Raw genomic sequence first — 57,425 nt, forward strand, 5'->3', positions numbered from 1 at the left:
ATTTAAAATATAAAATGCTAATATATATTTGTTCAGATCAGGTTATTTTGATTGATTTACAAACAGCTAAACCAAAACTGATCCATCCTCATCGGATCGAAAAAATTATAAATCGAATATAACTAAAAATACTAGAAAATCGACCAACTCAAATCGATTTAATTAATTTCATTAATTTGATGAACAGTTAGTAAAAGATAAAATGTGAAAGCAAAAGTTAATCGGAATTTACACTCCATACATTTATCATTTGCACTGCAACCAAATGCAGCCTTAAGATTTTCTCAACATAGATCACGTAGCCTTATTTTGATTGGCTGGAACGACATAGGAGCGAATTTTCTTTTGTCCCCCAAAACTCACCTTCAGATTCTGCCATGCATTCACTGGCTGTGGAAACTAGAATTGAATGGAGGGTGAGGTACTGGCCGGGTTGCGACTTGCGAGGTAAATCTATGTTTCATGGTGGAGAATAAACAGGTTATTGGGACTGACTGATTTACCAATAAATGCATAAACCAAAGAAAGGAATTGGCGGAGTTTTTTTTTTTCATTTTTTGTTTGGTAAATCAAAATCATACACATTGCCAAACACCTCCTAAATCTTTAATGTGACTAATAAAAGAAAATCTGTAGGAACCTTTGGATTCTGCTGGTTATGACAATGTTCCCACTACTTGAAGTTTCTGGTGTTATCTCTTGGACGACAAGCCGACAACCCCAAAAACTCTCGCCAGTACTGTTGACCTGTAGTACAGGGGAATTCAAACAGTTCATCTCAACGGCCCTTCGTCACATGGTAAGATGAACTTTTTATTGCTAGCATTTTGTTTTTCTCGATCTTATGTTTCGTCTCTGAATAAAATAAGTTTGTAGGATAAACAACTATATATTGTTCCTTATCATTGTTTTGAACTTCAAAGAAGAATGCCCAATGTTGGCCCCAAGATCTGGACTGAAATTTAAAAAGCATTCAAATTTTTGGACAATTTTTAGATCAACACATGGTGATTTGAAATGTGAATCCCTTGATCATTTGAGGACTGTTTGCACAAATAGTTCCCAATTGTTCAACCGCACAAAACCAGAGGCTGAGCTCAAGCCATCTTGAGTTGCAGTCGCACCTGCAACCTGCAAATTAAAAGGACGGAGCAATTTTGATTGCCTTATCCTGTCTTTGTGAGAGCTATGAAGTTCATGTGAGAATGGAGGAGTGAAATGCGTAGCGTATTCGATGTGAATGCATTTAAAGATCGGGCCCCCACCGGCCGCACCGCGACGTGGGTCAAGAGTTTGATACTTTATTGGACTGTTGTTGGCTATTGCCATGCTTACTAGCGACGACAAGAAAAAAAGGTGAAATTTTGCAGAGTCAGACTTTAAGGTTCCCACTTCATTCCCAGGCCAGCCAATTACCCCCATCTCTTCTAATCTATCGTTGTTTTGTTTAATGGAATTTCAAATATTAATATCATACGTAACGTAGTTGGTTAATTGGCAAGTTCATATTTCTTCACTCTTTCCATCTGGTCTGGTGTCTGGTGATTAAAATGTCAATTCAATCCAGTTCAGTACATTTTTTTTTTCCCCTCTTTTCCTAAACGTAGGCTCACCAATCGTGTACCCCCGGAAGAGGCCAAGAGTCCACAGAAATGACAGAGATGAGAAATCCCTGCGCCCATTACCCTAATCAAAAACTTGGAATTAAATGCATTACAAACAAAAACAAGAAAAAGGCAGTCTTCGTCTCTCATAACGTCTTGTTTACCATTCTGATCTAAATTATGTCTGCTTAACGAGGCTGCTGATCTGTTGTGGTCGCCTCAACTGAACGTAGCGCATAGACCTGCAAAGCAGGAGGAGAGAGGTGTGGAACGATCAGGGCCAAACCTAAGCGTGCATGTCGGGCAATCAATCAATCAGTCAATCGGCCATCGTACTTTCACCATCTCCCCTACACTACACATTTTCTCTGGTTTTTGGATTTCCTCAAACCAAGTAAGAAAAAGACCGATGACTCCGCCATCTTTTTCAGCATTGCTTTCTTCGCACCTCCTCCTGCGTTTTCATTCTATATTATTGTCCCCTCGTTTCACTCTACCTATTCCGATATTTTTATGTATTTTTGTTACGAAAGCATTCAATTTTCGCTCAGCGATAAAGAGAGCTACAAGAGAACGTACGTTTTAGGTAGACCCGGGTCCCGGGACGGACCGTGTTCATTGTTCAAACTTCAGAGACTTGTAGGTGTGAAGTGCTCGAGAGGAGAATTCTGAAAATCTGAATCCCTATGTTATTTAGTACGCGGAGTGAGGAGGACGCAACCCATTTTACGTACTGCACTCAGAGTTGTAGTTATTAGGCCGGTCTACAGTCTAAACTCCATCAATCTTGCCATTCTAACCAGAGGACCAGAACCCAGAGAGAGAGAGAGAGAGAGAGAGAGAGAGATGATTCAAACTTTCAAAGTTATCGTCGCAGCTGTTAGACCCTGCAGCGCGTTTGGGGGAAGACGGAACAAGGAATTGTGGTGTAATAGTTAGGCTTCTGGGCTTCCCGGCTCAAAATCGATCCAATTGTGGGAAAATTCGTTCAGGAATCAGGATCAAAACAAGGTGGGTCAAGTCAAAAAAATGGATTGGATCTGAATATTCAGGCCCGGTTACAAGAGGACGGAACAAGAAATTGGACCAGTCTGATCCAGTTATGATACCATGTGTAAGGGTATCAAATGATTACATGCTGGAGTGCAGAAATCACGGGGAAGGCATCGTACTGGGGGTTGGGCTAGGAGCTGCCACCACCCAATCCAATCACACTCACAAGCCTACAGTCTGTCCACTTTGCAATTTTGCCCAAGCCCACGGTATTGTCATTCAGTTGGTTATCCAATCCAGATGCAAAATGCAAAATTATTTGTCCCTCTATTGTCCATAGAATAAAAGCATGCTTTCTGACACTTGTCTCATGCTTTCTCTGCTCCTTAATCTTCTCTTTTGCTCATTAATTCCACTGTAACAGTAACATGGATTGACCTAATTCCGTCCCCTTAAAGCTGATCAGAAAGAAGACCAAGTGAGAAAAGAACCGCAGGTGCTTAGCTTTAATAAGCAAATCTTTATATAAACATTACCAAACGATGACAAACAAAAAAAGATGAAGTAAAGGGTGGATATGTCCTTGTTAGTGGCGAGTCCTAGTTGTAGACTTGTAGCGTGTGAATTTGGGGGGAGGGGAAAGAAGGACAAAAGATTCCAAACCCAAACATCTTTCATGCTTTCAATTCAAAGTAATATAAACTTGAATGAAGACATAGTGACACACTACTTCTACTCTGTTCACCAACAAAAAAATAAAGCCATTTAAAGCTAAAGCTGTATTTCAGGATAGACCCACCTTTTGAATTTAAGGAGAAAAGGGGTTCTAAATCCATACAATCGGGTGGGTTAAATGATTAGTAAAGATACAACCCAAATGTTTTCTTTATAGTTTATACGGTTTCTTTTTGGTTTTAGATAGAAATTCTCACAATCGATATTTATAATGTTTCTTAATTGCTTTTCTGTTCTCTTTTCCTAGAATCCGATGCCAACCCAAATTCGTGTTGTTTTCCCTCCAAAAAATGGGGCCGAACCGAAAGGCCTTTGATTGTCCATTTCTTTTTCAATTCCAGACATTATGCATTGAAGTTCACATTACCTCACTCTCAATCAATCTTCTTCTCCATCCCAAACACATTATACACCAAACAAGGCAGTTGAATCAAAAAGCTATAGGAATAGCACTTGCGCAAACAAAGAAAAAAAAAGTCATTCGCACAAAACAACATTTTAGGGTGGATTATGATTTAACCATGTGGAGGGTGGAAGCTGGAAAGGAAATGTTACAGTGTGACTGCATCATGATTTAACCTTGTGATGGTTCAAACTTCAAACACCCGCCCCGGCATCAAGAAGATCTAACGGCTGAGGGCTCTTTTGTGCAATTGCTCTTTGTCCAGGTACAGCAGTAGCAGTGCTCACAAGAAAAAGGAAGAGAAACAAATGCCATGCCCCATGCTATGCCACTATTCATGTACTAATTAATCATCCTTGTTCCTCCTTGTCTTCTTGTTAAGGACTGTTTGGTATTTAACTCGTGCCATTAATCGGATTAGCTCATTAACCTGGACCAGGACAGGAAATCGTAAGGGTTGATTTGGAGATGGCCCTTTTTCTAGGGGCTTTCTCGTAAGTTTAGATAAAACGATTTTTTGGACACAAAAATGTACGTGTTGACCATTTCCCAAATCTTGCCAAGTTCGAACGGCGTGGTTGGAGAACTTGGGGCCCACTGTGGAAGATGAGATCAGAAACCCATATGTGGGGCCCAATGCAAACGCACGGCCCGTGCCTTGCACCCTTATAATTACCCCCCTCCCCGCTGCTTTGGTCTCTTCCGTCAGACTTACAGCTTTTTACAGACCCCACTGACCCATCCGTTTTACCACAACGGCTCGACTCGGCTCGGCTCCGTTCCACTCGGCTTAGCTTTCTCTCCTTAACTTGTTTTAACAGCAGTTATCACTTATCTACATGCCTGATGCCTCCATATATTTGCTTGGGCTTCTGGTCCAGACCACCACGCGAAAATTGAAAATAAATCCATTTATTTTCTTTTTGTATTGTGTAAAAAAACTTGGATTTAAATCTTTTTTTCTTTCTTTTTCAAACTAGCGGAGTGCCGATAAGAATGTAATAACACATTGAATAGGAAATTTTATTTGAGCAAATGAAGTAAATTAATTTACTGTTATTTAATTAATTAATTTAACTTAATATAATTAAATACTTAAATTATATTAATTATTTAAATTTTAAAACAAATAATTTTACAATTACAATTAACAACTTTAAAATAATTAATAAAATCTTAAAAAATACATTTAACTAAGACATTATAACAAATGTATATTGTTGGAGGGGTTGGGGCCAAGGGAAAAGGGGAGGGATGGGAGGGAGTGGTTGAATTCTTGGAGAGAGAGATTGAGAGAAGAGGAAATGTTTTAAAATACCAGTTTGTTTTAGTTCCATGGATTTCAATTGAAACGTTAAAGAGATGTAGATGAAAAGGCCTAACTTGGCCCAAAATTTCTAGGCTTAGTCCTAAGTTTTATGTTTAGACTTGGTATCGCCCTGCCCCTACAAATTTTTATCAAAGCTTTGGCGCAATACTTTAGCCAACTCGAGCTCACTTTAGATTCACAAATTTCCAAGTCAATGTCTATAATTTTAGACTCAGTTCCAAATCAATTCATGACTAGGTGGAATCGGCTCCGACCCGATAAGAATCGGGAAAGTATATCATTAACCGAATACCAAATTGACCCAATTGGTTTGGGTCCATTAGGTGACTATGGATGCAAACAGATCGAATCAGATTCGAATCAGGGTATATTTGAATCTAATCTGACACTATCAATTGTAGATCCGTCACGAAGATCCGATTGGATATGATAAAACATGGGTTTGAATTCAAATTCGATGAGGGCGTGGGATTTTCAAATCTGATCTGATTTGTTTTTTTTTTTTAAATTAATAAATTATTAAAATAGATTAAAACATAACAATTTAAATAAAGAAAAACGAAAACTACAAATATCTTTTCAACTATTTTTATCATATATACATGTTTATATAAAAATAAATAATATAACAAATTTATAAAAATACATTATGAATAATATATTTGTAATTCGTGACTGGGTGGAACAGGCTCCAACCCGATAAGAATCGGGACAATATATCAATAACCAAAACCGAATTGACCCAATTAATTAGTTTGGGTCCATTAGTTCCAACTTCAACCATTTTACAATCAGAGAGGGAGAGAGAGGATTATAAATGAAAAGTATAAAGAAATTAATAACAATTTTGTGGCAGTATTATAATTACATGTTGATGGCACTTTTGTAATTATATGAAAACTCAATATCATATGCACAACTAAAAAAGAGGCAATGATTGCTTTCAATGTCACTCTTGTAATTAATAAAAAGCTTAAGGTCATAAATAATGATACTTCTGTAATTAGCATAAGCTCGCGAATATCACACCTTGGTTTTTACACAAGAGTTGAGAAAAATGGTGGTTCAATAGGGCGAGATTGGATTTTACAATTTGGTTTTTTAGGCATGCATCTGGCATTGGGTTTTACATGTTGATTTTTATATTTAATATTGGGTTTTACACTTGCATTTTCCATTAGATTTTACCTGTCGTACTAATTGGGCATATGAAAAAAAAGGAAAAGAGCCCAAAGATTCAATTTTGTGAATTCTGAAGGCTCCTTCCTACACCATACACCATTTCCTTGTTAGTACAAGAAAATTACATCTTTTAAATCGGAAAACCTGTAGTATCTCACTGGATAACAAAGTTGTAGAAAAAACATCAAATTTACGTTACGGGAGTTAGTGTTGGTATTTGGCCACATAGCATTGGCCTTAGGGTACGTGATTCAATCCCTTCAATGCCTCAATGATGCCATTAAACCCCAGCAAATAAAATTATAATAAGAAAAATAATGGAACCACTCCAAGAGTGACTGTAATCTTCTCATTATTTCCACTTACAAGAACAATGTTGTTTCGTATGGAATGATTTTCACTGTGTTGATTGCTCGATTGCTAGAGATCATTTGGGAATTATACTTGACTTTAAAACATACAAACTTGGTATCACAACCACCAAAGGCGACTCCAAATTAATTGGTCATTTTGTGTTTTGGCAATTGAAGAGCATCACCACAAACTGCTCGGAGATGAAGGATATGTTCAAGAAAGACAATCTTATCACCACCACACAAATTAGGCGGTGGATTGGTTTTTCCATGAAGCTCAATAAACTACATTGGATATTTTATTTTTTAATGTGAACAACATCTCTTTGGGATATTTCTTATATTTGCATTTTTTATTTGTGGATACGTATTACCTCTCGTTTTGTGTAGTTCCTTTTATTTTATAAAAAAAATTTTAAGGAATAGAAAAAAGAATATATATCTGACAAATAAACTCGTCGATATGCTTATGGTAGTTATCATTTCAAGTGGACAATTTATCTATGTCTTACGTGATAATCCCACTCTTAGGCAAATTATATAATTGCATGTGGATGGTATAAAGATTTTATATTTATTAGTATAAGTGTATATGACATGTATATGTATAAAAAATTAATATTAATTATATATAATATATGATATATGATATTTTAATTTACTTTTATTATGATCTACATGAAATTTAAGACAATTATATATTTTATATAATATAGATATGGCATGCATTTAAAACCCCTTTTTTATAATATTTTGGTATTAGACAAAATATATGCTTTTGCCTTCACCTCCTTCTATAATGAAGGCTTTAATATTATAGCTGAATGTTGAGTTATTCTAGATGCTATTATTCATGCTAAGGCGCTAGGTCTCAATTCAGTTCTCGTAAAGAGTGACCTAATAGTTGACATTATTCAAGGCAAAGCTAAAACTCCTTGGCATTTATTGGGTTAGATTGATGACATTCATGAATCATTTTCTTGTTTCACCAAAACTCAAGTCCACCATACTCCCACAGAAGGTAATTCTATAGTGGATGCTTTGTGAAATTTGAAGTGGTGGAGGTAGACCTGGCAACTGGGTTGGGTGGGTCAGGTTTGGATTGGGGCAAGACACTTTGGGTTGATTTTAGGTTTGATTGTCAAATGCTAGACTCTAACCTTAAATGTTCGGGTTAGGATTGACCCATGGGTCAATTTGGGTCATACTGAATTTTAAAAACATAAAGAAAAATACATGAAAATGTCAAAATTAAAGGAATTAATCTTAAAATTCCAAATATAAAATAAAAAAAAACTTGAACATTTAACAATTCAAAGAGTAAACAATAGAGAGTAAAGACTAAATAGAAAATATTAAAGAGTGGAAACTTCTAAAAATGCATAAATAGTCCCAATTAGACTTGGCAATCAGATCAGTGGGTTGACCCATGATCCAACCCAACCCTTTTTTTTTTGGGTTGGGTCGAGTCATTCTTCTCCCATTCATGTAGCTAAATATGAGACCCTAACCCTGTTTTTTCAGGTTGGGTTGGGTCAACTTTTTGCCAGGTCTAGGTGGAGGTCTTCCGCTTTTGATCATGTGTCAATTATTCCACGTGTTGTTAGGTCTTTTATTTTTGAAGATTTATTGTATTTGCCGAAAATTAGAATCAGCTAAGGGGTCATGGGGTTGAGTGTAAGGGTGTGCATTGTATCCTGAGCTTTGGGGCAAGGTGAGCTTTGTCATCCCTTGTATCATTTACTTTATGATTTTGCTTATTAGGCTCAGTTTGGAAAGAGTATAAATGCAAATATACACAAAATAATACAAAATATAAGGTTTTGCACTCTACATATTTGCATTTATACTCTTTCCAAACTAAGCCTTAGGTTCCAAGGAATATAAATATAAATTTGTAGAGTACAAAACATTACATTTTATATTATTTTATATGTATTTATACTGTACTCCTTCCAAACTGAGCCTTAATAAAATTTAAGGTGACCATCTCTCCACTTGGAATAAAGTTTAGGGTTTAAAAAAAATTGCATTTACTTTGCGAAGACACAGAAAAATGCTGTATAAATAAAGAACCCTAACAAATATATGCATTTTTTATGAACAAAAGTTTAATATTTGATAGTTCATATTTCAAAACTATCCAATGGAAAAATATGGATGATTATAATATATTATGGGCATATTTTATATTTGAACATTGAATTTGTGGTTGTTATTTTGCCATTGAAATGTTCTCCAAACATGGGAGTGGAATCTGTGTTCTACTTAGATTTTGCTTGTGGGTAGAAAAAATGGTAGGAAAAGTTTTTGGTATATAAAAGTGGTAAATTAGTCAGATAGAGAAATTGTGAGCTAATTTATGTGCTAGTTGAATAGTTTTGAGGTTATGCCTTAATTGTTTGCTTTTTAACATTTAAATTTTGTACTATGTTTATTATGTACTTTTCTTAGTTCATTATTTGATTCTTTCCATTAAATCGATATGGGCTTTCTTGTACTACATTTTTGTCATATACTGCTGTTATTGGCTAAATGATGTTATTACCTTTCTCTTTCTCTCTCTTCTTCTTCTTTTTAATTATTTATTTACGGTTTTACACAGATTATAAATGTTTGAATGTATGGAGGATTTTCTTGTTATTACCATGACGATGATAATTTATCCATCAATTGTTTGATGAAATCAAAATTGGGAAACTCTGGCATGTATAGGGGATGACAGGGCTAGGCTGGTCTATATCATATAAACAATTCACATCGACCACATTGGAGATGGATTGATACATTGTCTAGGTTATAGGGATGGGTTTAGTAAATTCTAAATCCTTTCCATCGTCTCAAATCTCTCACCTCTCTTAGGCTATGTTTGGTTTAAAGGAAAAGGCAGGAAAAGATAGAAAAATCTATACAAGATTTATAGAAAATTTCCTACCTTTCCTTTCTTTTTCCTATTTTTTCTTTCAAATCAAACACAGCCTTATCAAAATAATAGTAGAAACACAAATAAACATTAAAAATTCATATTATTTGATTAAAACATGTGTAAAATATACAACTTATTTATTATTCTAGAAATAAGATTCAAAACATTATTAAGTTCGAGTTGAAGAATACTTAGAATTTCCAATTTAGGAAGTATGTATTATCTCCTTCTATATTAATTCTATTATAAGCATCAAGGATACTTTGGCCTCCATTAGTTTGCCATTATCCCAAAGGGGGTAAGTTGGTAAATTCAGAAATTGACCACAATGTATCCACATATAATGGTTCCACGGTAAGTGAATTTTGCATGAGAGTATTAGTTATTCGGCTACTGTATATGCTGGCTGATAATGCCCTTCCCCTCCCGCCTCTCTCATTAATTATGCGAATAAATTATATTGTACAATAACAGTGGAACCAAATGTATTCAGGCAACTTTTTGTCTAGGAAACATAATTTATTTGGATAAATCTACTTATTTAAGTAAATTAAAATGAAATATGTTTTATTATATTTAAATTATTGCAATAATACTTAATTCTATCTGTATCGGATAGGTTGTAACTCTTAAAATCCGTTTCAAAAAAAAAAAAAAAAAAACTCGACCATTGATTGGGGGAGTTGCCATCCAATCATAGGAATGGTAATGGGGTGGGGATGTTCATGCCCTCGGCCTCGATTTTAAAATTAATCTCCATCCCCGATCTCCGCTGGAGACCATTGATTGGGCTTGAAGTATTTGTTGAAAAAATGGGGCCATGGAAAGAGAATGTCTTTAGAACGAGACTAGAGTGTTTTTCAAAAACTTGTATTTAAATACTTGATTTACACTTCTTAAATAATTTTTTAAGAGTTCTGGAATAAAACTGTTTTTTGCAAGACACGTGGGTGTAAACAAAGTGTGCCTCATTGCATGGCACACATGCACCGTAGTAAGTCTTTATACTCTCTTATTTATTTCTAAGGAGCGCAAATAATTTTTTATTTAAAAACTCAAAACAATTTTTGTAATTTTCCGATATGGGACAAATTGAAAATTAGTTTTAATAAGAAAAAAAAAACTATTTTCCAAGACATGTCTATAGATTTTTTTGTTTCATGTAATTGATCAATCATCAAATCAAATTGGATTTAATCTCTAATGAGATTAAAATCCAACAATAGTAGGCCGAAGCCTTACCCTAAAATTTGCTGGACTGGATACAAAAACAGGCCCGAGCTCGACGTTTCCAGGCCGGAGTTGTGCGGACTCGGCCGGGCTGAAATTATCACCCGGTTGTGTAGCCGCACCAAGGAAAAGAAAAAAAATAAAGAAAAACTTTTGAAAGAGGGTGGTGGAGGGACCGGAGGGGTGCCTAATGTGTTCCTCGCCTCCTCCACTCGTCATCTGCAGTTCTGCACGGCACGGACCTCTTACTTTCAAGCTGAGCCATATTATGATCGCTCAAAGCCTAGACGCGGCTCGACTCATTTACAATAGTTATTATTACCACGACAGCAATAATTTTATAATACAAGCAGACACAGACACTCTCTCAGTAGTCCACTCTCATTCTCCGAACCCTGTTTCCTCTGTCTCCATCCTTTTCTCTTTCTCTGCACCCAAAGAAACATCTGCAGATCAGACCTCAGAGAATCGAAAGTAGAGCTTCTGAGCCACCATACTATATACTACTATTAGGGAGATAAAAAGAGAGACTTTGAAACCAACATAATTACGTTTCTAGTTTAGCTGTGTAGTGTGACCCTCAACATTTTGTTCCCACTGATTTCTTCCATCTCTGTTTCCCACAAGACCGTAAATGGAAGCTTCATCGCCTCTCTCAATCCCACAAACCCCACAGGAAAATCCAGATGCCTCTCCGAAACCCTTTAGGAAAAGCTTCGTCAGTTCGTTAATTGAAGCCGCTACACTTCGCTCCCCTTCCTTCAAAGAAGATACATACTTCATCTCTCACCTGAAAGCTTCCGAGAAGAAGGCTCTGCAAGAGCTCAAGGATAAGCTCTCGGATTCTCATGGCTCTGAATCCATGTGGGGTATTCCCCTTTTGGGTGGAGACGAAAAGGCTGATGTGATCCTGTTGAAGTTTCTCCGAGCGAGGGATTTCAGGGTCTCAGACGCTCTAACCATGTTGCAGAAATGCTTGGCTTGGAGGAAAGAGTTCGGTGCTGACAACATTGTTGATGAGGATTTGGGGTTTAAGGATCTCGAAGGGGTGGTCGCTTACATGCATGCGTACGATAGAGAGGGGCATCCCGTCTGCTACAATGCTTATGGGGTTTTCAAAGATAAGGACATGTACGAAAAGATTTTTGGGGACGAAGAGAAGCTGAAGAAATTTCTGAGGTGGAGAGTTCAAGTTCTGGAGAGAGGCATAAACCTTCTCCATTTCAAGCCTGGTGGAATTAATTCCATCATTCAGGTGACTGACCTGAAAGACATGCCCAAGAGAGAGCTCAGGGTCGCTTCCAACCAGATTCTCTCTCTGTTTCAAGATAATTATCCTGAAATGGTTGCTCGGAAGGTAAACTAGTTGCGCTTTCGGACCCGCATTGTCTTTTTTTTTTTTTTTTCCTTTTCTATTTTTTGATATTGAGATATATATTTTCTTAAAATGTGGGTGTTGATGTATCAGGTATTCATCAACGTTCCGTGGTACTTCAGTATGTTGTATTCGATGTTTAGTCCATTCCTTACCCAACGGACCAAGAGCAAATTCGTGATCGCTAGAGAAGGAAATGTTGCCGAGACTCTATATAAGTATGTCCTCGAACTCGTTATACCGGTTCTGTCTCCATGTGGTTACGGAGCCTGTGAACTTTGTTATCTGGTGAAGTGTGTGAAGTGGATTTTGCAAATGGGTTTGTTAGAGTTGGTCTTCGTTGTTTCAGGTTTATTTTTGATTTTCTGGTCGATTTCATTGGTGAACTGTGTTGATTCTAAATGCATATTTGTTGCTGTCATTTAAGTGTATTGTTTTAGTTGAAGATGGAATTGTAAAGCGACTTTCGTCCCTTTCTGTGATAATTTATCTTGCCTTTTTGTGGTTAAAATTAAATAGAACTTGAAGTTTTCATTTACGGGAATTCCATCTTTTAACTATTGCGAGTTATTTTGAGTCTGCAAGTGCGCTTGCACCAAAAATAGAATTATAATCGAAAATCTTTCCTGGGTCTTGGTTTCCCAGTCTGCTTAGCTTTTTGTTTGTGTGATTAGGTTTATAAGGCCGGAGAACGTTCCCGTTCAGTACGGGGGGCTGAGTCGTCCCACAGATTTGGAGAACGGACCGCCCAAGCCAGCGTCGGAATTCACAGTCAAAGGAGGAGAGAAAGTGAACTTAGAGATCGAGGGAATTGAGGTATGCCGTTGGCCTATTGCCGTTTGAAATTTAAATATTTGGATTTTGGACACGTTCTCCCTCTCTCTCTCTCTCTCTCTATATATATATATATATCTCAGTTTGAATTTACTAAGAAGAATTTTCTGCATAAATCAGGGTGGCGCAACCATAACCTGGGATATAGTGGTGGGTGGTTGGGATTTGGATTACAGTGCAGAGTTCGTGCCGAGTACAGAAGGCAGCTACACGGTGGTTATCGAGAAGCCAAGGCGAGTTGCCCCGTCGGAAGAACCGGTCCACGCCTCGTTCACTTCGAAGGAGCCGGGGAAAATGGTGCTGTCCGTCGATAACTCTAAATCTCGGAGAAGGAAAGTCGCTGCTTACCGATATTTCGTGCGTAAACCCATGGTTGTTTAGCTCTAACCTCTGTAATTCGTGTCTTTTCGTTGAAGGAAGTTACATAAATAACCCCCCATTATGTGGTTTGTTTCTAATTAAATATGGGCTGGGCTGGGGAGGAGCGAGGAGGAGAGGTATGCATGTAATGTATAAAAGGATTAAAGGGTGATGGTATTATCGTTATTAGTAGTGAAAATGCAGGTTACATTGGTAACATAAAAGTTGTTCTTTTCTTTTCCCATTTTTCCCTTAAAACAGTTGTCTTCTTTTTTTTTTGGGGTTATATTATTAATATGTTTGGTTGTGTTGTTTTATTGCCAATGGGTGATGAGGAAAGAGATCTTCTTTCTGTGTTGTGGATTTTCTTTGGAAGTGAAGAAAGAAATGATGTTGACTAGACACTAGACTAATCTCTCCATTTGGGCTTTTTTCCTCTTTTTCTTTTTAAAATATTGTGGGAGGGTTGGTGCGGGGGCAGGATGGATGATAAGTGAGTAGCCAGGGCTGAGAAAAGAGCGCTGAAGCCTGAGCGGGGCAGAGAGTGTCACGGGGTTGGGTTTGAGGCGCGTGTGTGCGGGGTTGCGGATGGTTGATTGTTGAACATTTGAACCCACCCAATCCAACCCAATCCGACGACATCTGCCGCTTTGTGTTTGTTGTGATTGGGTGAATGCTGTGTGTTTGTTGTAGGCCCGCCTTGATGCCTGTGCCTAGCATCATTCCAAAATTCCAATTCCTACACCATAATATCAATGATGTATCATAGTGATAGCGAAGGCTCATAGGTGGTACCGGTTAGTTATGTCTCAATCACTTCTCTCTTTGGGGTTCGAAGTTTGAACTTGCAACAAAAATGGCATGTGTTATCAGGCTGTGGGTTTTTTGATTTTATATATGAATCGGGCATATGGGTAATTGGGTATTCCGTCCGCATTTGTAAAGTGCAATAGCAAGTGTTGGTGATTGGAACATATAAAACATATGATGGACCTAACTCTACAATCCCCACAATTACAACATGCATCCCATAATGCAGTAACTTGAATTCTTTTGGGGTTGTGTGGGCAAGCTCCTTAATTTGTTTTGGTGGAGAGTGAGTGGCATTGGCAATTGGGTCTTTACTCTGTCTTTGAATTTGCCTCTTTGGCCTGCCTAACTTTTTAGCTTGTTTGGCATCAAAGTTAAGACAACACTAGAGAGAAAAAGTAGATGAACCTTTTTCTTGAGACTGGGTGAACTCAACTGGTGAGTGGCGAGGGAGGAAAGAATTTTCAATTTTCATGTTAGAAACTGATTGTATTGAGACTTGAGACAAACAAACATAAAAAAAAAAGTAGCACAAACAGAGAAAAAACAAACAAAAAAGAAAAGGGAGCAAGCATGTTAAAATGATATTACCTATTGCTGCCATGAAGAGGACATGTACAACTAGGATCCATCATAGGGTACCTAACTTATGTGCAGGCCAGCTTTCAGTAAAGGGAATCTGTAAGTGTTAGGTCCCCTGTTCACTTCACACACCCATCCCCATCCCCATTGATCCACTGCTCCCCCTAAACCCTAGAGAGTTCCTTCAAAGTTCAAAGTTCAAATGTGGTGTGCTTTTTTTGTACGTTTGATATCGTACGACCCAGCATGGCCCCCTCCCCCCCCCCCCCCCCCCCTTCTCCCTTCGTCCATATATGCGGGTGAACTTTGTGAATATGTTCAAATAATGTTTACACTTTACCCTACATCTTGTGTTTGTTATTATTACCTCCATAGTCCCTACATCATCACAAGGTAACCACTGATCACACATGTGGGAACGTAGGATCGATTAGGAATACCAACCAAAAGTAATGCTGTTGCAAATGGGGTGTATTTTTCAGTAATAGGCAAACTTTAAAGGGTGGGTCATTAATAAATACACAAGACTGGCGGTGTCTTAATAAATCACCCTTGTTATGTGCATAGGTACTTACAACATAGTTTCTGGTTCAACCCTTTTCACTCAGATCACTCGCTACCCTCGTGAAAGAAGAGCCAAAAAAGGAAGAAAGACAGGAAAGTTACTTTTTCTTTTCCCTCCCTCCCCCTTTTTTTGTTTCAATCTTTGCACCTAACCCCCTTTATTTTGATTAATTTGTGTGTTCCCTTGTTTTTAAACTTTGGTAAATTATTCAATGCAAAAATAAAAAAAATGGTCAAATACATTTAATTATAAATTCAATGAAAATGATTTCAATCTTTGTTTATTTGTTTTTAATCGTTCAACAGATGTGTTATGGGAACATAACATTGGAGTGGAGTAGGACAACATTGTTGCATGTAGCAGGTAAGGAGTAGGAGAGGTTTGGCAGACACTCAAAGTAAGGTGTTTGGAAAACCTTGGTGCCATCGTCCCCATCATCGTGTATGAGGATGGAAAGGCACTTTGGTACTTGTCAAACTGAAACCCACAATCATATTATACTAATAGTGGACCACGGCATGGGCTACCACCAACCATGAATCTATCCCCCCTTTCATTCATTTCCATGTTGTGGAATACTGGAACCTGCATGCCTGGACTTAGAAATTACATGATCTCTTCAATACTATCATCTGCTACCCACTTGAGAAAAAGAAAACATTTGAGAGAGAGAGAGAGAGAGAAATGAATTCCCTTTATTTGGATTTTTGGAATACCCTTTTTATTTATATATTTTTACTTCTAATAATGATTTAGTGTGCAATTGAAAGGGTCATGGTCAACATTACTCCCTCAGGGGATTGGTGTCAAGTGGGAATGTAATAAGTACAAAATGTCTTTTAAGCTCACTGAAAAAAGCGAACAGACAAAATAATCAAGGCACTTGGTGAAGAAAGTGATTGCAAAGCAACCAAACAGGGTTTACACATGCTAACAATTCTACGCGTGCTCACAGTGCTGCCGCAGAGGTGCTTGCTAGTTACTATTTAGTATTTACTGCTTAGTGCCCGCTTGGGTTGGGACTTGGGAGGGCTTTCACAGAGAGGTTTCTGGCTTTCTAAGGTGGGCTCTATATGGAAAGTCTACAAGTTATGTTTGGTGAAAAAACTGGAAAGCTCAATTGTGCTTCCATTCAGTTATAAAATCAATTTTTCGTTGAAGTTACTTTAGTTTTAGTAACTTCTTCAAAGCAGTTTGATCAAAGCTAAAGGCGATCCAAACGGGCTCTTAATCACATCTCCAAGTCCCCTGCCCATTTAGGAGGGATTAAGCCCAGTGGCTTCTACCTCTTTGAGGTGTGTCAACATGGACGGCGAAGCTATGTTTGGTGAAAGATCTGGAGATCCCAGATCAACTGTAGTCAGTTAATTATTTGGAGGGGCTTCTCATCTACAGTGCTTCAAAACAGCTGAACCAGCTTTAGTTGAATCTTCATCAGCTCGCTCATCCCTCCCAATTCCCAAACAAAGCCCCCAGTAGTCCAGTATTTTTGCATGTCCGACGCTTCTAATCAATTGTCCCTTCAAACAAATTGAAAGAAGTAAGAAGGAGCTGTATGTGGAGAACAAATAAGAGAGGAGGAGCAGGCGTGCAACTCCACTATTCTCTAAGGATTAAGGGAGACTTGCGTTTTCTTGTGACTTCTGTGGTATGTTTATTTTTCATTTGAATATGGTGAACACTTTTCTTTTTTTTTTTCATATTTATTTTTATCATCAGGAGTCCACAATTTAACAATGGATATGGTATTGAACAGCACGAAACGTCTGAACCTCATAAGAACCTATTCAATTCAAGGAACTTACCTAACAATTTAAGATTTTAGGGCGAATGATTCTTTGAGAGTTAATACATTTGCAAACAGTTGCAATGGATTGAAAAGCCCTTATTTCAAGTCCAGCCCACTCAAGGCTGATGAGACAGACAACAGCTCAACTTCTCAAGCCAGCCCTGAACGTTGGATTGGGTTGGCGACTTCTGTAGGGATACGAAGATCTGGTCCCTCCTCAATGATGATGCCCTACATGTATTAGACTTGATTGGGAAAAATATACAATGGAGACGTGGCGTGTTGCAAGGAGACTTTACCAACGTGGGCTGATTCATATGACGGTTGGGCTTGGGCTCTTAATAGATCGGGTTGTTTTATACAAAACCTGTTTATGCATATGTGTTGGGCTTTGCAAATGTTTTCGTGAAAATTGCTATCAAAAGGATTTAAGGATGCGTTTCGAAATGATGTAAATAAGTGTGAATGTAAATATATAGTGTCAAATGGTTTATATAAATTGTAAAATTGGGTTAGTTATGCACTGACAAATTTATCTTTTTACCGAATAGACTTTTTAGCTGTAATGGATGTAAACATGAATTCCAATAAAGCATATGCTTTTTTTTTTTTTATCAAAACCCCACTTGAATGCAAATTTACTTCTTTTTTATTGATATACTTTTACATCTTATTATCAATGTAAATATGCTTTAGTCTGTCATTTGTCAATGCATAAATGTAATATTACCAAATACAGGCAAAAATGAACCAAAGTACAAATTTACCCTGAATCGGGATTTACAATCCATTTGCATCATTTCCAAACACATCCTAAGGTGAGATCCTTGCCATGGTTGTGATGAGGTGGAGACTGCAGAGAGAGCATAATCTTTGGACTTCTGACACTGTGACATTGCTGGAATGGTGTGTTATGGTTTTGCTTTGCATTGGCATCCTGAATCTCCAAATGTTGGTTCGGTGGTGAATTGGCCCGATTTAGGGTCCACTTGGTTTGCAGTTAAAATCGGAATCTAAATACTTTAGAGTTAGAATTGGAATAGTCTACTCTCATAGTTTATTTAGTTCAAACGGAAATGGGAATGAAAATTAAAATTAGAAGAAATGAAATTTCATTCTCAAAAGAAGGAAGGGAATGATCATTCCATTCCCTCAAATGGAGGAATATCATTCCACCAGGAATGGAAATGAGATTCCAATTCCTTCTAACCAAACAATTAAAATCAAAATAGTCCAGTCCGATTCTGATTCCAGACATCTATTCCCATGAATGAAATGGCACCTTATTATGACTTTCAAATTAATTGATTTATTTTTTCATCATGTTCTTCGTTGGGAGAATACTCTATTGTATTGCTCATTGCTTAGCATCAAGTTCTGAGAAGTGTTTTGTTTGATTTGAATTTCTTTCTTTTGTCAATAATAAAAGTCTTTAGTGGCCCAAAACAAATAAAGGCTTATCAAAGTATAAATGGGCTAGACCCATTTATGACATTATCGGTTTGAGTTTTATTAATTAGACAAATACAAGATAATTTCGTGTTTGGGTTTGAATTGGTTTTAGAGCATTCTTTATTTTAAGGATTTATCTCTTTTTTATAGTTAAAATGTTTCTACGAACACCGAATTCTTAACCGAAAAAAAAGATAAATACTTAAAATAAGAAATAATAAATACAATCTTATTTTATTTATTTTTTATTGTTTTTTTGATAAATCAACATCTCCATTGGGGTTGGGGCACCGGTGTTATCGTTGCAAATGGATCGGACCAAATTTCGCCAGGGGTTATTATTCAAATATAATCCGATAAAAGAATCCAAGATATTCGGATTATATCTGATATTCCATAGATACGTAAAACAAATATTCAAATTCGAGTTGTTTACAGAGCAGGTGTCCAATTATGATAAATTGGATATTATTTGCATCGACATAAATCTGATCCATTTCAGCCCTATCTTATTCTTATCAGTTGGGATCAAATCTACATGAACACGAGATGAGACAAACCCGACCAGTACAAATTACAAAATCCAATTCTTTGTGTTTTTATTTTGGGTAATTTCTTTAAATTATCCTTACTGTTTAGTTAATTGATTAATTGTAATTTTTCTGTTTTTAAAAATTGATACAGTGATAAAACGGAAAGAAATGAAATGTCAAATTTATTCTCAACTATTTCTTAAATTTTAAAATAAAATTCACTGACGAACAGTTATAATGATGATGATGTTTTGCAATTCTTTAATTTAACGGAGGATCTGCTACTGATAATTTCGTCGCTACTAGCATGGAACTTTGGTAGCAGCAATGCCGGGAATTTGCCACTTGAAATACCAGCAGAAACGTCAAGAATCTGCCACTTCACAAATCAACGAAAGATTTTTGTTTAACACAACTAAAACAAGATCTTCCATGGATGAACGCTGAGCCCCTTGTCTTGACGGTCCTGCTCTTGGATCCGAGTAAAGGAAAAAAATAGAGACCTTTAGGACAGGGGACAGGGGTTCGATTGCAGAGAAGGCGAAGAAGAGGGTTCGCTTTAGAACAGGGGTTCGATTGTAGAGAAGACGAAGAAGAGGAGAGAGAAAGCCCTGTTCAGTTTGTCTTATCTTCGACTGTAGACCTGTAGAGCTGCTCATCAAGAAATATCTCCCAAGTCGTGTTCCAACCAGATGAAGGCGACATACAGTGTATGAGCAGTTGGAAACGAGGAAGCGTCGCCATCCCCAGTGGAAGAGAAGCAGAGCTGCGACACTAATAGCAAATCGCCCAAGAGGCGAAAGCATTGGAAGTCGCTTGAGAGATGGAGGTAGGCGAGCCAAGCTAGTCGGCTAGCATCTCTCTCCAAGGAGGGAATGGGTTTGTTCAGGTCTCCCACTACCCACTGAGGAAGTCGCCCAGAGAATCCTACAGAAATGAAGGCGGCGATGAATGTTTCTGTGGAGGGGCTACTAAAAGAGAGAATCAAAGGATGGCTCAGCCACCCCTATAGAAGACGCCGACCATTTGTCGAGGGCGAAGTACAATCCGCCCAGGACAAGATGCTGGAGGGAAGAACAGGAGCGACTACTGCCTAGAGAGAAAAGAAGCTAACCGGGAAGTCGACCCTAGAAGAAAGCGGCTCCCTCGCTCAACCTTAGAAGGCTCATCGATTTGCCTAGCTAGGCCTAACAAGGAGGTGCAAGTGAGAATGAAGATAGGCGAAGCACTTGACTGGACGAGGGTGGACATGGTAGGCGATTGGTAAGTCGATGTTCTGGCTATTGTTTATAGTTCTAGACACTGAGAATGGCAGACCAGCGACCAGTGAAGCCATTGGAAAAATTTATGTGGCAGAAGGTATCAATTGATGCACCTTTAGTTTAGCATCCACTTTTGTGCTCTGACGGCTCAGCACAAAGGTGCTTACGAGACGCTAATGGCAAAACATTAGCTTACGGTTTGAACATAGCCATCGGTGATGAGGTCCAAAACTGGGCTTGGTCGCAGAAACCTCTACAGTACTACGGTCATCAAGGAGGTTGATCGTTGAGAGGGCAAGATTGGCATCAAGGAGGTTGAAGGATGAGGCGATCTCCGACCCTTGAGAAGAAACGATTTGGGAAACCCAGTTGACCGGTTCACTATAGGGAAGTTTAAATCTCAGGCAGCTGTGATTTCTATTAGAATAACCAGTTGCTACTAACAAAGATGCTCCACTGACGAGGGAAAATCGTAGATAATGACAATGCTGCATTGGCGAGGGTGGGGAGAGAATGAAGAGAGAGGACGGTGATCAAATATGACACAGGCACGGGCGGTGATTCTTACCCGACTTACAGAGAAAAGGGACGAAGGGTGATATTGGATTTTAGAAAAAAATTATATCACCAACGATTTTGTTGATGGAATATTAACATATGCTAAGGACAAGGATAGACAATAAGGATGGTTTAAGACAATATATAAATCGCAAGGATAGAGTTAGTCGATTAACTGGAATAGTTCAAAGAAATTAGGACTTTTATTTTCTGTTGTATGTTTTTGAGATATTTTCGTTAATATGCAAGCCCCCCTGTGCTATGGGTCTGTGGCAAAGACCCCTGTCTTTTGTTTTATGACAAAGATCCTCCTCCTGTACTATGACTGTGACACAAAAACCCCCCTTTGTTTGCTTTTCGTTGAAATCTGCCGTTACACGAAATTAGGAGAAAAATACTGTTCATCTTCCCCAATTAACGGTACACGAACAGCAGCGGCAGTATTCCACATTTCTCTCTCTCCCCGATTCCTCTTCTTCCTCTAAGTCTTGTTCTCTCCCATTCCCCAAATTTTAATAGTTATTCCTTCAAATCCCTCCCCCGGAGGCTTCTTACTGTGCAAATCGAGATCCTTAATAATAATTTTACAACTTCAATCTCCGAACAATGGCCTGGTGGATACAGTCCCAACAGATGGTGGATACAGTCCCAAGAGATACGCTTAAAGAGCATACGCGTTGGGCTCATTCAAGCTACTCCATAACTTCACCAGATCCCCGAAGCTCCTAAAACAGATTTGCGCAAAATACACAAAATCTTCCCTGCAACAATAAGCACCAACAAAATCAAAATCCCATTTTCTATTTCCATTCAAACTCTATCTCTTCATCACAAGATTTGTGACAGTGAGAAACAAACACACTTCCCCAGAAATTTGTGTTTTATAATTCATAAAATCTAAACGAGATTCAGATAGGAGAAACCGAATGTTCCGGGCTTACTGTATTAGAGGGTTCAACCATCCCCCATATCTGTCCTCCAGTTCTTATGGCAGGTCGTGATGATACAAGGTCACAAACGATTCGATGCCTGCCAACACGTACAAGCCTTCGTTATAGCCTTTGTTATAGACGATAAGAGGAACACAGTAGGAGATCGATAAGAGGAACACAGTACCAGTGCCGGTGATGCCGCAGGCACAGAGAGCGAGCATACCTGGCCTGGTGGAGGCCCCTGGAGGAATCAAAGTTGTTGGTTTCGCTGTTCTGCGGGTGGTAGAAGAAGCAACGACCCTGACGATTTTGAACATTGTTGTCGTTACCGTTGCAGATGTTGCGTTTATCGCCCAAGTGAAGGAAATCAAAATTAAATTCCAAAATTTCAAACAACGATGGAGAGAGAGAGGGAGAGGGGCCGGTGGTGGATTCGCCGCTGTTGAGTTCGATTCCGCCGCTGCAATCAAATGCAGCGGTGGAAGTCGGTGACGGGTTTGAAGGCGGAGGAGGCGGTGGAAATGGAGGAGGAGGGGTTGCTCTTCCGGTGGCTATAGGGGAGGAGAAAAGGGGAGATCGATAAGTTCTCTACCTTTCAGAATAAGCCATGTCTGAACCCAGGCGCTTAATCTCCATGACACCGATATCTAGCTGGGGTGCTACGCAGCCCGGACCGGATCCAGGAAAGGTTAAGTTTTGCCGGAGACTCGATAGTTCCGCGCGGGACGAAGTGATTCGCTCCTGTAAACATGTCAAGGACAAAACCTGATATGATGTTGATACGCGACGAACAAAGCGAGGGAAAATATTGGAGAACAGCTATTCGTGTATCCTAAGGAAGATGAACAGTATTTTTCTTATTACAAGGAAGGATGGTAATATGGAGATTAAAAAATATTGTAACGGCGAATTTCAAAAGAAAGTTAACAGAAGGGGGTTTTTGTTTCACGGTCATAATACAGAGTTTTTGTCGCAAAAGTACAAGGAATCTTTATCATAGATCTCATAATACGGGGGTCTTAATAATTTACCTAAAAAAAATAAAATAAAAAAAAAACTTGTTGATGAGATGAGACGACGACGACGTGGCAGTGGCGTTGCCTCCCACTCGCGTCTTGTGGCGAGAGAAAATGGAGCAAAGAGCAAAGCAACACAAAATATCGTGCACACGACGACGACGGTGTAAACTCGAGCCGCTAGTTTCTCGGAGCTATCGAACCACTCAAAAGTTGTGTATATCTCTATCCACGTCTGAAAATACACAAATTTCAAAATCCAGAAATACCAAAGTGAGACGCGATTTGCGATCTTCGCCAGTCGCCACGATACCTCCCCCCATTAGGCCCTTACGAGCCTTACCCCGTCTCCCTCTGTGTTCGTGCGCCATGTAAAAAGAAGATCTAAGAAATCCACGCCGTCCAGAGATGAGACCCCAAACTCATAAAGACTTCTGCTTCAAGCCGGTTTCCCTCTGCCATGTTTCCCGTCGCCGCTGCATTCAGTCAGAAAATGAATTTTGCCGGAAATTCAGAGTTGGAGAAGTACTTTTCCGTTCAATTCCACCTCATAAACGTCGTCGAATAAGTCTTACGGTTCGTTGTTCACGGAATCCTTTGGAAAATGTTGAAAACTTGGATAGAAACCCGGGTATTCCCGGCGGAAGTAGACGAGAGGTGCTGGTCACGCCTTTTCTGGCGGTCGGAGCTTACTTTTTACGGTCTATGGTTGCCAGAGCGGAGGATAAGGGACCGGAGAGTGTTGCACCTCTGCCGGTTTCAATGGTTGACGAGAAGAAAAAGGAAGACGTCATAATTTCTAGGGTATATGATGCAACCGTTATCGGAGAGCCCCAGGCCGTCGGTAAGGATAGGAACAAGGTTTGGGATAAGTTGTTGAATGCACGTGTTGTTTATCTAGGAGAAGCTGAACAGGTTCCAGTTCGCGACGATAAGGATCTTGAACTTGAAATGGTTAAAAATTTAAGAAACAGGTGTTTTGAGCAGGAAAGGCCCATCTCCCTTGCTCTGGAAGCCTTTCCATTGAATTTGCAGGAGCAGCTTAATCAATATATGGATAAAAAGTATGCCCTCCCCCAAAATTCTGCTTAATTGCTTAACAATTTCCAAAGAAACCAAGTTCGGTAACCTTGGTTTACAATTTATTTATTTATATTTTTAACTAAAAGAGCATAGCAGCCTACTTGCTCTGCTTAATTTGCGTTTTAGTGTATTTGACAATTATACCTTCTGCTATACTGGGACGTGGTTTTTCTTTGACATCATTATAATGTAATAAACTAAGGATGTAATGTCTCAAAACGGGCCATGGATATCTGTCTAAGCAAAAAGGAGCATCTTTGAGTTGGTGCAGCAACTTAGACAGATGATATTTAATTTTGTTTTGGTTTTTGACTGGGTAAATTTCTATAGCTGAGAACTTCTCCTACAACCAATTGCACTCTGTTAGTATGATAAGCTTCACATTCATTTTGCTTAGTTGTAGATATGCTATTATCTGCCTGCAAGGTTAATGTAGATTTCTGTTAAATTCTGATGCTGAATCGAAGTTCTGAGATTCGAAGCTGTGTGCCTTACCATTTGGTAAGAGTTCCACTTTCAGTCATCTGGTTCTCTGAACAGTAGTGTCTCAATAGGATTTCCAAATTTACTTCGCTGCAAACTGCCAAGTTTCCATCTGACCATCTTCCACTTGAAGTAGAGTGAACATTTTACAGCAACCTAAGTCTTAATCATCATTTATTTGTCCTCTTAATACTAATCAAAAGGATCGAGCATAACTCGTACAACCTTTTAAATATCTTTTTTTTTGAGCAGTACAAACATCTCAGGTTCTATGACAAAAAGAGCCATGGAGGAAACAACACATTTTCAGGCTTTTCAGCTATATCTCACAATACACGCCCATCTCTTTATTCCATATAATTTCAATTTGCAAGAACCCTATGAAGAAACCCTTGGAGAACCGCAAATTCTACCCCAATATATGGGATAGTGCCAGATTAACCATGCAGACCAATAATACCACAGGCTACTCTGCCACCAGCATTCCCAGTACTTTTGCTGAGTTCATGTCCTCCTTTTCCAAGATTGTCAGGATCAGCATGCACAACAACAGCCCTTCCTACAATTGAATTGGGTCCAGAAAGAGGAATCTGTTAGTCAACTATGGTGAAGTTAACAGTACCATCCTCACCAAAAGTAACATTTCCAAGGTCACCAGCATGACAGTTTTCATCCTCGGGAGCACCATGCTTTTACCATGAGGGTTAAAATGTGGTCCTGTTGACATGCAACCATTTGTTGTGTCACCAAGAGCATGGACATGGAATCCATGAAGCCCAGGTTTAAGACCAGAAACACTTCCAGTTACTTTAGTTGAGCCATCTTCTTCCTCAGTAAAGTATATGGTGTCATTGACACCTGCATTGCTGCCAAGAACAGCAACGGCCTTCACCATCTTTCTATGTGATCTCAGAACACCCCTGAGAGAGAGAGAGAGAGAGAGAGAAAGCTTCGGCTACTACCTTTTAAATATCTTAACAACTAATCATCATTAATTTCCACTTGCTTCAAATGCTTATGTTGGGGACTAATGCATGGTTCTGCACCTCACCTCTACAGCATGGTGGCAATTACAATGAAACTATTCATTCTCAATTATTGACATGCTTTTCCTTCTTCCAAGCAACGGCTGACTTTTGGTTGGATTTGCTGTCTCTGTTATCATTCTTCATTAAATTCTATGTATTGGGAGAGCAAACTAAAATAATTGGAACTGAGCTGTGTTACAGAAGATACCATGTGGATATAAAAGAAAAGAAGAAAACGGGATATGCTATGCATTCACTAAAACTAGAATAAGTAAAATGAATCTTATCATTTCTTCCAGCAGGCATTTCCACCCTTAAGTTTTACAAAATGAGATTGTCATATATAATTTCTTCTTACTTCAACGAAGCTAGAATGAGCTTGTTGCATTTTATGAACCATGGTTCAGAACCCTAAATGGATTTGTTTTATTACATCTATAAATTTCTTCCACTATCATTTTGGAATTATGCCTTCTTGGATAAAATTGGGGTTTGGATATTGTTTGCAGTCTTTGCTTCTTACCTTTCTGCATTACATGATGGCAGGATTGATGGTGAGACCTTGAAATCATACACCTCACATTGGCCTCCTCAGGGTTGGCAGGAGTATGAACCCTTGTTAAGTTACTGCCGTGATAATGGAGTTCGTCTCGTTGCTTGTGGTACCCCACTTGAGGTATTAAAAGACGTCTGTAGTCTGTATTGTTTATCAAACACTAAACCTTTATATTTTAGATGCTGGAAAGAAGAAATAACTGGTTTTAGAGCAAATGAATGTAAAAGTTTGTCTTATGATTTTCAATGCATGAGGATTAATTATCACTTTTTGCTAATTTCTATGTCACAATTTTATAATGTTATACTTGCATTAAAAGTAGAATGCACAATTACTGCAATAATTGGAAGCACCTGGTACAATGTGTCCATCCTGTGCCTTATCTTGCTTTGACTCTTGAAACCTTCTCTGCTCCGACTGTTTATGCATAAGTATTACTACTTTCCTTTCTGACTTCTGAAGCTGTCACCTGGTTTAGTTTTTCCAGTGTATTCCAATTGGCACTTTACTTGTTACAATCTGGAAATACTAATTTTACATTATCTATGAAAATGCTTTTGCGTGATGCTCTGTAAGCATATATATATATATATACCATTGAATTGATGCTTTTCATAGGTTTATTTTCGTAGTGTGTTGACACACATATTACTAATAGTATGCATTTTTACATTATATTTGCTGTTTATGCATGACCTGTGATATTACTCTGGGAAATCAACTTTGCTGAAATGACTAGGTTCTGCGAACCGTTCAAGCTGAAGGTATTCGTGGCCTTTCTAAGGCAGATCGTAAAATGTATTCTCCTCCAGCTGGTTCAGGCTTTATTACAGGCTTTACTTCTATCTCCCGTAGATTGCCAATAGATATGATTTCTCAAAATCAGTCTGTTCCTTTTGGGCCAAGTTCATATCTTTCTGCACAAGCGAGAGTGGTGGAAGATTACACAATGTCCCAGGTTATCTTGCAAGCATTGGTAGATGGAGGTTCCTCGGGTATGCTTGTTGTAGTGACAGGTGCAAGCCATGTTATGTATGGATCAAGAGGGACAGGGCTGCCAGCTAGAATCTCTAAGAAGTTGCAGAAGAAAAACCAATCAGTTATATTACTTGATCCTGAGAGGCAACATATACGTAGAGAGGGAGAAGTCCCTGTTGCTGATTTCTTGTGGTACTCTGCAGCTAGACCTTGTAGTAGGAATTGTTTTGATCGTGCTGAAATTGCTAGAGTAATGAATGCTGCTGGTAGGAGGCGAGATGCTCTACCCCAGGTTAATTATTTATTCCCAAATGTAGATCCTTTTTTGGCTTCTACTTTCTTTGTCTGGCAAATATTGGTTCTCCGTTCTCATATATGGACTACTTTCCTTGAATTGAGATAAAGAGTTTGTGGTGTAGAATAGCTCTCCATAATCAACTTATAGTAATGCTCAAAAAAATGTAAAAAAGGGAAAAATTGACTTGCTGGATTTTCTAGAGTATAACCAGAAGGTTATACATGTAAGATCCCCACCATACTTGCACACAAAAAATCCAAGCACATTCAAGTAGAACTTACCTGCTGGAGATCTCTTTCTAATTCTGTCGCCTTTGGTCATGCCTATCAGTCATCCATTTCAATGTTCTTATTTATGCTGCATCCATTTCAAGGTTTAATTGGTTATTTGATTGTCCAAACCTCTGCTTACCATACAATACTAATTCTTTTTATCCACTCAAACATGTATTGGAGACAAAATGCTAATTGTTGTATTTCCTATATTTTTTATTTAAAATTAAAAGATTATGCAGATGGGGCAAACTATGAATGTAATTGATGCATCCATTCAAGAGATAGCTTTCTTTTCTCAGAAGATATTCTCTTCTTAGCAGAAAAGATGACTATTTTTTTTGGTGATGTGCTGCCCAGGACCTTCAGCAAGGACTGGATCTTGGTCTGGTGTCACCAGAAGTGCTACAGAACTTCTTTGATCTGGAGCAATATCCCCTTATTTCCAAACTTACTCATCGCTTCCAGGTAAGTTGTTTTCAAGGATTAACTATCTTTCATTTCTTTTGGTTTATAGAAATCACACTTAGATCTTGAAAGAATTTCTTTCTTTGATTAGATGGTAAAGAGGAATAGGAAGTGCTCTTTGTGTTTGGTGCTTATGTTTTGCTCATTTTTTTTTTCCTTTAACCCTTACAATGTTTTGTTTGCGTTGGTAAAGTATGAACCAGACAGTTATGAATGTTGTCTGCATTGGTAGACTATCTGCCATCCAAGCCTATTGGTTGAAAACATAAGCTCAATGCCAGTGCTTGGAAGTCACCAAGCTGATTTTTGGCCTGCACATTCTCCATTTGGTTAATTTGTGCCATGTGGGACTAAGTCATGTCATTGGTAAAGAACACATATATGACTAGATATGCATCACATATGCAATTCCAAATGTTTCAAGAGTTGCTGCATTCAATCTTGATTTGATGCAGGGTTTCCGGGAAAGACTGTTGGCTGATCCTAAATTCCTACATAGGCTTGCTATAGAAGAAGCCATATCAATAACAACAACTCTCTTGGCACAGTATGAGAGACGTAAAGAAAATTTCTTTGAGGAGCTTGACTATGTTATCACAGATACTGTCAGGGGTTCAGTTGTTGATTTCTTTACTGTGTGGCTTCCTGCCCCTACTTTGTCATTCCTTCCATATACTGATCAGGTAACTGCACCAGAGAGCATGGATACTTTAAAGGGCCTTCTTGGGTCTATCCCAGATAATGCATTCCAAACAAATGTTGCTGGGAAGGTTTGGAATTTGAGTCATAGGGTTGCATCAGTGCTTGTTGGTGGTCTGAAGCTTGCTAGTGTTGGCTTTGTTTCCAGCATTGGGGCTGTAGCTGCCTCAAATGTATTATATGCAATACGGAGAACACTGAACCCGGAATTGGTTATTCAACAAAAAAATAAAAGATCTCCTATATTAAAGACAGCAGTAGTCTATGGGCTCTTTCTTGGAACATCAGCAAATCTACGGTATCAGGTATATATTGTTTTTATTTTTCTTTTGTTTTGTTTCATTGTGGGAAAGACGTTTTCTTAGTCGAAAGGCTAAATCTTGTTCTCATTTACCATTTCTAGTTGTCTCCCATGGTAAAATTCAATACAACCACAAAGGGAATTACTAAATGGAAGAACTGCTAGTAGAGAAAACAAATGAATAGATGGCTAAAACATGCATTTCCCGTGTAGTTTGAATGGGGTGGGGGATCAATAATCAGTTGTCCTATTCCTGGATATCCATTGTGAGCTACATAACCTGAAAGCACTTACCAATTGGTAGTTCCCTTCCTGCTGCATGTACCCCCCCCCCCCACCCCCATGTGGTAACTACAGGATCTATCTTATTGGTTTCTTTGAATGGCCTCTTTATTACACCATTTCATTGTTCTTTTTATCAAGAGACACTGTTACTGAGTTAACCTGCTTGATTTGGTGAGATAAATTGGTGCACAATTAAGATTACATGCTTGTGGTACGTAATTGATGGTACATTGATATCATCATTCAAAGTCTTCTTCAACTATTTGAGGTTGACCATATAAATTATTTCACGTTTTATTCCCTCTAATGTTTCATCATCTTTTAAGAATGTATTTTACCCTGGCCTGCATTCCTTTGGTTTTTGCCTCCTTTTTAAGCCTTGAGCCTGCAACCTGCAAAACCAGTCCTTTCTGGAATTAGTTGATTTTTCAAGCCTGCAACCTGCAAAATCATCTGTTAGTTGATTTATTATCAACATTAAAAACTATGCCATTCTGGAATTAGGTTTCTGAAGTTGAAGAGCAATACTGAAATAAATTATTATCAAACATTATTGGAGTTTTTAGTTTTTACTTATGTTTTACTTTTCCACAAGAGAAGTAGAACCAATGAATCATTACTACTTCTGTTCTTTGTTTGTATTTGGAGGGTGAGACCCTTACTTCACCCTCACCTTTGGAAATTTTCATATTTAACAAATGAAATTTATTTTAATGCAGATTATTGCTGGAATAGTGGAGCATCGGATTTCAGATCAATTGCTGTCTTCTCAACCATTACTTGTAAATATGTTATCTTTTGTTGTTAGGACAATCAACTCCTATTGGGGAACACAGGTTAGAATCATCTTAACTTTTGTTCTCGCATTAGTTTTCTTATTTCACGAGGTTCATTTGATAAAATTTGAAAAACATGATTGTCAGAAGTTATATTACTCCTTTGCCCTTCATGGTTCATTTTAGCCAGACCAAGCATCCAGAACAAATTTTGGAACTTCACTGCATTTTTTTTTTTCCATTATAGGCTGTGTAGGTGCATTTTGTTTTCTGATCTTATTAGCGATGGTGGGGGAATGGGGATTGTCATGTTCCCATTTTCTGGTTTTTGCTTCACCATGTAATCTGCACGTTCCAACATCAATTGGTTTTCATCTATCATTCTATTGCATTGTCATTCCTACCATCAGTGCCATTAAGTCTAGGACTTGATCTTATGTTGTTTCTAAATGCTGCAGCAATGGGTAGATCTTGCTCGCTATACAGGATTGCAGACACGGAGAAATAAAGCGCTGCCTGATCAACCTTTAGATAACGTTAACTCATCTACATCAAGTTGCAGCACCATAAAGGAAGCAAGTATAGATGAAATCAATAACCAATCAGGTGATAATCCTACTTCATAGCTTCATACTTGGAAATTTTGTATCATTATTCTTTTGCAGATGTTGGGAATGATATCAAAGAAACGGATCTCAATCTCCATGCATCTACTTTTGTGTAATTTGTCTATCAGAGCTCTCTAAATTTTGGTGAGTGTACGGGCAAGATAGTAGAGAATAGAAAGATACAAAACTGATGTAATGGGCATGATTGAGAATAAATACGATTTTTTTTTTATGGAACCCGTGGTTAAGTATATACTAGAACTTATCTTTACCAAGGGACAAAACAATTGGATTGGCTGTAATGCCCATTGTATGAAAGATCGTTTCGCTCAAAAATCAAAATAGTTAGCATTGTAGCGGTATTGCATGTTTACGATCAATGAGACAATGAACATGTCTCTCGACTCTCCCTCTTGGGAATGGGAAGCATTCTGGGGTGAAATCGCGAGACTTCTCGTATCCCTGATCAAACTTGTGATCTCTTGGTCCCTCAATCTATCCCTTGATCTGCAGGATTTGAAGCTACAATATATAATGTTAAGTTATTGGTTTTTTCTTATGCATCTTTTGGCTTGCATGTGAAGAAAACAAGTTTCAGAGTGAGAGCTCGTGTGCATTAGAGTTTAGGGTTTCTGCGAAAGATAGGTTGTTCAACCATTGTATTTTTTTATTTTCAATTTTTATAGTGAATTTTTGCTCATCTATCACCCATGGATATAGTATGCCGAGTCACGGAAATTTGTGTATGTTTTGTTTTGTTTTTTCTTTTTTTTTTTTATTTCTCATATCTCTATTTTATTTTATTTGTATTTTGGATTTTGCACAACAAAAAAATTGTTGCCAAGGCTAAGTTTGGAAGGAGTACAAATACAAATATGTAGTGTGCAAAACTTTGTATTTTGTATTATTTTGTATGTATTTGCACTCTATATTTGTATTTGTAATCCTTTTAAATTGAGCCTAAATTCAAAGAAGAATATAATCTTACAAGAGAAGTGCATATCTTTTTTGAGAGTCCGATAAAAAAATCACCCCGTAAATTTTGAAGAATTCTTGTTGATTAGTGTACAAATTAGAAGAACAAAGCCTTAAATTTAGGAGATCTGCAATGCACAAGTCCTCAAAGTCTGAAATATAAAGCTCGGATTGACCATCAATGCACGTTGAGATGTGTTGTGGGGTGTGTTCAATGGTAGGTCTGTAAATGGAGACAGGATCTGCTCCTTGGAGCGCTTTGGGAACATGTTCTGTGCTTGCATTCATTATTCATGGGGAGATATTCTCAATACAATTTGCTCAATGAGGAGTGCTCAATGAGGAGCAGATCCCAATTCCTGTCAACGGTATCTAAAACTTTTACTTCTACATCTGAAATCCAATTTGATTATCTCAGAGTTTAATATAGTTAAAAGAATATAATGAGTTTTGGATTGGATTTGGATAGGACAAGTACAATCCCATTGAAAATTGGATTGAATTCGCATGTAAGCCCATCTTATCCAAACTCTTATATATATCATATCAAATGTCTACATTACTCTACATGTGTGATGCGACGCAATTCGGTTGCTCTTAGTTGGAGATGCGTTGGCTTCCAGTAGTTTGCGAGCTCAAGTCAGTAATTTGCGAGCTGATAGTTTTAGAAAACAAGAGAGCTAGTGAGTAGAGATTACGCCTACCTTCGCCCCTGGAGGGTTGGGGTCTTTATATACTGGAGTCCTCGCGGGTTTTTCAGAGTGGTTTCGGGATCCTTGCTATGATGAGGCCCGTTTCCGTGTTAATAGGAGATAACACTGCTAGTCGATAAGGCTTATCCCTGTCGCCCGAATCGGTCGGGGGAGATAAGGTTAGTGGTTACGAGGCGTGATCCCGTAAAGCGTGAAATCTAGTGGTGAGATCTTTGGGGTTGTCAAGCATAGGTCGGTCAATATTACCCGAGCTTGTGCCCTTTGGATCCGACCTGGTACGAATGCCGAAGTGCCTTGGAATCGAGGTGGTCTTGATGTAATCGTGATCCGAAGTGAACTTGTCCCAAAGTGGACTTGCCCCGAGGTGGTTCGGTTATCCGAGCTCGGTCCGTTGCAGACTTGATGCGTTGGAGTGAGCTGTCATCCTGTCAGTTAGGTTGTGTCCACGTGTCCCCCTATTACTAGGTTAGGCCAAATCACCCTACATCAATGTGCTTTGAATAAGTTATTCGGAAAAGTACGGACATGCCTAATATAGATTTTTAATTCCCACTACAAAGCTATAAACATTCAGAAGGTCTAAAAACCACACTCTATGCATACATACCCACCCGTGAAACTGGCACCTACCCCAAATATACTTTAAACCTATAAATTTTGACCCTGGGGTTATCAGTCATTCTCCCTAAGTTATTTGGGTGTATTGTAATATACAATTTCAATGATGATATAGTTTAAATAGAAAGAGAAAATGTGAAAGAAATTTGGTTAAAGAATTTAAAAAAAAGGAGATTGGATGAATCTACATTCATTTAAGACAACTTACAATATGAGGAAACACGGTTGGGGGATTTATTCACCCAAAGACGAGGAGACTTACCTTAAGAGAAGATTCTCTCAACTTTCAAAGAAAGTTTTAGATTTTTAAAAAACAAAGGAAAGAACTTAATGCTTATAACTTTGACATTACAAGGCTTTATATAAAGAACATAAACTAGTAGTTGAAGTATTTAATGTAAAACTAATCATTAGAATATTTAATAAAACTAGCAGTTAGAAACCCACTAACAAATTAACCATTAGAAATCCACTAACAAACTAGCATTGTTGGAAGCCATTAGTGAATTCAAATGCAGGCCCGCTTCTCTCCTTTTTAAAATGATATGGTGCTTCTTGGGGCATAAACTTGAAATGCATCAAATGTCTCTTTTGCCATTGAATCTTTTACCGTTGACCACCACTGGCTGTAGTTCAGTAGTAGCATTTTCAAAACCGGACTGGACTGGGTGGTCGGACCAGAAAACCGAAAACCAGCCACCTCATTGATGAATCGCTGACCTGGGTGGTTGATCATCAAACCATTGACTTGGACAATGATTTTTGACATTTTTTTTTAATTTTTTGTCAGAGTGGATTGTCCGTTTAGACCGGACAGTCAAACCGTTGGACCCGAGAACCGGGCCTCGAAAGGTTCCCCGTCCAGATCCCTGTTTTCACTATTTCCACTGTTAAACAGTGAAGACTTCACCCTAACGATAGATGAACAGCAATTCAATCTTCTGCTGCTGGACCGCCACTATGAATCATTGAAGTACGATTGTTTTTGCCTCTTAAGTTCTCAGTTTCTCACCTAGAGAAACGGCAAGTTCCTTAACTTTTTTTTTTTTTCCATTGATTTGTTGTTTTGTTTGTTTGAACTTGCAAAATCCTTCTTGGTGAAATGAAACTTGGGTAAAACTCATCGAAGTCGGATGAGGAGGTATGAAATTCGAAAAATCGATCGGAGTGGAACTCAATGTATAATGTATTGATCATAACATCCGATGGGATTCGGATGACATTAATTTCTTATCGGATCCAACTCTGGATTTAGGTGGGAGGAGGCAAAAAGGCAAGGCTAATTGCCAAACATGTACGTAGGTGCTGGTGCCGGAAAAGCTGTAAAGAGTCTGTGAGATCTATCTACCAACCACGTGTCAACCATGTGCCACATGGTCTACATGCACCAGTCCACTTGCAATCTCAGTGTCTCATTCGTTCACACCTGGCAGTCACCCTGTACTGTCCTAGAAGCTACATGAATTGTCAATTGTCCTTATAAATAATCATACCCACACCGTATACAACATAAAAATAGAAAACCAACTTTGCCTCCGAATTCCCAAACGAACGCTAGAAGACGGGTAGAAAGAATCCCAGATCGAGCAGAGAAGGAAAGTAGTAAATTGTGAGAGAAGATGGCACAATCCACGTTCGTTGCGCAAGAAGTGAGCCAGTCATTTCGACTGTTGAGCGGTCACATCATACCTGCGGTGGGATTGGGCACTTGGAAGTCTGGTTCTGATGCTTCTAACTCTGTCTTCACCGCAATTGTTGAGGTATTTATTCACTCATCCCTGATCCCAAACCTTTACATTTCGACTCCGGTCCCAACTCACTGGCTTTAGAAAGCAAACACATAGGATTTTTTATTTTTTATTTTTAATAAAGTGAAAGTAGCTTATTAATTTTCTAAGACGAGAGGGCCGGAGAAGATGCTGCTATTGCTGCCTTGACTTGAACTGCATGGAAAAATATTTTCACCTTATAAGCAAATTGAATATTTTGATAAACTCGATCAGCAGAAGAAAAGGTACGTAAGATGTCAATCCTAATGAATCCGAAGATTTGTAAGTTTGTGTACAACGTAGTAGATCTCATTCCAAAAACCAAAATGACTGCAGGCTGGGTATAGACACGTGGACACGGCTTCGCAGTATGGAGTTCAACAAGAGGTTAATCCTTGGAAAGCCGATCTGTATAGCAGTTCAATCTTTCTTCTTCTTCTTCTTCTATGCAAAATAGCCCTAAGCATTGTCTGCTCTTCTCTTTCAAGGTTGGATATGCACTCAAGAAGGCCATACAAGCAGGCGTCGACAGAAAGCATCTCTTCATCACATCAAAGCTATGGTATATATAGACTAATAATGCCTAAATCCCATACTTCATTTGAATTTTGATCTACTGCATGTATATAATATATAGCAGAGGGTAGTTCTTTGTTTGCATCTGGGTTTGATCTCGATCTCGATATTCTGTTAAGCTTCAGACTTTTTCTCCTGGTTTAATTTGTCTCTACAGGTGCTCTGACTTGTCGCCAGACAGGGTAAGACCTGCTCTAAATAACACCCTCAAAGAACTACAACTCGAATATCTTGATCTTTATCTGGTGAGTGAATGTTCCCATGCATGATTAATTACTTAGTATTGTCCATGCACGAGATTTTCATCCAGCTAAGTAGCAAGCTGAATGATATAATTAGTGGTAGCTAGAAACAAACCTGATCGAATAGCTGAGAAATTAATTTATGCAGTGTGTTTAATTGGTTTGAAAGAAAAGGTGGGGAAGGGAAGGGACGTTTGATCTCTAATTAATTAACTTTCGCTTCCTTTCCCCAACTTTTCTTTCAAGGAAATTAATTAAGAGGAATACCATTTGCGTACAACTGTTAGTACTCAATTTTTTGAAGTTTTTGTTAATGGTGGTGTGATATATGTGCAGATCCATTGGCCATTCCGTCTTAAAGATGGAGCCGAGCGGCCTCCAAGGGCTGGGGATGTATTAGAGTTTGACATGGAAGCGGTTTGGAGAGAAATGGAGAAGCTAGTGAAGGATAATCTTGTTAGGGATATTGGCATTTGCAATTTCTCACGTACAAAGCTCGATAAGTTACTTAAATTTGCTGAAATAAAGCCATCTGTGTGTCAGGTAGACCACACAAACTAAATCAATTAATAAAATTTAACAAAAAATCTTCTTCCCCCAATCCCCCTAGACCCTAGTCTAGATCGATCAAAGAGATGAAGTCACTGCAGTTATTATTTTCGTCAGATGGAGATGCATCCTGGATGGAGGAATGATAAGATGTTGGAGGCGTGCAGGAAGAATGGCATCCATGTCACTGTAAGATTGATCTCTTGAATTGTGGAATGCAGTAGGATGGTTATTAGTTATATAGAATTGACGTTTAACATTTGCCCTTATAAATCCTATCTGGATTAGTTTTAGTAGAAACTTTTAAGTGGAGCATGCAAGATGATCTGTGGCATGTAGAAATGATAAAAAAGCCTCACTCTCACTCTCTCTCTCTCTCATGATTCAAGTAGAAACTTAAATGGAACAGTACTGTATGTGCAGGCTTATTCTCCCTTGGGGTCATCTGAAGGGGGGAAAGAACTGGTTCACGATCCAACAGTTAATAAAATAGCTAAAAATCTGAACAAGAGCTCGGGCCAGGTGTTGGTGAAATGGGGGTTGCAGAGAGGAACAAGTGTCATCCCCAAATCAAGCAACCCTGATAGGATCAAAGAAAACATACAGGTGTTTGGTTGGGAAATCCCGGCGCAGGACTTCGAGGTGCTGTCCAACCTTGGTGATCAGGTACATTCATCATCTTCTCTCTTCTGTATCACATAGGCCATATATCAATCATTTGTCTTCCTAGTGTTTGTGAATTTAATTATTATTAAGTTTTGTTAAAATAATGGTTGCAGAGGAGAATATTGGACGGAGAAAATCTGTTTGTGAATAAAAGCGACGGACCATACAGGAGTGTGGCTGAACTGTGGGACAATGAAGATTAGGTAATGCTTCAATTCTAGTGAAGTTAATTTCTTTCTGTTATATTGCTTTGCTGTTCTAACCCTTGTACCTTGCTTTGGAAGCGATCGAGGAGCCGAGTGTTGCTGTGTTTTGACGGTGATGACAGACGACCTTATTGGCTTCTTCTGTGAATAGATAGATAAATGAATGAAATATTAGATAGAGATATGCATGCATGCCCATCGAAATTTTCTTCCTTTATTCTGGTTTTTCTCCAACTTCATTGGCAAACGTTGTCCTGGGTGGTGCAAAATTCTATGTAGAGGAATTGGCCTCAAACCCTTTCCATACAAACATCAGGATAGTCGTACTTAAGTTCAATTTCTTCGCAATGTGCAAACCCTGAAAATTAAAGCCGACGATTGTAACTAAAATTAATTGCATCGATCTTCTCTCTGAGAACGAAGGGAGTTGTTCATTGACTCTGGTCTGGCTTGTTGGTGGGGCTTGTGTTGTGTAGGTATATATCTTGAATATATTAATAGGTGCTTATGTGCAATTAATGCTCCTTACCTTAACATACAGTAAGTTCAAAACAGAAACTACTTATTATTAGTGAATACTGAAAGCTACCAAAATGATGAAGTTGAGCTACTTGTTGTCGACTGATCTTGTTGAGAAAAATAACTTCAACATTAGACACAATAAAACAGCAATGCTGTTATTGAAATCAAGGTATTCAAGTTTATTTTTCTCTCTTAGTATGGGGGAAAAATAAGTCGATGCTCATTATATTAATGAAAATGGGGTATATCCCTCAACTATTCCTTCAGAATCCTTGAGAATCATGGTCTGTAACAATCGATAATGTTATGTATATCATCCGAAATGAAGCACTTCCCAGAGTTCTAATTTCTCCAGTGCACTTCATAAGTATTGGCTGTGTTAGAGATAAAAAACTTATGCAGGATCATCACCTAACGGCTTAAAGGCTTAAGCTTTTAAGGTTGAATAATGGTTTCTTGTGTTGGATCAAGTGGTTTAAAGTGGACGATTTTTAATTAAATTTCAGTATAAGGTATGAGACTTCAAGCCCAATAGGCTTTTGTGTGGAGGGGCATGTTAGAGAATATCTGTGAAGGGGGCGTGATAGAGAATAAAAATTTATAGAGTAACTTCACAGTTTATGTTTTTAGGTGGAGTGACTGTTACTGACAACCTTTTTCTTATAAATTCCTTCAATTTAATGTTTTAAAATTATTTATTATATACCAAGGCGGGAAGGCGGCACTCCGGATCCAGTGCGTTTGGACTCGAAGGGATTTTTTCTTCGAGTCCATTAAAATTTTGACACGTCGGTGTTCAACTGGCCATCACTGATAAAATATTTTTAAATAAAAAATTGAGGAAGAAAGAATGCTCGTGGTCCAGTATGAGTTTTATTCCCATATGTGAGTAACATCATGGCAACCACTATGCCAACTTGTGAATCAACTTTGGCACGTGCTCGTTAAACGATATATCTGAAACCTATGGCACCGTTTCATGAACATTTACTCCCAATTTCTCCACTCACACCTTGAAGTTTACAATCTTGACTTTCATTAGAAAACCATCACCAGAACCGCTTGGCCGTTCTCCATCACGTTGATGTCTGTCTCTGCTATGTTATAAGCACTTAGCATTGCTAGTGCGCTATCCAAGCTGTGGCCAGTCATGTTTATGCTTAGTTCCTCATCTGGGTATTGATGCATCAGCCGCTTGATTTCACTTAGGATCTACTTTCGAGCCGAGTACTTGCAGAACTGACACGAAAATGTTATTGTATCATATACTGAGATACTGCTTTGTAGAATTGCCTGGACTGAAGAAGCCCAAGGCTAAAGCACTTCCTGCGGACGCTAAAATCTGCTTCCCGCTTTATTATTTTCTTTGATTTAATCCTATTGTTGCTGGTGATTCAAGTTAGCAAAATCGATGAGGAAAATGAAACAATAATGTATCAGAGCACCCCTGAACAATTCTTTTGATATTGAAATCTTATTTTTTTTTTTTAGTTCTCTTTATTTCATTTTTCCATTTGGTTTGCCAAAACACTACAGTTCTTGTTGATTGAGGGAGCAAGGTCTAAGTCTGAGAACAGAGAAGAGAATGTGAAGGCTTTAGAATTTTTTGTTCGTATAAAGAAGAAGATTTGCATGCAAGAAGAAGACAATCTCGTGTCCTGGGTTTGTCTTGCATATCCAAAGTCACAATTGTAAGTAGACTTTATCTTTCCATTAATGGTTGGAGTTTTTTGAACAATGAATTCAGGATAATTCAAACAACAAATGTAAAATAGCACAAAAAAACCAAAAAGAAATACTCAATAGATACAGAGGAAAAGAATTTTCAAACATTCATACATTACTATTTGTTGGAATTAAAAGGAATATAAAAAAAATGATTCTATCATTGGCATTCAAGAAGGAAGCTGGAATTAAAAGGAATATAAAAAAAAAATGATTCTATCATTGGCATTCAAGAAGGAAAGATGAAAAACCCTAGACATAGATATCAGCTTTTCTCTGAATATTCTTGATGTTTGAAACTTTTCACTCCACAATCACCATATATGTTGCTCGCCCTTCTATTGTAGGTTGAACACCATTGACGAAGGCTTATTGTTGTCAATGGTGTGGTTGGGTGAAAAAGGTTAGAGTCTGAGAACGTGAGGGCTTTGGAAATTTCTGTCGTATTAGTTTTAAAAAGTTATCGATTTTTATTTAAAATTATTTTTGTCACTCATAAAACTTATTAGTAGATAAACAGATTTTCACTTGTTTCTTGTTGTGTTGCATGAAGGAGCAGAGTAATCTTACTGCAACTCATCTTTGATTTTGGCGACAAGAAAGAAGTTTAGACTTTAGAGCAAGATGGAGACCAAAAGGGAGTACAGTTTTGTTATTGGTGCTGGGTTTGTTGGCTTTTTCTGCAACGTTTCAAGATTGCTTTGCAGCATTCAATCCGTTCAACTAGAGAAAGCAAACAAGATCAGATAAAGCGTCATCCAGCAACCAAGCATGGAACCCAGAATCGTCTCTCCTCCGTTGTGTTTCCAGCTCGTGGGAATGTGTATCCTAATGTTGTTTCTTCCCTAAATTTATAGTGTATTAAAAGGGTCCATGTATAGGCATGTTAGGTAAGAACAATGAGTGAGCACATAATAGTTGTGTGACACATGTTTCAGTTAAGTGTTCTTTCATCCAAACATTTTTGTTCTGTTAGATAGGAATTATCTATTATTTTATTATTTTTATTAAAATAATTAAAAATAAAAACAATGAAAAAGGAAAACTTAAACGTGTTAGGAATTGGGACTCATTTACGTTTTTATTTTTTATTATTATTTTTTTATTTTAATGATTTTAATAAAAATAATAAAATAATGGATAATTTTTATCTAACGGAGCAAAAACTAGGGGTGGCAATGAACCGAGCTTTTCACAAGTTGCTCGAGCTCGGCTCGGCTCGGTTTTAGCCAAGCTCGAGCCCAATTTAGTGGCTCGACCATTAAACGAGTCGAGCTCGAGCCTACTAGAGCTTGACTCGTGAGGCTAATTCTTATTTTCTTAAATATAAAAAAATTATATATTTTTATTTTTATAAAATATATTTTCTAAATATTTTTATAAAATATAAAATGAGTCGAGCCGAGCTCGAGCTTATGAACTTTTGACTTGAGCCAAGCTCGAGCTCGAGGTTTTGGCTCGAACTGAGCTCGAGTTCGAGCTCGAGTCTTATAGAATAGTCTCGAGCTCGAGCTCGAGCCTGGTACTATTCAGCTCGGCTTGGCTCGAATCCACCCCTAGCAAAAACGTTTGGATGAAAGGCACATTAACTGGGACATGTGTCACATAGCTATTACGTTTCACTCATTGTGTTTACCTAATGTGCCTATTACATCCGGACCCAGTCAATGTGCCTTTCGTCCAAACGTTTTTGCTCTGTTAGATAAAAATTATTCATTATTTTATTATTTTTATCAAAATAATTAAAAATAAAAAACAATGAAAAAAAAAACGTAAATGAGTCCCAATTCCTAACACGTTTAAGTTTTCATTTTTCATTGTTTTTATTTTTAATTATTTTGATAAAAATAATAAAATAATGGATAATTCCTGTCTAACCAAGAAAAATGTTTGGATGAAAGGCACATTAACTGGGACAAGTGTTTGGATGAAAGGCACATTAAGCGGGATGGGTTTTCATTTTGGGCTATGTGTTTGCATGCAGGAAATGATATCCGCACATGAATTTTTATGGATTGTCTCTCACCAGACTCCACCGTTATATCGTTCTTCGTGGAGTTGCCTTACTTCTCCACATAACCTTGGGTCTCCTCTCCTTTAGTCAGCGTCATTTTCTCTCTCTCGTTTATATGTTCCAAGGTTGGTCACTTCTTCCATCTACTTTTATTCAAATTAGCCGGATATAACGATCCTTGCTTTCTACTCATCTTCAGATAGCTAGGCCTTCGAAGTGGCCACGAGGGTTGAGCATAAAACTTCTGTTATTTGTTTACTTTTTGGTTGGGTAATTTGAATTTGAAACATGGAACATTCAATTTTTCTCCATGATGCCCTTGTTACCGTGCAGCTCTGTTATGCTCCTGCCACCACCCACCTCCGCCTCCTCCCCCACGCTTCATCATCTACCTTGCCTTCTCCCGTCCTCCCTCCGTTGCATGTTCTCTGTCTCAATGCCTCAATGCCTCCGAAAGTGTTCATAGGTTTCGAATGCCGCCTGCTGTTGATTGCCTGCTTGTAGGTTGAACCCCGCCACCTCATCCACTTTGATGACATCCTTGATTGGAAATACAGATCTTGCTACTACTTCTTGGTGTTGGTATAGAAATCATGAACCACCGTTGATCTGGATGGTTGGACCATTTGGTTTGGAAATTGCCCAGGCAATTAGTTCCATTTTACTTCAAACACAGTTCTTGGACAAAAATATTGAATCGGTCAATGACCCATTGATCCGGGCACTCGAATTGTTTACCCATTCAATGATTTTTTATTATTTTCAAATTTTAATTATTTTTCATTTTTTTTAATTTATTTTGTCAGAACGGACTGCCCGTTCATATTGGACAGTTGAACCATTGACTCGGGAACCGGTGGCTAGCTACAAATTTCAGGGTGGTACCACAAAAAGGATCACTGAATGATAAAACATCTCCTTCCATTTGTTGCTCTTCTTGAAGTTCCCGTCCTTCTTCTTTACTTATAATGCATGATTAGTCTTATTCGATCCATTTTCCACAAAATTGATTTTAGAGTTCAATATACCGGCCAGGGTTTTATCCCTATTGTCTCTAATCTGAGACTCTTCTTCAATACGAAGGTGTTGCTGAATTTGCTCAAGGTAAATTCTTCAGTGTTATGTAGAATCTTTCCTGTAATCCTTTCAAAAGAATGAAAGTTTGGCAATTATTGCTCCCACTTGGCAAGTCTCCAACTCCCGAGCTTCCTTGCAGATTTTATTCGCCATTTTGTTTCTCATGATCATCTTAACTCTCCCACAAGCTTCCCTGCTTGCGGACTCCGGCGCTCATGGCACCACCCAAGTCAGTGAAAGTGGTGGAGTTATGCAAAGTCACTCCTGCAGCTGGCTCAAGCTCCGGCTCCGACTCAGTCATCGAAGCATCACTCCTAGTCTCTTTCATTGACTTGTTGACTTGTTCTGGTTGCCTGTTCCACCCAAGCAACTAATTTACTCCTACCGCATCCCTCATTCATCTACTCACTTCAGACAGAGCCTCCTTCCCCACATCAAACACTCACTCTCCCTCACCCTCCTCCACTTCTACCCCTTTGTCGGACATCTGTCATTGGAATGTCCCAAGCTCATGATCCATTACTGTTGGATTTTGATCTCATAAGAGATTAAATCCAATGGGTTTGATTGGTCAATTACATGAGAAATTGCACCTGCACACTTGATTGAAAAATCAGTTTTTCTCTTACAAAACCCAATTTTGAACTTGTCCCACATTGGAAAATTATAAGTTTTGTTTTCAGTATTTCAATAGGAGTTGATTTACACTCCTTGGAATTAGTAGAGGAGAGTATGAGGATTCGATTTGATTCAACATGGCAGAATCGTCCTCTGGATGGCAGAATCGTCCTCTAGTGGCCATGATTACTGAAGTCAACATGGTAGAATCGTCCTCTGGATGGTGGTTTGATTCAGGCGCCACAGTCCATGTTTGCAAGGACAAGTCCTTGTTCAAGACATATGAAGAAGTGACTGATGGCCAGGAGGTACAGATGGGAAATCAAACATGTGCCAAAATTGCTGGAAGAGGCAGCGTAGAGTTGAACTTCACCTCCGGAAAGACACTGACTCTCCTGAATGTTCTCCATGCTCCTGACATTAGAAAGAACTTGGTCTCAGTAAATCTTGTTTGTAAGAGGGGATTCAAAGTTGTCTTTGAATCTGACAAACTAATCCTATTCAAGAATGGAATGTTTGTCGGAAAGGGATATGGTTGTAATGGTATGTTCAAATTAAGTATTAATGAAGGAAAAGTTTCTACTTATATTGTTGATTCTTTCTCTTTATGACATGATAGATTAGCACACTTGAATTTTAAATCCATAAAGAACATGAGCAAGCTAGGTATAATTGGTTACAGTAATGAATCAACTCAAAAATGTGAAATATGTGTAAAATCTAAAATGGCTAAGAAACTTTTCTCTAGTGTCGAGAAAAATTCTCAACTTCTAGAACTAATCCATTCTGACATCTGTGAACTCAATGGTGTATTAACTAGAGGAGGTAAGAGATACTTCATAACATTTATAGATGACTTTTCTAGTTACACCTATGTCTACCTTATGAGAACTAAGGATGAAGCCTTTGACATGTTTAAACTATATAAGATTGAAGTTGAAAATCAACTAGAAAAGAAAATTAAAATCCTTAGAAGTGATAGGGGTGCTGAATACTTTAAAAATGAGTTTAATTCTTTTTTGTGAAGAATTTGGAATAATACATCAGTGTTATGCTCCCTATACCCCTCAACAGAATGGTCTGACTGAAAGGAAAAATAGAACACTTATAGAAATGATAAACTGCATGTTGTTAAAAGCTAATGTACCCTTAAACCTGTGGGGGGAAACACTCCTAACAACCTGCCATTTACATAACAGAATTGTTTCTAGAGTTAATAACAAATGCCTATATGAATTATGGACAGGAAGAAAGCTTAATTTAACATATCTAAAAGTGTGGGGGTGCTTAGCATATTATAGAGTACCAAATCCTAAAAGAACTAAATTAGGACTCGGAGCTAAGAAAAGTATGTTTGTTGGATATGCAGAACATAGCAAGGCCTATAGGCCTCTAGACTTAGAGTTCAACATAATAATTGAAAATAGAGATGTTAAATTATTTGAAAATAAATTGTGTTATGAACCTACAGAAAATGACAGAGAAACTCAGATCTCAATACTTGTTGATAATAATGAGACTGAAAGAAGAAATGACACAACTATAACACCTACAATAGGACTTAGAAGAAGTCAAAGACAAAGAACAGAGAAACACTTAGGTTCAGATTTTATCTCTACTTAGTCAATTGTGTTTTTGGTTGAGGCTGATAGAGAGAAGATTTTAAATAAAATACCTATTGTCCCAAACATTGAAAATGATCCAAAAGCCTATACTGAGGCCATGACCTCTAGAGATGCTACATTTTGGAAGGAAGCTATAAATGATGAAATGGATTCAATAATGTCAAATAACACATGGGTACTAGTAGATTTGCCTCCAGGATCAAAACCAATAAAATGTAAATGGGTGTTTAGAAGAAAATACAACACTGATGGAACTGTACAAACTTTTAAGGTTAGATTGGTAGCCAAAGGATTTAGTCAAAAAGAAGGGATTGATTATTTTGACACCTATGCACCAGTGGCTAGAACAACTTCTATTAGAACACTCATAGCATTAGCATCCATTTATCACTTATCTGTTCACCAAATGGATGTTAAAACCGCTTTATTAAATGGTGATTTAAATGAAGAGGTTTATATAGAATAGCCAGAAGGATTTGTTCTTCTTGGAAACGAGAAGAAAGTCTGTAAACTGGTTTAATCACTATATGGATTAAAACAAGCACCTAAACAGTGGCATGAGAAATTTGATTATTGCATCATAACTTTTGGTTTTAAACATAATAATGCTGATAGATGCATCTACTCAAAATTCACTGAAAATTATGGAGTAATTGTATGTCTTTATGTTGATGATATGCTTATTGTGGGTACCAATATGGTTGGCATAAATGAAACTAAAAACTATTTATCCTCTGTCTTCAATATGAAAGATTTAGGAGAAGTAGATACCATCTTAGGAATAAAAGTTAAAAAGCATAGTAGGGGCTATGCATTAAGTCGATCACATTATATTGAGAAAGTACTTGAGAAATTTAAGCATTTAGGGTTTAAAGAATATAACATGCCATATGATTCTAGTATAAAGCTAGTAGAAAATACTAGTAGAGCAATTGCACTACTTGAGTATGCTACTGCAGTAGGAAGCTTGATGTATGCTATGCTTTGTACCAGACCTGATATTACATTTGCAGTAAGTAAACTCAGTCGGTTTACAAGTAACCCCGGTGCAGAGCACTGGAAGGCAATTGAGAGAGTTCTTGGGTATCTCAAGAGAACCTTGGAACTTAGCTTATTTTACTATGATTATCCAGCTGTAGTAGAAGGGTACATTGATGCAAGTTGGATTACCGGTAATAGAGATAACAAGTCCACATCTGAATGGATTTTCGTCCTTGGTGGGGGTGCAATCTCTTGGGCATCCAAGAGACAAACTTGTATATCTCACTCGACCATGGAATCCGAATTCATAGCCTTAGCGGCTGCTGGAAAAGAGGCTGAATGGATTATGAATTTATTATTGGATATAAAACTTTGGCTTAGTCCTATGCCTCCAATTTCCATTTATTGTGATAGTGAGGCAACTCTGTCAAGGGCCTACAGTGGTACCTACAATGGTAAGTCCAGACATATAAGTCTGAGACATGAATTTGTTAGGGAACTGATTCAAGATGGAGTCATCACTATAATCTATGTGAGGACAAGTAAAAACTTGGTTGATCCTCTTACCAAGGGCTTGGCCAGAGAATTGGTAAAAATGACAACCAAAGAGATGGAATTAAAACCCTTTACTTAGTCACATGTACTGGTAACCCAACCTGAACTGAAAACCATCAGTATTGGGTTTAATGGGTAACAACAAGTTACAGCAATGTGACTGTTAGCACTGACGTTGAGAAATTTCCCATCACAACATAAACAGTGATGTCTGTTATGATGAGAGGTTGAGATAAACTCTTAATGAAGTTCTGAAATGTGTCAAATAACGGAGCACATAGTGAAATTTCACCTATGTGAAATTAGAAGTGGTGCCGCTTCTCATGAGGGTTTGGGTTTACTCTCGGGATTGTTCATGAAACCAGGAAAGAAGCACATGGCCATAACAGTGTTGAGCAAAACTTGAAACTCTTGTAGAGACTGGACATTTTTGTGTGTATAGGTGTCTCCGGTCTGTCTTGAGAGTAATTGGTTTAAGGTCTTACTACCAATAACTTTGACAAGGCTCTAAGATAACTATACTAACAAGAGGTTTAAGTTGATAAACACTTTTTGTATGCATAACTATGTCATAGTAGTTTGGATTGAGAGAGAACTATGTAATTGATCAATCAATGTGGGGGATTGTTGGATTTTAATCTCATAAGAGATTAAATCCAATCGGTTTGATTGGTCAATTACATGAGAAATTACACCTACACACTTGATTTAAAAATCAATTTTTTTCTTACAAAACCCGGTTTTGAACTTGTCCCACATTGGATAATTATAATGTTTGTTTTCAGTATTTCAATAGGAGCTGATTTACACTCCTTAGAATTAGTAGAGAGGCACAATTCAAAGTTAACAGTCACGATTCGATTGGGTGTGATCAAGAGGCATAATTCAAAGTTAACAGTCACCAACTATTAACTACTTTTTAAACATTCACAATGTTTGAAATTGTGACTGTTCAAGGTGCCTTTTCTAAACCAGCACCCACCTTTTCCTCATACCTCTTCACAAATTATTTAAGGAGCATGAATCAGACTCCAAAAACACACAATTTCGAAATTCACTCTCTCTCTCTCTAGTCCAGTCTGCTACAGTCTCACAGAAGGTTTCTTTGGAGACTCTTCAACTTTGCTGGTTGCAGATTCTCGCCCAAATGCTCTGTTGTATCCTGGGAACGAATTTGCGTGTAACCCAACAACAAACTCAATAAAACTGAGTGGGGGCAAATAAAGTTCTAAAGACAGTGTCTTCAGACGCGCCTCAGAACTTCTCCTCCGAAGTTACAGTAACCCTATCTTCCCCAACATGAACTTCATCAACGCATGGCCTTCGGCTTGCAGGGTAGGCTGGGTGAGATATCTTTGTCAAACGAAGCTCTTCCATGCTATGACAAAACAGTGATCAAGGACCCAAAAGGCTTAGAGGAGATGTATCTGAACCAGTTGACAGAGCACTACTGCTAGTCCACCAGAAACCATAGATTAGACGTTTTGGACTTTGGGCAGCCGGACAATACAGTCAGAGCCACGTTTGAACTGAGTCGGGCCAATATTGCAACACTGAAGGCAGGCGCCATGGCTTTGCACAAGGACAAACAGCTACCACCAGCCCGGCCTGTCGACCTTCACGTTGCTGTGCGCTTATATCTGGGTATATCCTTGGTTAAGTCCGGGGATCAAAGGGTTTCCCTTTCGTTCAACGTGGACTGTGGGGCTCGACAGAAGCCTCCGGTTCCGGCCACGTACTTTGGCAACTTCGTCGGGACTCGTGTAGTGACGGCCGAGAGGGCTGATTTGCTGAGACACGATGGAATTGTCATTGCAGCATGCTTGATCGAGGAGTCCATTAATGGGTTGGAAGATTCCGATTTCATTGGCGATTTGCCTGCAATAGCGGTTCTTCTGCTTTGTGAGAATTGAAAAAGGCAAGATAAAGAAAAAGAAACAAAGAAACAAAAACAGAACTAAAATACCTACACAGGAATAGGAACCACCGAACCAGGATCCGAAGAAGTTATTTGATGTAATTGGACTGTAAATCGTTAAAACGGATTCTTGAATCTGATGCCATTAATGCATTTTCAGTCTCAATTTTGATTTTGGTCCAATTTGATGGCCGTTTTCTTTTTCATTTGTTCATTATTTGAGTTTGGCGCCACTGTTCCAGAACAATTTCCGTTATCATTGGCGCAAATCTCGCCATTAAGGTTCTGTGAAGCGTCGTTGGTTGTTTATTACAATTTATTCTGAGGCTTCTCGTAGACTGATGAATCAATCGCTGAGAATTTAAACAGATAAACCTTTCAAACAACTACCTTCCGGGTTCTCTTCCATGGCCAATCGGAAACTTTTCTGGCATCTAGAAGCTCCTCCTGGATGGGAATTTCTTCTCCCGTAGTATTCCGGCTGAATTAGGTAGGATCAGTTTTATGGTGAAGCATCGTTGGCCATTTATTACAATTTGGTCGGATTTCTTCCCGTAGACTGAATCAATTGCTGAGAATTTGAACAGATAAATCTTTCAAACAACCAGCTTACGGGTTCTCTTCCACGATCAGTTGGAAGTTTTTTTAGGGTCCAGAAATTCGTCCTGGATGGGAATTTATTCTCCCGTGGTATTCGTATCACTCTCCCGTGCTCAGCAGGGGTTACTCCGCTAGTATAATTTCTATGACAAGCAGCAAATAAATATTATTTAAAAAAATAGTTTATCTAATAACAGGTCATATTATTGTAAAATTGATATCTATCCACAATATGTCAATATCAAATTTGTATTATTAAGAGGTCAGTGAAATGACTTGTGATGGCGATTGAGCAAGATTCGTGGAAATATCATGAAACCCACATGGTGGATATGTTCACATCAAAATAATGGATAATTATGATCTGACGATGAAGTTGGTTTGTGTTATGTGAAGAAATACAAGCAGCTGGTCATGCCTTACTTAGCCAGTGTTGTGAGACTCCGATTAATTGGGCCGGACGGCTGAACCGGTGAAATGACCTTTCTGCTCTTGATTAAATTAAATGATAGCTTTTACGGTTTGAATGGGTTATTTGTTCAGTTAACTAACTGATAAAACCATAACCTGATGAGCATTCCGGCCGGTTTTATCTCCGGTCCAAGTCTTAAGACAAAAGTATTGGCCTTAAGTGTGGTTAGGAATATAGGGTTTTCCGCAGGCATATATGCATATATGCATTAATTTTTTTTTTGTTCTTATGAGATTTAATTCATCGTGAATAAAAACCTAAGAAACTGAGAGCATTCTAATTCTACTATTCTAGGACTTGGTTCAATTGTCTGTGCCTGTGGTGAATAAACTTCTGGAGCTGTATATAGAAAAACTGAACAAGAAAGGGAAGAACATCTTATGGTGTATTACTTGTATTCGTGGAGCTCTTGCAAACTCTTTGCAGTGGAAATAGATCTCTCTCTCTCTCTCTCTCTCTCATTTTATTTTGTTTTATTTTTCCCTACTTATTGTATTTTGGTACTTGAATTCTTTGATTAGAGTTTGTATGGATACGATGCAGACCTCAGACAGAGTTTGGCTAATGGGGGACCTCACTAAATTAATTCCTCGTCTTATACCATATATATATGATAATAAAGTAGCTGCACGGCGTTGATATTTAGACGTCCACCTAACCTAAGTACAATCGATTTGTCATTTGGGCGGAGAAGCAAACCCTCCTGACCAATTGTTTCCATTTCTGCAAATACAATATGGGCAGCTTTTGTTAGCTCTGCATTTCCACATACATTGTCGTATGGCTAAGCCTAACGGGCCCTCTCACCGACGCCGCAGTCGCAGATGGATTATAAAGATTAAAGATGCTACGTAGCTTGCTAATTTTCTGCTACCATTCGATCATTAAGCCTCGTTATATCTATGTTTGTGCTTAGTTCAGTTACCCATCAAAACTTAAAAGTTTTCAACTAGAAACTAACCAGTCTCTGCCATAAAAATATTAATAATTTTGCTGTGATTGTAGATTTCAACCTAGATTTCCAATTCTGATCCTATTATGACCTTTAGGTTAAGTTATACGGGAATTTTCTAACTAGGCTTTAGACAAAAAGAACGGAAAGGGGGAGATGGGGAGAAATGATGAATCCTCCTTCAGTCAAATGGGGTGAATTAATTAATTATTTAATTTGAAAGATCAACAAACAAACTCAGAATTGAAATTGCCAACATACATTTCCATTGTCAATATTCAATCAGAGATCTATCACCAGTTAAAAGGGGTTTAGTTCAAGTTGCCTCTCCTAAAGTTAGAGCTTGGAGATTAGTCTTCTTAATTAGAAGACTGCCTTATACTTATTGTGTTTGATCAATCTTGGCTTGACCGGAGCCTTTTTTTAGTGGACGTTACTGTTATTGTTAATACCCAAGTTAGCATTACTTAATTAGATTACAAAATAGAGAGTCTAGTTAAACCCAGTCAATTTATCTCAGCCTACCCAGCCAGTTAAGTCCAGAGTCCAGAGTGTATAGTGTGGCCACATCCTTTCTCTATTCTATTGTAGGATGGCCCATCAAAAGCAACCAATTCAGGCCAGTCGGCCACATAACATCCCACCAGACAGGTAGAGTTGGCTCCACACGGGAGTGTGTACAACATGATCAGTAACTTTTTCCATCTGTTCACTTTGCCCGTCGACAGTGAAGACAATGTTTGTTGATAGTAGCAGTACGTACCTTCTTCTTACCATGGTTCATATATAACAGAAATTACCATCTCAAGTCTGAATTGGAGCAATTATTTTCCAATTGCTAAGAGTAGACTCAAAGTTGAGGTCATTTCATGGTTTCGGCAAATTATTGAAATGATTCCATTTCACATCAATTAAACATGCCATAAGGCTCTGTTTGGGAAGAGTGTACAATTGCAATATGTACAGTACAAAAAGAAGGTTTAGAAATAATATTTATTGCACATGCAGTTCTCTCTATCTGCATTGTTCTCAAATGGAGCCTAAGGAACCAAAATCTTTCAGGAGTAGTAAGGATTCATTTTGGTTGACAGCCGGAAATCAGAATTGGAATGGTCTATTCCCTTGACCTGTTTAGCTCAGATTGGAATCAGAACCAGAATTGGCTGGAATGGATTCTCATTCCTAGGGGAAGGGGAGGGAATGGCCATTCCCTCATATGGGGGAATGCCATTCTATTGGCAATGAGAATGGGGTTCCTCTCCTGCCCAATCAAATAGTTTGAATTGGAAATAGTCCATTTTGATCCTTATTGGCAAACCAAACAAATCCAAATATTGAAAAGTGGAAGATGTCTACTAGATTTGTTCATGGGCCAGGTAATCCTATGCACTGGCCTGTCCTAATAAGTCGAGCTTGGACAAAATTTTAAACCCGTGGGTTTGGGCTCTAAAAATTGGGCCTGAATATTTTTCAAGTCAAGCTCGGGCTTTCTCAAATAAACCCAGCCCGACAATATTAAATATATAATAGAAATATAATATATGTCTTAAAATATAATCTATATTATATAAAAATAAAATTAATAACAAAAAAATATTATATATATTAAATGTATAAAGTAGTATATAATTAATGAACATATTATAAAATACATGTCAAAATCAGCTCGGACTCAAGCCTGATAATTTTAGGCAAAGTCTGGCCGGAACCCAGCCCGACCCATCAATAGGTGCATTGTCCACCACCACTCAGACCATAAATGTGGATATATATATATATATAGTTAAATTCGTCTCATGGGTCTGTATAAGAAGCTAGCAGATGACATGTGTAGAAGGAATATGATCTGTTTCCTTCTCTTAACTAAGCTGCACAAAATACAAAATACCAAAGAAAGGTATGGCCAGGTGTGTAACAAACAAGACGAAGGTTGTCCTCGTAAAGTGTAAACTTTAATATAATTAATTCCATGGTTACTATTGCATGTTCCAAGTTTCATGAATCTTATGAGAGAGAGAGTAACAGACAAAGAATGGCTTAAAAAACTCAACCATTCTACTTTCTTTTATGAACGTAACAATGTGACATCTCCTTCGTAACGCAGGGAATAGTGTTGGCACTGTGCTTAGATTTATATAAATTAAAAGATGGAGATGCAAAATGAAAATATCATCTCTCTCTCTCGATCCTCACCAAATTCATAACGTCCTGTCCTGTCCAAATACAAACCCAGGTCCCAACAGAGGACAAGTGTTGTATGTGGTTCAGTGCCAGTCCACGACGATGCTCGCTGTCCTTGTCCTCTGAGCCGATGGATCCCTACATCACTTACATCATGCAATTAACAAATGGGTACGTTAATCAAAATTAAGAAACTTGGGTCTGGGCTTATAGGGTTGATGGAGCAAGTATACCAGGTCCGGACTCCGGAGGACTACCAACCCAACCACCATAGGATTAGGATAATAGGAAACAATACCGAAAACTCTACTCTACTCTAATCTCTAGGTGTGTTTGTGTGAATAGATTAATAGGGGTTCCACCTTGGCTTTGGCTTTGGCTTTTAGTGTGAACTCAAACCCAGTCGGTCTCTTCAACGATTCTTTCTTTCATTTTTCTTCAAAAAACTCGTCACCTTCATCGCCCCTTATATTGGAATCAACCAATCAATCTATTAATTAAGTTTCTAATGTTGCCTTCCTTTCAGTTTCAGCGTTCGCTGCTTGCTCGTGTGTACCCTCCAGACCTCCATTAAAATATTGTATCGCTGTGGTCGGTGCCCCCACACCCCCTCGTGCGACGAAGTTTCCTACCCTAACGTGCGCCGGAAACGTTTTATCTGCCAGATTCCCATATGACACCCTGCTCACCTTCCTCCATAATTACCTTACTACCCTATTACTACATCTCCCATCTCCACGGCTCCACTTTATTTCGCTCGTTCCGTCCGTGCTCTCACCGGATCCGGTTCCGACCACATTCTGAATTCTTAAATTAGCGTTAGAAGGCCGGCCGGTCGGACGCACGCATTCCTCCGATCAGGAAAGAGGGTCAAATATAAATTGAAGAACAACCTACATGACATTTCCACCCGTTAGGTCTAATTCCATAATTTAACCCGGCAGAATGGCAGATGAGAGCCTGTGCTGTGAGGGGCATAAGTGTAAATTAGCGACTGACGGACAGAGACAGGAGCCACGAGACCATCCATACACCTCGTGTTAGAACAGCTGGACAGTGTTGGAGTCGGAGGTATTCCAATTTTTTAAGCTTTTAAAATAAATGAATTTGAATTAATATTCCGTACCTGCTCATCGCTTATCCTCCGTCCAGCTTTCCTCCTCCAAAGTCCAATCTCCATTTTTTTTAGAAAAATTATTATTTTATTTATATTCAATTATTATTTTCTCATGAACATGATTCAACCCATCGGCGCCGCGATGTCCTATCTTATCGGTGACGCGTTGGAGGTATCTGCAGACTGCAGTGGGCTGGGCTCCACTCTAAACGACAAATCAAAGAAAAAGAAAGAAAAGACTAACCCCGCTTTGGATTAGGACTTAAGCCATGTTTAAGTTTAACTATTCTATCAAAATAACCGTAAACACCTTCACTTCCCCAGTTCGCATAGTGATTGGTACTGTGTCTGAGGATAGGTCAAATTAGGGTCAGTCGTTGATTTAACTCTCGGAAGTGACGGTAGGGTCCTCCCTTTCTTTCTCTCTCTCTCTCGTTTTCTTTTCCTTGGTGCGTTGGTACTGGTCAAGTACATGATCGTCTACCATTGTACTCTGCTCTGACTTCCCTGCTCCAAACTGTGCCTTTCATCTGATGACTGATGAGAGAAAAAAAGTTTGCTTATTTATTTATTAAAGGTTCACAAGTAGAAAAGATTCTAATCAAGCGGAGACGGAACAAATCCCGAGCTAAAGTTTTAAGCACCAGATCCATATCTACCATCACACCCTTTTAGGCGTCTTGAGCCATTGGGATGCGTTGCGATCTTAGAAGTTAGAACCCAGAACACACGGCTCGAAATACTCCATCCCCGGGATTGATTAAAATTTACCGAGATTTGCCAATTGTCACTACTATAGCATGATAGTATCAGCATTCCACGTGGCAAAATCTCCATTTTGTCCCCTTCATCCCTTTTTTAACCGTTTTAACTTCTACGTTGTTGAAGCAATAAGATCACCTACTAGGTACGCAGCTGCAGCCTGAAGCTATATAAAATAGAGACATTAACGGTAGTAACCTCGTGTAAATGACGAAGTTGTCCTTTAGTTGGGGGGTATTATTGCAATCATTTGCAGGGCGACTTAGGTCAACTTCGTGTTTGTTAAATCAAGCTTGTAATGGACGAGGACATTCTCGTCATTTCAAATCATCAAGCCTTAATTATTAAATGTTCGTGAGAGTAAGGTTGTTCCTATATAATAACATCGTCCACCTTGAACGTACCAGGAAGGAGAGAAGAAGAGCAGGGAGGAGAGAGAGAGAAGAAGAAGAAGAAGAAGAAGAAGAAGAAGAAGAAGAAGAGGAAGCGGGAGAGATCAGAGATGGGTAACAGCCTTAGGTGTTGCTTGGCCTGTGTTCTTCCTTGTGGAGCTCTAGATGTGATCCGTATCGTACATTTGAACGGCCACGTCGAAGAAATCACTCATCCCATCTCCGCCGGAGAGGTTTTGAAGGCCAATCCTAACCACGTACTCAGCAAGCCCTCCTCCCAGGGTGTAGTTCGTCGGATTCTAATTCTCTCTCCGGAGTCCGACCTCAAAAGGGGTAGCATCTATTTCTTAATTCCTGAATCGTCCATCCCAGAGAAGAAGAAGAAGAGCTGCAACCTGAACGGCAATGGCCACAGCCTCAAGAAGTCCTCCAAGAAGAGCAAGAAGGCCACCTCCCTCATCACCACGGTAGCCACAGATTGCGATCGTTATCTAACTGAAATTCTATCCGAGAAGAAGTCTTCACGTCGGGACCGCCGTAGCGGTCGAGTCGGAGTCTGGCGGCCTCATCTCGCAAGCATCTCCGAAGACTTGTAATATTTTCCATTTTCTTCTTACATTAAAAAGGAAAGAAGAAAAACGTTCTTCGGGGGCTACTCGATCATCCGATGACTAATGCGAGCGAGCTCATTGGTTTGCCGTTTGTGGATAACACATTATGTACTTTCTTTTTCTTTTTTATATAATTTTTCGGCTGCGTGTAAGAGTTGCAGATTTGGAAACCTCTTCCATTTTTCGGTGATCAGCTTGGGTGTTCCGACGATCGATAAATCATTTTTGTTCAAAAAGTGGGAGAAGGGAAAAGAGAGAAGAAATTGTGTAATCAATCAAGGAAGTTGTACTTGGTATTTGGTAACCTCAAATTGTAAAGAAGAAAAGGGTTTTCTTTTCAGAAAAAATAAGCAACTGATTTCCAATTTTTTAATTTTATTAATACCTCAAGCGAACTGACGATGACGAGGTTTGTGCCCCAAATTCGTAAGTCCTAACACAAAAAAAAAAAAAATATATATATATATATATATATATATATATATATATATATATATTACGAAGGTTTAACGATTAATTTGAAATCTAGAGCAGTATATAACGTTGATAGGGCAGGGATTAATTTGGGAGAAGCTTATTGGTTGGATTTGCAGATGTTCTTTAATAGTCATTACTCATCACTGCTGTGAACGTGGGCGTGGCATACACATCAAGAACACTATTCATTGCCTCATCACCTATTGATTGGTGGGCCATATGATCGCTGATAGATGTGATGTTTGGGCCACTGATCTGCCCCCCTTGAGGTTGCACATTGATTGATACAACATCAGTCGCATCTTACGCGGAAAAGTAATTACTTTATGATGGGAACTACAAAAAATATGCGTAATTCACAATTAAGCAGGCTATTGGACCAAGATGGGTCGTGGGATGGAATTATCTTTTAATATTTGAAAATTGTTAACCCAAATGGCAAATGCTCCTCGCATTAGAAAGAGAAATTATGAGAGAGAGAGAGAGAGATTGTTATTGTTGAGGATAAAATCTTCAATCATCCCAGTTATTTTTCTTAATCTCTTAACATTAGTAAATGTATAAAAAATAGATACAATACAATAGAGAAAGTCAGAGACCTCGGAACAGCCTCCCTTCTTCATGTTAGGACAGAAAAAAATGCTTGAAAGCTGGCAATTCCTCTTAAACAAATAAAATAATGTGGAGCTATCATGCTCACATGGAGTTTATTTAAGTAATTTATATTGAAAAATGGGTTAGGCCACAAGCCTTCACTGTTTAATACATCATGGGCTTCCCTTTTATGTATGTATGTATGTTACTCATATAAAAAATGATTTCTTCTTCCCAGATTTGAAATTTGACAGATCCCCATGAATATATAAACATGGAGCCCTGTGCCAACAGTAGTTAAAGAACAAGAAAGGCTCGCCATGTCCAGTTCACGGGTTGGAATGGAATCGATCTTTTTTTCTTTCTTTCCCTGTTTAATTTATGATTTGAAGACACCACAGCTCCTCCCAGAGCCTTACTCTCAATTCTGAGTTTTTCATTTACATGCCCGCACCTATCTACCCAGAATTAATAGTGCTTTCTTCTCTGGTGTGTCTCTCTTTAATACAATTAATTAATTGGGAGACTTCAAATTCTTCAGTATACACAGTTGTGAAAGTTTGGCCATTAGTTAAAAACGCCATTAACTAATAATTATTATTTCAACATCAATGATTTATCCCAAAGTGCTTCAAATAAACGAAAAAAAAAAAGAAAAGGATTAGTCACACTGCACATACAATTTTACAGATGAAGCGACTCTTATATGTGATGTTACCGCACATATTTATATCAATTTGTATTGGTCAAACGCTTTAACTTTGTTTCTACAAAATAAGGAAAATTAATTAGATTCCATCGTACGATGTAAAATGGAGGTGCTATGTTGGAACAAATTTAGTAAAACAATCCTTAATTTATAAAAGATAGTTAGGGTTATTTATTAACTAATAAAATATGTTTGGCCATAATTATTTGTTGTTAGAGGGCCTACCGTATCACGATTCACGGGGTGCTAACTGTTGTGAAAAAAAAAAAAATCATTGAAAAAGTATTTGTGATGGTGTGTCTTTGTTACGACAATAGCTTTCATGAGCTTGGGTTGGGAAAACAATAATGTTTGTAATGGCAATGTCATGTTGCGGCCCAAACACACAGATAAAAGCTACAATCAACTAATCATTGATCTAACAACGTACAATATATGATCTGTGTATATCCAAGAGTTTGGACCGTGTGACTGGGCTTGGGCTCATGCTAACTACGGCCAACTCACGCCAGGTGGTGCAAAGTGACTGGATTTTAATTTGTACGATGGT

General features: G+C 38.3%; 4 protein-coding genes, 1 long non-coding RNA gene and 2 pseudogenes across 6 annotated transcripts; 5 read left to right on the forward strand and 2 right to left on the reverse strand.

Moving 5' to 3' along the window:
- The first annotated feature begins 10,930 nt into the window (after window positions 1–10,930).
- LOC104597255 (patellin-6-like) lies at window positions 10,931–13,649 on the forward strand. Its single transcript, XM_010258710.3, has 4 exons — window positions 10,931–12,113; window positions 12,225–12,349; window positions 12,806–12,947; window positions 13,086–13,649. The coding sequence occupies exons 1-4, from the start codon at window positions 11,391–11,393 to the stop codon at window positions 13,344–13,346; spliced, it is 1,251 nt and encodes a 416-aa protein (XP_010257012.1). The 5' UTR covers window positions 10,931–11,390; the 3' UTR covers window positions 13,347–13,649.
- A 5,576-nt stretch (window positions 13,650–19,225) lies between these two features.
- On the reverse strand, window positions 19,226–22,856 carry LOC104597254 (uncharacterized). Its single transcript, XR_016082238.1, has 2 exons — window positions 21,818–22,856; window positions 19,226–21,637 (listed from the first exon to the last, which is right to left on the reverse strand). It is a non-coding gene; the product is annotated as an uncharacterized LOC104597254 (long non-coding RNA).
- A 200-nt stretch (window positions 22,857–23,056) lies between these two features.
- Window positions 23,057–30,896, forward strand: LOC104597253 (protein RETICULATA-RELATED 5, chloroplastic-like). The gene is made up of 7 exons (XM_010258709.3): window positions 23,057–23,888; window positions 25,965–26,094; window positions 26,714–27,244; window positions 27,883–27,990; window positions 28,446–28,994; window positions 29,995–30,111; window positions 30,510–30,896. The coding sequence occupies exons 1-7, from the start codon at window positions 23,233–23,235 to the stop codon at window positions 30,675–30,677; spliced, it is 2,259 nt and encodes a 752-aa protein (XP_010257011.1). The 5' UTR covers window positions 23,057–23,232; the 3' UTR covers window positions 30,678–30,896.
- LOC104597252 (superoxide dismutase [Cu-Zn] pseudogene) lies at window positions 23,895–25,935 on the reverse strand (annotated as a pseudogene).
- Window positions 30,897–34,220: 3,324 nt separating the features above from the next.
- LOC104597251 (aldose reductase-like) lies at window positions 34,221–37,407 on the forward strand. Of its 2 annotated transcripts, none has more exons than XM_010258707.3 (9): window positions 34,221–34,725; window positions 35,071–35,121; window positions 35,223–35,296; window positions 35,468–35,555; window positions 35,889–36,095; window positions 36,219–36,290; window positions 36,525–36,767; window positions 36,881–36,970; window positions 37,052–37,407. In XM_010258707.3, exons 1-8 carry the CDS (start codon window positions 34,585–34,587, stop codon window positions 36,968–36,970), a joined length of 966 nt encoding a protein of 321 aa, XP_010257009.1. In that variant the 5' UTR covers window positions 34,221–34,584; the 3' UTR covers window positions 37,052–37,407. The 2 variants fall into 2 exon arrangements, with proteins under 2 accessions (XP_010257009.1, XP_019053279.1); XM_019197734.2 differs by having other exon boundaries at window positions 34,244–34,725; window positions 37,060–37,407.
- A 9,982-nt stretch (window positions 37,408–47,389) lies between these two features.
- Window positions 47,390–48,725, forward strand: LOC104597356 (malonyl-coenzyme:anthocyanin 5-O-glucoside-6'''-O-malonyltransferase-like; annotated as a pseudogene).
- Window positions 48,726–54,594: 5,869 nt separating this feature from the next.
- On the forward strand, window positions 54,595–55,080 carry LOC104597250 (uncharacterized). Its single transcript, XM_010258706.3, has one exon. It carries the CDS (start codon window positions 54,595–54,597, stop codon window positions 55,078–55,080), a length of 486 nt encoding a protein of 161 aa, XP_010257008.1.
- Window positions 55,081–57,425: the final 2,345 nt, after the last annotated feature.

Source organism: Nelumbo nucifera, chromosome 2 (genome assembly GCF_055504915.1).
Source record: "Nelumbo nucifera cultivar China Antique chromosome 2, China Antique-T2T, whole genome shotgun sequence".
In the NCBI taxonomy this organism is placed as follows: domain Eukaryota; kingdom Viridiplantae; phylum Streptophyta; class Magnoliopsida; order Proteales; family Nelumbonaceae; genus Nelumbo; species Nelumbo nucifera.

Bases quoted from the DNA above. Each gene is read 5' to 3' on its own strand.
- LOC104597251 (XM_010258707.3), top strand. From the start codon at position 34,585: ATGGCACAATCCACGTTCGTTGCGCAAGAAGTGAGCCAGTCATTTCGA. The intron at 35,556-35,888 runs GTGAGTGAATGT...ATATATGTGCAG, and splicing joins AATATCTTGATCTTTATCTG to ATCCATTGGCCATTCCGTCT. The intron at 36,096-36,218 runs GTAGACCACACA...TATTTTCGTCAG, and splicing joins TAAAGCCATCTGTGTGTCAG to ATGGAGATGCATCCTGGATG.
- LOC104597253 (XM_010258709.3), top strand. From the start codon at position 23,233: ATGAGACCCCAAACTCATAAAGACTTCTGCTTCAAGCCGGTTTCCCTC. The intron at 23,889-25,964 runs GTATGCCCTCCC...ACATGATGGCAG, and splicing joins AATCAATATATGGATAAAAA to GATTGATGGTGAGACCTTGA. The intron at 27,991-28,445 runs GTAAGTTGTTTT...GATTTGATGCAG, and splicing joins AACTTACTCATCGCTTCCAG to GGTTTCCGGGAAAGACTGTT.
- LOC104597250 (XM_010258706.3), top strand. From the start codon at position 54,595: ATGGGTAACAGCCTTAGGTGTTGCTTGGCCTGTGTTCTTCCTTGTGGA.
- LOC104597255 (XM_010258710.3), top strand. From the start codon at position 11,391: ATGGAAGCTTCATCGCCTCTCTCAATCCCACAAACCCCACAGGAAAAT. The intron at 12,114-12,224 runs GTAAACTAGTTG...TTGATGTATCAG, and splicing joins CTGAAATGGTTGCTCGGAAG to GTATTCATCAACGTTCCGTG. The intron at 12,350-12,805 runs GTATGTCCTCGA...TTGTGTGATTAG, and splicing joins GTTGCCGAGACTCTATATAA to GTTTATAAGGCCGGAGAACG.